The 69,696-nt window shown below is 57.8% G+C and overlaps 1 protein-coding gene across 12 annotated transcripts; it reads right to left on the reverse strand.

The window, feature by feature from the left end:
* Positions 1-1,644: 1,644 nt before the first annotated feature.
* Positions 1,645-40,119, reverse strand: LOC102401424 (translation initiation factor IF-2). 12 transcript variants are annotated; one of them, XR_003108573.3, is made up of 6 exons: positions 30,905-38,592; positions 17,801-17,962; positions 12,722-12,849; positions 11,301-11,377; positions 9,337-9,437; positions 1,645-7,738 (listed from the first exon to the last, which is right to left on the reverse strand). XR_003108573.3 is itself a non-coding variant. In XM_025282682.3 (5 exons), exons 1-4 carry the CDS (start codon positions 31,494-31,496, stop codon positions 11,339-11,341), a joined length of 921 nt encoding a protein of 306 aa, XP_025138467.3. In that variant the 5' UTR covers positions 31,497-38,592; the 3' UTR covers positions 1,645-4,251; positions 11,301-11,338. The 12 variants fall into 12 exon arrangements, 6 of the variants coding, with proteins under 6 accessions (XP_025138467.3, XP_025138466.3, XP_044796688.1 ...); XR_006550300.2 differs by having other exon boundaries at positions 1,645-7,430; positions 7,563-7,738; positions 9,337-11,377; XR_006550301.2 differs by having other exon boundaries at positions 1,645-4,251; positions 7,272-7,738; positions 9,337-11,377.
* Between the last annotated feature and the right edge of the window lie 29,577 nt (positions 40,120-69,696).

Genomic DNA, 69,696 nt, shown 5'->3' on the forward strand with positions numbered 1-69,696 from the left:
GATTGCAATGCTGGGCCCAGGGCTCTTCAGGGCTTTCTTAGCCCCTGGGCTGCCGTCATCATGGTGCTGACCACAACAGGTGGCTGTTGTGTGTCTGGCCTGCTCCCTACCAGGCCATGAGCTCTGATTGCAGGGCCAGACACAGCAAGAGTGCCAGGAGGGTATCCATGGTCACAGTCAGCTCAGAGAGACATGAGCTCTCATGGCCAAAGGTGGTGCTGAGCTGCGGACATTCAGAGGAGAGGGGCTGTGCATTCAGCACCATGGCAGGAAGGAGGGGCGGGGATGAGTCCAGGTGGGAGCCCAGTGCCCAGAAGGGCAGAGCAGCTGCTCCAAGCAGCTCTGAGGTCTTGCCGTGGGAGTGGGGATAGAGAGACAGGAGGGACAGAAAGGGTGTCCAGGAACACAAGCAGCCGGATTCAGCTGCTGACTGACCCAGGGTGATGAAGAGGAGGTGGGCAGTGGCTCTCCTTGATGACCCACACAGCCAGCAAACTGCAAACTCCTACACAGGCATCAAGACCCAGCTCATATGGCTCATGCTTTAGAAAGCCCTCCCTGCCCCTTGGGGGTCCCTGCTCTGGGTTCCCACCCTGACCCACAGTGCAACCGCAGCTCTGCAAGGGCAGCCAGGCCGCAGACGGTGTCGGGGTGCTGGCCTCACAGGTGTGGCCACGCAGGGCTGGGGGCCTGCAGGACCCGGGCAGGAGGCTCAGGATGGGTGGGGTCTGGGGCTGAGATGGCAGACTGGGACTGTCATCATGGCTGGGGAGGCGGGGCAGGGGCTCCCTCCACAGCCCCAGGCTGCTGCACTCGGGCTGAGGGGGTGCCAGGCTCAGCCCACCTCTCCCCGCTCCGGGACCCTGGTGGCATCAGGAGCCTCCTCTGGCCTCGTCACAGGGTCCCTGTCCCAGACCCTGCCCAGGATTGGCCCGAGCCTTGTGTGTCCTGCAGCTGGGGGCCCCTGAGCTGTCCTGTCTGCACATCCTGTGCCACAGGCAGGAGCCGGCCTGCAGGGCGCCGTGGGGTGACGGCGGGGGCTGCTCCAGCTGTGGGCACAGGGGCGGGGAGTGGACCCAGGCGTGGCAGCCTCTCCCAAGGGTACTCTGAGTCAGGGCGATGGGTCTCTTCAGCACCTGGGCTGGCGTCGTGGGGACAGGCCTGCAGCAGCCACTGGCAGACAGCCTGAGACCCCAGCAGAAACTGGGTGAACGCTGGGAGGGCAGGCAGACCGGAGAGAGACCCTGATGTTAAGGGCTACTCGAAACCGTCCTGAGGGCGCTGGGGACTTCCGGGCTCCAGTCAGGCACTGGGTCTGCGGTGGCATCGGGAGCGGGGCCCTGGACTGTGCTCTGAGTGGCTGGCTGGGGTCCACACCCCTGCAGGAGGGCCCGGGGACACCTCTGGAGCCCAGCTCCCACAGCTTGTGCTCAAACGGGGTGTGAGATGGGTGATGGCTGGGGTCCAGGGCTGCACCCACCAGGAGGGCCTGAAGGCGGCCGGGATGGCAGACGAGGGCGTGCTGACCCCCCAGCAGCCCGGAGATGGCCCTCCAGTCGGGCCAGACCCACGCCCCCCAACACCAACACACACGCCCTCCAGCGCCCAGCCCCTGGGCTCCCAGAACGAACAGGGCCGACTCCATTTCCACGTTGAACAGCTTTATTGAGCTCCGGGTGTGCACGCTGCAGCCTCCCGACCGCCTGGCCACCCAGTCGCCTGCTGCGCGCGGGGGCGGACCCTCTGTGGACGTCACTGGGCCCCTCAAGGAAGGCAGTAGGTTGTATAGTTATCTTCCGAGGGGGCAACATCACTACCCTGAAACCACACAACCTACTACCTCACCCCGCCGGCACCCGGGGGTGGGAGGGTCCGCCGTCCCGCTGCCGCCCAGCCCGCGGCCCCCGGAGCCATGGAGGGCCAGGCGGGCACCGGGCAGGAGGGCCACGCCGACGGCGCCACGGCTCCTCCACGGCGTCCAGCCTGCCTGTGGGCGCGGGGAGTGGGCACGGGCCCCACGGGGCGCCGCAGGCTGGAGAACGCGCCTCTCTTCCTGCCCGCAACTGGGGAGCCCCGGCCCCCCTCCCTCCGCCAAACAGAGGCCTGGCACTGAGATGGGCGGGCTGGCCGCTGGAGAAATGGGCAGATGGAAGCTGGCCCCGTGGGCCGCCCTGGGGCGCAGTTGTCCCACCCCGGCCGAGTCTCAGCTGGCCCCGGGGCTGCTCCTCCTGGCATCCAGGGTCGGCCGCAGCTCGGACTAGGGGCCGCCCACGAGCACCGTCAGGGGGACAGGGCGAGGGGCAGGTGGCAAAGATGGCATGAGGGGAGGGAAGGGCCGGCTGAGTGAAGCCCTCCTTGGACACCTCATACGGTACTGCCCTCAACCCTCACCTGGCCCGTTTCACAGATAAGGAAACTGAAGCTCAGAGAGGTCAAGGGACCTGCCCCAGGTCACACAGCACCGCCCCACCCTGCAGAGGCCGCACCCCTCCCATCTGCCCGCCCCTCGCCCCCCCACGCCCCCAAGCCAGGGTCCTAGGTGCTGGCCGCTGTTGGTATTACAGCCACTTCAGGAAAGACAGTAGATTGTATAGTTATCCCATAGCAGGGCAGAGCCCCAAACTATACAACCTACTACCTCACCCCAAAGGGCCGTCGGTCAGTCTTGGCGCCTGGACTGGGCGGACTTGGTGGCTCCCGGAGGCGCTTCCTGGAGGCGGCGGCGGTGGAGAGCGGCAGGGGCAGGAGCTCAAGGTGGCACTGGAGGCTGAGGGCCCAGGGCCCTGGCAGGCAGGTCAGCAGGGGCCTGTGCGCCCAGGGAGCTGCCCCACAGGAGGAGACCGCTGACCAGGGAGGGGAGGGAAGGAGGGAGGAGAGGGAGCGGGGACACCGGTGGAGCAAAGAGGCCCATGGGGCTCTCAGGAGAGGCTCACAGGTGACCAGACTGCTCCCATCTGGACTGGAGACCGGAGAGGCTGCGGTGTCCCCAGGCGACCTGTGCTGGAGGCGCTGGGAGGAAGGCTGGCGTTTGTCAGAGGCCAACCTGTGCCCAAAGCGGCCAGAGTGCCCACCACGTCCCCATCTCACAGCACCGCCACCTGCGATCCCGCCTCCACCCGCTGGACCGGGGGCACTCCCTCCCCAGCAGCCTGATCCTGCCATCAGGGTAACCCTGGCTTTCCCACCGGGCAGAGGCTCTAGAATGTTCCCTCCTTCCAGAAGGGAACCTGGCTCTCAGGGAAGGGTGTCTGGGCTGGAGCCGCAGACACAGGGCCCGGTGCCCGAGCCTGAGCCCCACACAGGTCACGTGACTGTCATGAGGTCACAATGCCGATGGGTGGCAGGGCAGAACACAGGTCATTCCTGCTTTCTGCCTGGTAACACCTCTGCCTTGTAACTGGTGCCACTGGACAAGAGCCCCGAGCTGTCAGACACCCCTCACCTCCCCCCACACCCCTCCCTAGCAGGCTGCCTCCTCCAGGCAGGCACCAGGCTGCTCCATGCCGTGTGGTCTTCCCGGGCCTGGTGAAGCCAGGATCACTGATCCCGTGGGCCCTGGGCAGAGGAAGGGCCCGCCCTCTGGCTCGCCCACTACCGCAGGTGGGGTCTCATGCCCAGGCCCAATGAACAGCTCAGTGGCCGCTTCCCGAACAACCCCGAGGAGTATGAAGTCAGTGCCAGGGCCCTCAGCCAGGGATGGGGACGCCGGCACCCACACCGTGCCGTCCACACAGAGGATGAGCCTGAGGTACAGTCGCCGGGGCGTGGAGCCGGGAACACCCCAACTCCTGGCTGGCCTGTGGTCACAGCTGTCCTGTCTCTCCTCGAGGCCCCAGAGGGGAATCAGCGTGAGAGGGTCTCAGGGTCCCGTCCCACTGTCTGCCTGAACTCCCTGCCGGCAGTCAGGGCCAGGGAGTCGCCAAGGACAGAGCCTCTAAGGATGGGGGCTGAGGAGAGGGTGGCCAAGGGTCCTCCGTGACAGCTGAGGCCACAGGGCACCACAGACACAGCCCTGACCGTGTCCCTCCCCGTTACAGTCCTCCCGCCAAGGCTCCTTACTTCCCAGCACCAGGATGGCCGGAGGGGCACGTACAGTCACTGTGCTGTCCCGTGCCCGGGGACAGTCACCACACCGAGGCCGGGGTGGGCCGATGTCCTGCAGCACAGGGGCCTCCTGGGCGTCCCGGCTGGGCTCCCCACGAGGAACGCTGGCCTCAGGCAGACACTCCCATCTCAGCGCCACTTCTTGACCTGTTGGGGTTTAGAAAAAAAGACACAAGCGTCAGACCTTGTGCAAGAGGTGCAGCCAAGCCTGAGCTCTGGCCGCTGCTCCGCGCCTCCTCCCTGGACTCGCCCGTCTACCTCCTGCGGATCCCACATCTCAGTCCAGCCTGTCTCACTATGGCCCCTTGCCTGGCGACACACCCCGTGGAGAGGTCTGGAGAGAGCGGCCGCTCTGGTGCCCTGTGTCCGACGACCCCAGATGGGGAATGAACAAGACCCAGTCCGCATCCGTGAGTGGCCAGGGCCACTGGTATTCCCATGCCGGGTGGCCAGACCTTCCAGGCTCACTCTAGGGCCTGGATGTTGGGAGGGGGCGGCAAGGGGAGGAGAGACGGGTGCTGCCTCCTGTGTGCCAGGCCGTTTGTGGGACCCAGGAGGAGGAACCAAACTCCCCAGTTCACAGAGGAGGCTCCCAACAACGAAGTTGAAAAGTGAAGCCTCGGACCATCCCAAGAGCAGAAACGTCGGGGAGCGGGCACCTGGGGCCCGGTGTGAGGCCTCAGACAGGGCTCACTCAGCGAGCCATGGCCCCACCTGGCTCCAACCTGCTCGGCCAACTGGAGGGCCTGAGCCTCATCCCGGGTCGCTGCACTCGGAGCCAGAGCCACTGGGGTCTATCCAGCCCTATCATGTGCCAACCACTGAGCCTCGGTGTCCCCGGCCGGTAACAGGGACAGAGGGTCGGCCCACCAGGCTGTAGGGGTGCTGTCCTGCCCCTCGTCCCTCCGCGCTCCCAGAGGCCCGATGTCCATCAATCACCTGGGCTCACATCTCTGTGCCCCGCCTGGCCCGGCTCCCATCATTTCCCCCTCCAGAGCAGAAGAGCACCCTGGGCAGCCCTCCCCACCCTGCCGCGTGCCTCCTGGCCTTTGCCCTGGCCTCTCCTGAGCCAGGAGTGACCACCCTGTTGCCCATGAAGACTCTGCGCTCCCCACACATGTTCCTCTCGCTCACTGCCCATCGGGAGGCCTGCGGGAGGAGGGGGGGGGCGCCCCAGTGAATTCTCACTGTCCGGGCTCTGCGACCTGGCCTGGCCCTCCTAGGCCCCAGGTCTCACGTCTGGACACCCAGAACCGCGGCAGGCACGCAGCTGACTCAAGCGGTGCCCATGACTGTGCCCCCGGACAAGGGGGACTTCCTCTCTCCATGAGGGCCGGGCGGGCTCCCACACGGCGGCCCAGCTAATGGCCTCTCCAGGTGGGCAAGAGGCAGGTGTACCCCCAGCAGGGTTCTCCAAACTTGGGCTTTGCCTGCCCACCAGGGAACCGCTCTCACACAACCTGGCTCTTTCTTTAGCCAATAACCCAGGATTGGCGGGAAGGAAGGAGGACCGACCCAGGTCTGAGACCTAATTGTGGAGACATTTCAGAGCTGGGTGGGGAGGCCTCGATTCCGGGTGTCAGGAGGCGTGCTTTGCTCGGCCCACTGCCCCACAGTCCTAAAAGTGAGCATGGGTCCAGCCCAGGGAGGGTCAGCAGAGACCTCCCCTCTTCCAGCGGGGTGGCAGGGGTCTGAGACCTCCTAAGGGACCCTTCCTGGTCAGCCTGGACCGGGGGTGGCAGCAGGAGCAGCCACTGTGCCATGAAAGGGGCTCCCTGGGCAGGGCTGCGGGAGAGAGTGGTCAGCAGTTGCCCTGCCATCTGCCACTGCCGGCCCAGCCCCAGGCCCCAGTGTCAGCCTGTGGGCAGGGCGCCGGGCAGGGAGGAGCCAGGCCAACTGGGGACAGGTGTGTGGGAGGCCTCGGTGGGCAGGTGGCCCTTTCAGGGCCGGGCGGATGTCTGGAGCGAGCGAGGCAGACAGACGGTGTCACCCCACAGTCACCTCGGGCTTGGCTTGGGGCCACTGGGAGCCTGGACCCCCCCCCCCGTGACGGCTCCCTCTACTGCCACCCCGATTAGGTTTCTCCCCATAAAGCAGCCAGTGTTTCTGCTCGGCAAGCCGTGCCAACAATGGAGTCTGGGAAAAAGGCGTGGGGGGTGGCATCCGGGGGCCGGGTCTCCCTACAAACATGGCCCATAAAGTTAACGAGATGTGCGCCCAGCAGAGGCTGGCTGGGGCCGGGCAGAGGCTGGGCAGAGCCGGGCACACACTTGAAAGGGGCACCAAAACTCAGGAATCAAAAGCTGCAATGTAAAATTTTTTTTAATGCAAAAAGGCCCCTGGTGTAAGAAGGACAAACTTATGGCGGAACGGAGGCTTACTGATTTCTGAGCTCAGCTGAGTGCAGGGCCCAGTAGCTTCAATGCCCCAAAAGCACCTCTGGGGGACAGAGGAATAAAAACTAGACCTGGAACCTGGCCTTCTGACCCTGGCTCTTCCCATAGCCCTGTATACAGCCCGGTGGTGCCACGTAGGTGGGGAAGTGGCGCCCACAAACACTGGAACGCCTGCCTTTCTTCTCAGGGAGACAGAAGGCCCTCTCGCTGGTACCCTTCCTGCCCAGTCTCCCTGAGACAGACGCCCTTGTACTCTGGGTCAAGGTCTCCCATCCCTGGAAGTCTGTACCCTGCCCTGGCTGCCTGCTCTCCTGTCTTCCTCCAAGCTTGCAGCTGGGAGGCGGCACACACAGGAAATGTCCACTCCCCAGGGAAGGGGGCCAGACATGCACCAGGGACCGAGGGTCACTGCCCACAGAGGTGTGAGTCCGAAAGCCCCCAGGAAGTCCTAGCATCTGGGAAGCTGGGGGTTTCCTCCTGGCCGGGAGGCTAAAGCTGCAGTGGGATTCAGGCCTGCTCTGCAGACACCCCTGCATTCACGGGGGCCATGGGCACGGGCTGGGGACAGATGGCTTTGGGAGCTGCCTGGCCACAGTTCTGTCCCCTGTTCTGGCCTCTACCAGCGACGGGCCTCAGGCAAGTCAGTCAGCACCTCTGGCCTCAGCTGGTGGCTTGGTAAGTGGGGCAAGGATGCCAGCCAGGGCTGTCGGGAAGGAGGTCCAGGTGCCCGTGCCCAGGGGCGGGGCAATCACCAGGGAAGCTGCTCCTCACCGCAGAGGGTCTGCTCAGAGTCCAAAGGGAACAGCAGCCAGGAGGCAGAGCCCTCTCCATGCCCGGTGGGTGTCTCCGTCTGGTGTTGAACCATTAGGCAATCGTTTTAACCTCAAAGGCGTGTATTTATCTGAAAATATTCTCAGTCGCAGCCGCAGTCTGGGTCACAAGGCAAGGAGAGGGAAGAAGGGGGTGGGTGGGGGACCAGATGCAACCACATCATTAAAAACGCCCGGCGTGAAACCGCGCCCCAGGGGCAGCCCCACCTGGCCACAGCCCCTCAAGATGTACCTTCTGCTTGCCGGGGCTCCCTGCGCCCCCCTCCCCGGGAGGCTCCGGGCCTGGCCGGGCGTGGCACCACCCCGTCCTTGGCTGGGTTTCCCGAGCCGGCGGTGGGAGGGCTCAGCGCGCAAACCCCACTCAATGGTGACGGAATGTCCTCTCCGGGAACCGCGAGGAGCGGGGATCTGCGGAAAACACGGGGGCTGTGTGCCCAGCAGCCGACCCAGCCTGGAGGGCCTGGCGGGGCCACGGGTGTCTAGGGAGAGTGCCCCACCGCTCCCGAGGGCCCGGGGTGCGCTCTGCTTTGCGCGTGCTGCCCGGCGAGGGCGTAGCGTTGGCCAGCCGGGGACCACAGGCCAGAGCGTGGCCCCGGGGCCGCCCGGCACGCCCCTTATGCCAAAGAAAGGGCACAGCCCCTGTAACGCACGCGCCCTCTCCTCCAACACCGGCCCGGCCTCTCTTCCCGGACACGTCTCTGCGCCCCTCAGGGAAGGACGCGGACTGCCGTCGGGGGCCCTCTCGCTGGGTCCTGCGGGCGGGCGCGGACGCCCGGCGGCTCCACGTCCACCCCCGCCCCGGCCGCCGCTACGCTGCCCCGATCGCCCGGCGCTGACTGGGGGGCGGCGCGGGTTCACACCGAGTCTAGAGCGGGTGCGGAAGGAGACCGGAGAGCTCTGTGTCGGGAGGGAGAGGCCCCAGCTCGGGGGGGCCGGGGTCTCAGGGTCTGGTCTCCGGGGAGCCGGGGGGCCGGGGTCTGGTCTCCAGGGGTGCCGAGGCGGCGGGCCCAGGCTGCAGGGAGCGCCCCTCCTGCAGGAAGCAGCCGCCTCGGCTTCCTCAGAACGGGCAGCGTCTCAGGACAGGCGGTGCCGGGTCCGCCCGGAAGCCGGGCGCCTGCCGCCTCCGCGTGGCCCACACAGGCCTGCCTCTGTGTGCGGCGCGTCGGGGGCCCGCTCCCCCGCAACCCCGCTATTTCTAGAACTGCCCGCGGCGGCCCCGTGGCTGCGAGGTCTCCCCTCGGGGCACAGCCTTCCCGACGGGGCCGCTCCCGGGCGCTGGCGGGCAGCGTCCCCACCCGCGCGGCGGGCCGGCCCGGGGCCGCGAGGGGCCGGCAGGGTCGGGGCCCCCAGACGCCTCGCCAAGACGCCGGCCAGCGCCGAGCCCGGGGCGGCCCGGCCACGCCGCGCGGGGCCGGCGGGCCGCAGTCTCGCCCACAAAATGGCGGGGCCGGCGGCCATTCGGAGCGGCTCCGGGAAGACAGAGGCGGCGGCGCGGAGGGCAGGGCGCCGCGGCGGGAGGCGGCCGTCCACTCAGGAAGCAGCCCGGGCCGGATGGGCCGGGCCGCGCCCTCTCCAGAACCTGCTCCCGGTCACCCGGCCGCAGAGGCCCTATTGCCCTTGGGTGGCCCCCGGAATGGATGCCTCACGGGGTCTCGGTCCTCATTGGCCTGAGGTCGGGGCAGCCTCTGACCAAGTGGCCTGAGGGGCTCTCCTGCTTTCTAGGGACACCCCGGCACAGCCACCCCGAGATCCAGGCTGGCACCTCCTGTGTGTCCGGGGCAGGGAGAAGGGGGCACGGGCAGCTGCCAAGAAACACCCCAGGGGTGCGTGGCCACAGCTCTCCTGACGTCCTGCAGCACCGAGACCCTGCCTGAGCCGGGCACAGCCGCCCACGACAGCCCCGCCTCCTCTGGCGCCTCAAGACTCCTGTCCTGCTTGCCTGACTCATGTCCCTTCTGGGGAGCCCCCTCCCCACTTCCTCTGGACAAGAGGCACATCTCTCTCACCCCGTCAGCCAGTGCCTGGTTCAGAACCCCAGACGTAAGGCAGAGACCAGCAGCCCTGCTCTGTGAGCCGTGAGTCCAGCCATTGCCACTCGTCCCTGCTCCTGCAGAGGGAAAACTCAGGATGGAGACCAGTCTCACTTTAAAGATGGTCGACAGGTCCAGGGGGTCAGCACAGACCTGGCTGCTGCCAGCAGGGGACTCCTTGGAAAGCGACCAACTCGGGAGATGCTACTCACATATCTGGGGGCGCAGCCAGGCCTGTGCTCTTATGGAGACGGGCAGGTGCAGAGCCAGGGCAGGGCCCGTGTCCAGGTCTGGGTCCTGGGCAGCACCCTGGCCTCTTTCCCTGTGCCCACCCTGGTGCTGCACCCACACTGGGCAGCAGGCAGGAGCCACGTGGGACCCAGTCAGTACCCCTGGTGGCCTGTTTTCTGCAGGGAATTAATTGTCCCTGTTCTCCCTGGCACCCAGAGACCGCCCTGCTGGCTCTTTGGGGGTTTGCGTGGATGTGGGTCCACAGGACATGCAGGCGTGCGTGGGGCACCCCACAGCGGAGCCACGTTGAGAAGCTGTACCTGCTGAGCCTAAGACTGCCAGGTGTCTGGGGTCACGGCCTGGAGAAAGGGTCCCTCAGCGACCCCTGCCCCCGGGTACTTCAGATCCTCGAGGTGCTCCTGGCCCGTGGTGCCCCGAGAGGATCTGGGTGCCCCTGAGCTGTGCCGGGCCTTGTGGAGTCTTGGGTGGGGTGGGCCAAAGCCAACGGGGTACAGAAGCAGGGCGTGTGCCCCGCGCACACCCAGGGACGTGCCCTCACGGCCTCCTGCGTGTCTGCCAGGCCCTGGGGGTCGGTCCCAGGGGCACATTGGTGCCCCAGCCCGGGTGCTGGACACAGCTCCCAGGGCCGTGTCTCCGCTGGGAGGCTGGGGGGATTGCACAGGGAGTGCCCAGGGGAGGGCTGCACCGCACAGCCATGAGCGAGCCCGCGGCCCTGTCTCCCCGGTGACGGCCGGGCGGCCCCCGGTCCTTCTCTCTGGTGTCGTCCTTCCCCGGGCCTACACCCCTTTGCTCTCTCCTTTGCTGTTTCACTCCCGTCAGGTCTCTCTTCCCCTTGCCCCTGATGTCCCCCGGGGGGCCTCCCCCCTCCCCGCCTTCAGGCAGTGGCTGGCGCAGGCCCTGCGCGCAGACACAAAAGCCCTGGGGCAGCGTCTGCGGAGTCTGGCGGGCAGGCTGGACCTGTAAACACGCGAGGCCCAGATGGCAGAGGGGTCCCGGGCCCTCTCCAGGCAGAACTGTCCCAGGCCATGGCACCAGACAGGGGAGAAGGAGAGGCTGACAGGCCGGGCCTGACCCTCACAGACCCCGTGACCCTCTAGGAGGCTGGCAGCAGCCAAGGGGGCCCGACAGTCGGCAGTGCAGGCTGGCTCTGGGAAGGGGCAGGGTGTGGCCGGGGGACCAGCAAACTCGGAGCACGACAGCTCCCTCAGGGCCAAGGGGCAGGGCAGGACGTCCTCAGGCGCCGAGCCCCGAGCTCTGCCCAGCAGTTAGCGGTCCCCCGCTCGCGGCCCAGGCCCTCTTGCTGCGGCTGCCTCCTTGCAAAGGGGGCTTCATCCACCTTACGTGCCGGGGCCAGCCGGAAACACGCCCCAAGTTGAGCTGCCTGGGGGAGACCTCAGCAAGCTCCTGACCCCGTACTCACCCTGGACCCTCGGCCGCAGAAAGAGGCTGGTGGGAGGGCAGAGCTGAGGGGGGGCGCACCCCCAGCTGAACCCGAACAAATGGGCAAGAATTGCCTGTCTGGCCCCGTGACACGCCACCCCCAACCCCCCCCGCCAACACACACACACACACACACACACACACACGTGTGTGTGCTAAACGTCTGTGTTCTCTCAGACATACCCAGCCCAGGGTGACGCCGGGACGGAGCGGGTGGGGAGCTCTGACTTTCAACATTCGAACGCTACCTGGCCTGAGGGTGGCACAGTCATCCGAGCTCCAGGTGTCAGCTGAGGACCGAGGCGTCGAGGTGGAGGGATGAGGCCTGGGAGGAGAAAGAGATGCTGGTTAAGTTGTGGGAAAGTGCACACCCTACGTCTGCACACTGTTGGTTTCGGTCTCCCCGAGACCGTGCCCCAAGACCCCACAGCGCCCAGCACAGCTCAGGGGCACCCAGAGCCTCTCGGGGGACACCACGGGCCAGGAGAACCTTGGGGGCCTGGGATACCCCCAAGCAGGTGGGCCATCTGTTTCGGTGATGTGCAAACAGACCCATGACCAGCACGAAGCTGCTGAGACTCTGAGGCCTCAGACAGGTCCCCTCTCCCCACTCAGCCACCTCCAGCAGAGTCCTTACTCGGAGGGCCAGCTCCACGCCCTTCCCAAGCTTGTGAAACTGACCCAAAGCCTGTGGTCAGTAACCACAGCAGGCCTGGGTTCCTGGGCCACCAAATCGTCCTGGCTGCCTCAGAGGTGCTGCCAATAAAGCCCCGAGCCGCCTGGAGCTGAGGCTACTGCCAAGTCCCCCTTCTGCACGGGGCCGCAGTGGCTCTGCCTGGCCTCGTGCCTCCTTCTTGCTCCGGCAAAGGGAGACGAGGCCGGCAGGGCGCCCGGCTGGGGAGTTCTTTCAGTGGATCGTGCGAAAGTGCACATGTTAGTTGCCCTGTTTGTGTCCGAGTATTTGTGACCCCATGCACCGTAGCCCACCAGGCTCCTCGTCCATGGACTTTTCCAGGCAAGAATCTTGGAATGGGCTGCCATGCCCTCCATCAGGGAACATTCCTGACTCAGGGATCGAACCCAGGTCTCCTGCATTGCAGGCAGATTCTTTACCGTCTGAGCCACCACGGAAGCCCTTCAGTGGATCATAAACCCCTGCAAAGACTGGTTTCCACCGCCAGCCTCTTTGCTGAAGCCACGGGTGCGCTGGGGTTCACTCTGCACTCCCAAACTCTGCTAGGAGGTATTCCCGCCCAAGTCTTACAGAGGGTAAACCGAGACTCGGGGCTCCAGGGAAACCTGTTGGGCCGGACAGCTTGTGGGAGGTGGTCTGGGGGCTGCAGGCACTGACAGGGCAGGGTGGTCTCAGGGACATCTCTGCACCAGCAGCCCCGGTTGGGGAGGAGGCAGGCAGCCTCCCCAATTCTGTCTGCTTTGGGGATTCTGGCCAGCGCCACAGTTGTGCCACAGGGCAGGTGCGGGGCTTGGCGGGACCACAGCAGACAGCAATCGGCTGCTCTACTCCCCAGCTCCTGGTGGTGAGGCGGGCACCCCTGGGGAGTCTGGGCAAGGTGGGCCCAGCTGGCTGCCGGTTGGGGCCTTCAAGGAAGGACTGGTGCTGGGGTCACCCGAGACCGGTCCATGTTCCCCTCCCGGTCAGGCCGCTCACCTCCTGGGCTGCCCTGCCAGCCAGACATGGGGCAAAGGCCGGCCACATGGTTACATGGTGCTGGAGTGTCTTCCGAAGGCCACGGCAGGCGTCCAGTTTCCTGGAGGTGCTCTCGGAGCAGCCACATTCTACAAGAAACAAAGCGAGCGAGGAGTCAGCCCCACAGGTCTGGTGGCTTGCAGCCCAAGCACAGAGGGGCTCAGCGGGCGTCTGCCCCTGCCCCTGCCCTCGTCCACCCCACCCTGTCTGATACTGTACCTGCAGATCACCCGGCCCTCCACACGCTGCCGAGGAGGCGCCTCCAGAGATCGGGGACCTTAGAGGCAGAGGGCCTCACAGAAAAGCCTTTTCTGACAGTCTGACCGCCCCATTGTCATCCTGGTGCTGGACTCATGCTCAGAAGTCAACCCATCCACTGGCTCCCTCGCAGCCCAGCCGCGCACACCCTTCAGAGTCTGCAGAGGAAGGCGGCTGGTGAGACTCGAGGTGCCTGCTCCCGGCACAGCAAGCCTGCCGCGTCATGGAGCCCCACCCTCTTCACTCTGGCCCTGCCTTGGCACCCACCAACTGGCACCTGGGGTTATCCTACCCATCCTTTAGGTCACCTCCTCCAGGAGGGCCTCCTGGGTCAGGAGCAATAGGGTCAGCTCTAGCAATAGGCTGACATCCCTTGAAATCAGCTCACAGATGCTCTTGCTACCTGGACCCCCTCAGGCTCCAGCTCCCGAGCCTGGTAGAGACCACCTCTTAGCAGCTGTGTGGTCCTCACACCTAGAATGGTGCCCATAACCCAGGAGGCCTGGAAATACCCCCACAGAATTTATTTTCTCGAGTTCCAAAATCACTGCAGATGGTGATGGCAGCCATGAAATTAAAAGGCACTTGCTCTCTGGAAGAAAAACCATGACAGAGCCAGACAAGCATACGAAGGAGTAGGGTCATCACTCTGCCGACAAAGGGCCGTACAGTTAGAGCTGTGGTCTTTCCAGTAGTCACGTATGGGTGTGAGAGCTGGGCCATAAAGAAGGCTGAGCACCGAAGAACTGATGCTTTCAAACTGTGGTGCTGGAGAAGACTCTTGAGAGTCCCTTGGACTGCGAGGAGATCAAACCAGTCAATCCTAAGGAAGTCAACTGAATGTTCATTGGAAGGACTGATGTTGAAGCTGAAGCTCCAATACTCTGGCCACCTGATGTGAAGAACTGACTCATTGGAAAAGACCCTGATGCTGGGAAGGATTGAGGGCAGGAAGAGAAGGGGACGGCAGAGGATGAGAGGGTTGGATGGCATCACTGACTCTGTGGACACGAGTTTGAGCGAGCTCCGGGAGATGGTGATGGACGGGGAGGCCTGGCGTCCTGCCGTCTGTGGGGTCACAGAGAATCTTAGCGACTGAACACCACCACCCTCAGAACCATGCCTGCTACCTGAGAATAGACGGTGCAGATGTGACTTTGTGTCCTTCCCGAAGGCACCCGTGCGGGGACACCCTAGGACAACTGTCCAGGGCACCCCAAGGCCCAGAAGGCTGGGCAGAGACCCAGAAGCCGGCACTCAGCCGACGGCAGCCCGGGCCCAGCCTTCTGCTCCCACCCGGCCTAGGCTCAGGCCGCAGGAGGCGCACGGCGCTCCCAGAGCAGGGACAGCACACCCTCTGTGACGACGAGAAGGCAGACCCGGACGGAGGTCCAGCCTGCCACGACGGGGCATGCTGCTGGGCCTTGAGCTTCAGGCCAGTCCTCTCCTTCTGGAGTCTCTGACCCGGGCCCAGGGGGAGGCTGCGGCCAGGATGACGGCGGGTTGGGGCACCCAGTCCCCAGGAGCACGCAGGGCCCCCCCATGCCAAGGCGTAGGGGTGCAGCTCCCACAGACCCAGTCCTCTCGGGGGCGCCCGTCACCTGAGGGCCGGGGCCGTGCTCCCTGTGGACAGGTGGGAGCCGTGTGGGCACGAGGCACGGGGCAGCTCAGCGCGCCTCTGCAGCCGTGCCTCTGACTCTGACTTTCGCGGGACGTGCGTGGGACGCGTAAGGCCCTCAGGGTCCACAGGGGACCTGGTGGCGGCTTCCCCAGGATGTGCCCGGGCCTTACGACACCTCAGACAATGTGCCGAGGTCACCTCCTCTCTGGAGACAGAGATGGGGCCCTGGGAGCCCACCGCCTGCAACCTATACATGACGTGGGCACAGGACCCTATACATGACGTGGGCACAGGACCCTGCATCGAGCAGCACTGGTTCTCGTCCTGCCTCCCGCACACTCGCTGCCCAGGCTCTCACGGGCCCCCTCTCCCCGACTGTCAGATGGGGCGACGAGGTCTGCACCCCGGAGCCCTGAGCGGATTCCGAGAGAAGCGTGGGGCTGGGCGGTCAGCCCAGGCCTGGCTGCTGCCGCCTGCACGGGCCACTGGCCTCAAGCCCACCACTGTCCTGTGGGTTTCAACATGTGTGGCTGGGCCAGGGTGTGGCACACGGGGTCTGCCACCTTTGCTGCAGCTCGTGGGGTCTTTAGCAGCGGCCACGCAGGATCTGGTTCCCTGACCAGGGATCAAACCCCGGCCCCACACTGGGAGCACAGAGTCTGAGCCACTGGACCAGCAGGGCCATCCCCACTGTCCTGTTTATGGGAGCGGGGAGCACCTACCCCCGCCTCCAGAAGGGACGGCCCTCCCCACCCGCCCCCCAGCAGGGTGGGCTGAACGAACCCCCACGGCCCGATGAGGAAGTCCATCTGACGGCCCCTCCTGTGTGGCCCCTGGGCTGGGGGGACTCCAACGCCCTCCCTGGAGCGACGGGGCAGCAGCTCCGGGCCCCCACAGGTCTAGGACCCTCCACTGGCTCGGGGAGCTGACTGCAACACACCCAGTCTCCTCTCTGGACAGCAAGTGTGGCCCGGCCGGCGTCCAGAGGGCTCCACCGTGGGCCACGCTGAATGCCCACGGCCCAGCGGCTGAGACCCCGCTTTTTGCAAACAGCCCAGGTCAGTATTCCTCTGTGGATGCTGGAATCAGAAGTTGGACTTCAGGGCACAGGAGCCGGGAAGTGAAACGGCACAAGGCCACCTTCAGCAGGGGAGAACCAGCCAGAGGCGGGTGCCGGCCACCCACACCCGGTCAGCACACCTGGGGCTGCCGTTTCCACCCGAGGGCAAGGGAGCTCGCGCCGCAGGCCCGGGGACCCTGGCTGGATGGCTGAGCGGCGCAGGAGACGCACGTGGCCATGGTCAGAAACCTCACAGGGACAGCCACCCGCCGGACTGTCCTGGCGCCAGGGCGGCCCTTCACAGCGGCATTTACAGGCAGTCCTGCCTCTGGGCACTCGGCACCCCGAATCATTTCACCCACCCACCCAGCATCGCCCATGGAACCACCAGGCTGGCTGACCGCCGGGCTCCCCGGTCTGGCGCTCTGCACACAGAGGTGCCAGGCAGCGCCACCTCCCTCAGGCTGCAATCCTCAGCCTCTGCTGCTCCCAGTCCCGTGTTCCCGGGTTACACCCACGGCATGTCACTGCCCTCGGAGCCTTTAAGGCTGTCCTGGGAGTGCAGAGTGGCCCTGGGGAGGGCCCAAGCCTCTCCTGATGGGCCAGCCCACATGCTGAGCTAGAAGGGTGGCCAGGGGCCTCAGCCTGTTTCGGGGTCACGAGTGAACCACAAGCTGAGGCCCCCTGGGGACAGAAGCCCCTATTTTGTGCGGGGACTGGGAAGGCAGGAGAGTCAGTCAGACCCACTGCCTCCTCACGCTGTGTGGCTCCAGGCACAGGACTGCCCTCTCTGGCCCAGCTTCCTCCCCCGTGATATGGGACAGCCTGTCCCCCGTGTAGGGCTGTGACATGACGGACGGCAGGAGGAAAAGTCCCAAACCCCAGGCGGGCTCACAGTCGGGCTCCCCTCTCAGCCCCGGAATCCCACAGGGGCCGGTGGCACTCGGAGCCCCTGCCCCATGGAGGGGTCACTTGGAGGGTAGGTCCTCCGTCCAGAGGCAGTTTTGTCCTCTGGAAGCTCCTGGCCCACGGAGGCCGGCGGAGCCTGCTGGAACCAGTACAAGGCCCAGCGGGGTGCCGGGAGGCTCACCCCGCCCCACCCCAGCCCCCAAGTATCCCTGGATACTGGCACACTCCTGCGTCCATCCACAGGGGGCCGGGGCCACGGGCCTCCATCTCAGCTCTGTCCTTGTCACCCTGGACAGGCCCCTCCGCCTCCCCGGGCCTCCATCTCCTCGTCTGTGACAAAGGGGCAGCGATGCGGTGCTCCCCTCCTAGGATTTACCCGGAGACTAGAGACTGTGCACAGAGTGTGCTCGCCCACTGTGGGGCTCAGCGGACGGCGGCGCCCACTGCTGACCCTCCATATGATTTCCAGGCCACAGACGGCCACTCTGGTGCCTGCAGCCTCTCGTCTGACAGCTGGCCGACCCGCCAGGGCTGGGCCTGAGTGGACAGAGCTGTGGGCAGGCCCCGGAGCGGGAGGCTCTGAGCCGCCAGCAGGAACTCCCCCGTCGGCCAAACTGAGGGCCCAGACCCACGGCACACAGCACCCCCGGGGGGCTCAGCCCGGGCTCGTGCACGCGCGCCTGCAGCATCCCACCTGACCCCCTCAGAGGGCACGTGTGGGAGAACGTCCTTCCTGGAAATGCTGAGTGCTATCGAACCGTGGGGCGGAGGTGCCCCTGGCACCCTGGGTGGCGCTGTGCCAGGACTCAAGCCCTCGGAGGGGCCTGAGACACGGCGGGAGGGGTCAGAAGTCGGCAGGCGAGCCTGCGGGCCACGTCCTCCAGCACCAGCCCCAGCAGGGGGGCTCCCAGACGCACAGACCGGGGGTGTGTGCCCCACCCTGCCGCCCCACTGTGGCCAAGACAGCTCCAGGAGGGCCTCGGGGGGCTGACGGCTCCCAGGGCAGGCAGTGTGGGCAGGGTGCCAGTGAGCGCAGGCTTCTAAGACACAGCATCTGAGGGCAGAGGTGCCCGTCTGGGGGAGAAGCCGAGGCTCTAGAGCCAATCAGGGCCGCAGAGAACCTTCTGGGCTGTGAAGCCTGGCCTCTTGAGGCCTCCTTTCTGTATCTTCAGAAGCAGCCATTTACACCTACCGTCCAAAGCTGATGTCTGTCTGAGCAAACGAATGTGGAGTTCCCGAGAGCCTGGCAGGCACACAGTGGATCCGCACCGAAGGCTGCCGGCGACAGCAGACGCGTCACCGAGTTGGTCCGGGGGGGAGGCCAGCCTCTCCCAAGCTCGCATCTTGATGGTACCTGGAACAGCAGAGTAAGAGCCCGGTTCTAGCGAGACAGCAAAGCACAGTCCTGCACGTCCTAGAGATTCCTTCCAGGTTTCAGACTCAGAACACCATGAACACACGTTCAGGCGTCAGGATGGGCTCTGCTAGGAGCCACGGCCCTGCCACCTTGGTGGCGGCGGGGGTGCACCCCATGTCAGAGCATTCCCTCCCGGCAAGTTGCCTCCGCTCCTTTTAAATGGACAGGAGGCGCCGGGACGACGGTGCTGCCCCCACCGTGACCACCGGTGCCCCGGGGAACATTTTCCTTTGAGGGAGAACACACAGGGAGAATCTCGGCGGGTCAGTTTCACTCCGGTGGTTAATTTTGTAATTTAAAAGAATTTTTCCTTCAGTTACAAAAGGAATAGATGCTCACGAAACATGATTCTGGGAAACAAAGGAGAAAGAGGCAGCGAGCATTTTGCATCCTCCGTGAACCCAGCCACGGCAGGCCTCGCCCACCCGAGGACCCGCAGCCATTCTGAGGCACATGCATGTGGCCATAAAACCCTGGTGGTCCCCGCAACAGGCCATGGAGCCTGTCCCCCGTGACCTCGTCACGGCTGCTCAACCCACACAGCCAAGCCCAGGAGGACGGCTGGGCCCGTTTCTCACCTTTGTAAGAGACGTGAAGATGGGTACCTCTTATCTTTATGCATAAACCTTTCCTTGCTCCACCGGGGAGACCCCTAGAAGTGGGGTCCCAGCTCAAAGCCCAGGGCACTCTCACATGTCTGAGGTAGCTACCCCACATCTGGCCCCTCAGAACCTTCCAGAGCCCCACCCGATGTCACAGGTGCAGGTCAAAACGACGGGGCATCGGGGAGAAGCAGGCCCACCGCGGGGCAGGGACCGGCCCACGACCTCGCCGCAGGCCGCCAACAGAGCCGGGAGGCCGCTGGGCAGTGTCTCCCCAAGGCGCGCTTTTATTTTTAATTTCCTTTTTAAAATATATTTTATTTTGTATTTATTTGGCTGAGCTGTGCAGCACGTGGGGATCTGGTTCCCTGACCAGGGATCAAACCCGCACCTCTTGCACGGGAGCACGGAGTCTTAAGCCCTGGACCACCAGGGAAGCCCCCCCAAGGCACACCTTTAAATGGCCCAAATGGAAGCTGCCCCAGACCCTCCGCAGCTGGACAAAGATGCCCCAGAAGGGTGCCGGGCACTGACACCCGCATTCACGACGACTCATGGAGGTGTACAGTGGGTCAAAGATGCCCTAGAAGGGTGCCAGGCACTGACACCCGCGTTCACGACAACTCATGGAGGTGAACAGTGGTAATGACGGGCCGTGGCACGTTCCCCCCAGGAGCGGCAAGCCCAGGGCTGACCTGTCAGGAACCAGCGCTGCAGGGAGAGGGGAGGCCAGAGGGTCCTGCACCTTGTCATCACCCCCTGGAGGGGACCCTGGAAGCTGTGACAGTGTGGGGGCAGGAGCGGGTAGATCTGTGAGTCAGAAATATCTCACTTAGAATGTACGGAGGGCCCCCCGCCCATGACACCCAACGGACTGACGGATCCTGGCTCTTATGCCCAGTGATGGGTGAGGAATGGGCCTCACGGAGCCCGCGGGCAGCTGGACTCGCCGTTCTTCCTGGCCGGGACCCCTGGAGGCCACGTGGTCCTCCCGCAGCCTGGCATCCCCCGCCGTCCGCACTCTCAGGCTGTTCCTCGGGCATCACTGCACCGTTTGTGACGAGGTGTGGCTCCACGGGTCCCAGATTCATCCTAAAAGGGAATGTGGCTGGTGGAGGCGGAAAAAGAAAGAAACTCTCTCGTTTTTCCAGGAGCCTGGACGCCCGGCCGCCATCGTCTCTCCAGGAGCCTGGCCGCCCGGCCGCCATCGTCTCTCCAGGAGCCTGGACGCCCGGCCGCCATCGTCTCTCCAGGAGCCTGGCCGCCCGGCCGCCACGGTCAGCTGCTGGCTTGCACCCGGTGCAGAGCCTGGGCAGTCGGCACTCGGCCTTCTCTTCTTCCGTTTTGGTCTCTGGATTCCATTTCATTCATTCATGAAACGTTCCCCAAGAGCCTGCTCTGTGCCAGGCTGGTGATTTTGGCCCGTCCTTCCCGAAGTGCCCAGTCTCCCAGGGCAAGGCGTCTGTGGGCGGTGGGCATGTGGAGAGCAGGGAGGGCTTCCAGGAGGAGGCGATTCTGCACCCCAGTCTGGAGAGGTGGGGGATGGCGCCGTGGAGGGGGCAGAACAGGTTGCTGGGGGCCTCTCGAGTCCCACGAACGGGACACTGGACTGCAGCCAGGAGCTGGACACAAGCCTGCGGGATGGGCACTGGGGCAGAGGCCCGCGCTGAGACGGCCTGCTCCTGGGTGGGCAAGACAATGGACGCCGTCTTGCGGCAGGGAGGAGGGTGTCTGGGAAATGCTGGACGCCAGCAGAGCTGGAAGGGCAGTCTGGGTGTGGTGGGAAGGGGAGTTGAGGATGACGGGGCAGGGCAGCAGCTGCAGGGACACCCCCCAGGAATTTTAGGAGGGAGAGGAGACGGGTGTGGTCACAGCAGAGGAAAGTCCCCATGGAAGCCACCCAAGGTCAGACCCAACATGGCGCCCCGTCCAGGCAGCCCGGCGTCTCTCATCTAGATCTAGAGCAGTCCCAGATCCACGCCAGGAAATGCACCTTCTTTCTTCTGCCCGACACTGTGGTCTTGGCTGTCCCCCTCCCAGGCCCCAAACGCAGCTGTGGGCAGAGGGTCGGCTCTGAGGTCTAGGACACTGGCTGGTCTAGCTCGGGTGCCACCATCTAGCTCTGCAATGAGGGCTCAGCCTCCAGAACTCAGTTCTCTGGCTGGTGGCACATCAGGGTTCCGTGAGGTCTCCCCGATAACCGTTATCAGGGCCTGGCACACAGAGGGGCTTCGAGCATGGGTGCTTGGTGGCGTCTGGGGGTCTCCAGGCTCGGGGGGTGCTGAGACGGGAGGCGGCAGTGCGGCCAGCCAGGGGAGCCCGCCGCCCGCCGTGAATCACCGCGCCAGGCTTTATAATTATCTGGGTACTTAGGCTCTCTTTCTTTTCCTCCCACTTCCCTGGGGAAATTCCCTTCATTTCCTCCATCATCCCCGGCTCCCTGTGTGAGTCTAAATCAACCTTACCCCGGGCAGCAGGCTGCTCCTCCAAGCTCTCACCCTCGGCCTACTTTACTGGCGAGGGCGGGCTGGGGTGCCAAGAGGCAGGGGCTACTGGGGTGCCATCTTTGCTCAAACTAAAGCTCCATTCCTGCCCTGGACAGAAAACCGAAGGCGCTACCCCCTCCCCTTAAGCTGCAGCGACTGCGTCCCCGGGGCCCATGGGTTGCTGCTCCCGTCGCCACGATCTGTCGGCAAACCCAGGCAGCCTCGGGCAGGGGCTTCCACGGTCCCTCGGCTCAGACGACGACGAGGAAACACCGATGTGCGGGCAACAGGTTCTGGCAGCGGGTTCCAGGTGACCTCGAGGAGGTCGGGCTGTCCCCACTCTCTGTGGAGCTGCGCCAGGGGAGGGTCAGCCCCTCCATGGGTCTGTAACAGCCTGCTCGTTCTTGGCGAGGGTGTGGGGTGCATGCTGTTCTGATGCCACCTCCTGTGCGCATCCAGCCCTGACCCCGATTCTCACCGAATTTCCACACGACCCCAGCACGTGGCTGTTTTGTGTGTTCAGTCGCTCAGTCGTGTCCGACTCTGTGACCCTATCGACCGTAGCCCGCCGGGCTCCCCTGTCCATGGAATTCTCCAGGCAAGAATACTTGGGTTGCCATTCCCTTCACCAGGGCATCTTTCCGACCCAGGGATCGAACCTGTGTCTCCTGCGTTGCAGGTGGATTCTTCACCACTGAGCCAGCAGGGAAGCCCGACCCCTAAGTAACTTAAATATGTATTAATTGTTTTAACACTATCCTTGAGAAGTAGAGAAGGGGGATAAAAAAAAGAAGCAAATGTAAGAAAAAATATGGGAAACCTATTGAAAATCTGTCCATTTTACAGATGGGGACACAGAGGCCCAGGGGGCAAAGCAGTCTGCTCAGACCACCCAGAAACCGCTCCCTGCAGCCCTCAAGGCTCTGCTCCCCATCATGAGCCGAAAAGTGTCCCCCGTAGAGCAGTGAGCGGGACCAAGCAGGGGCCAGCCCCTGAGGCACCTGTGACATGTCACAAGAAGCGAGTGGGCGCCGAGGGGTCTCATGGGAGGAGCCAAAGCACCCATTGGGCAGGGTGGGCAGAAATGTCCCCAAGACATCACCCATGGTCTCCTGTGAGAGGAGGAGGTGAGGAGGCCAGGGCCTCCACCAGGGCACCAGGCAGGGCCTGGGGCAGCAGCCACGGAACAGCCCTGGGCGAGCTCTTCTCAGGTACCCAAGCATCACCGCTCTCCCGGGCCCCTCACCGGGCTCCCTGGAGGAAGAGCCGGCTGGGTTTCTTTATAAAGCTGGAACGCATTTTCTGCCCACATTTCTGACCTCCGGAAACCTCTCGGGTAGTTTTCCAGAGCCCTCTGGATTCCACCGGGGGCACGGTGCATGCCTCTGCTCACTGCGTTCACAGCCAGGCTGCTGGGCACCAGGCAGGTGCCAGGAGGAGCCTAGCGGGCACAGCTGCACAGGCCTCTGGCCGCCCGCAGCCCAGCTGGGCCTCCCTGTCATGGGTCTGTGGGCTCCGGCTGGCTCTCGGTCTCTCAAATTTGATCTCTGGTCAAATTCCATGGCTCTTTTCTTTTAAAAAAAAAATAATAATAAATGAAATCCCTCTTTGAAAACAAACAAAAATCCCAGAACAGACTCCAGAAACGCTGGCCTTGCTGCAGCTTCATTTTCTCATTCTTTCTCTTTCCTTTTTGGCATCACAAGGAACTGGAGGAACAGTTCACCCCTGTCATTTCACAGAGGGGCAAACTGAGGCCCAGAGGGGGAAAGGGGCCCCTTCGAGGTCCCCCGGTGACTCCCTGGCACAGCTGGGGCGGGAACCCAGGGTACCCGACTCAGGTCCAGAGTCTGAGCCCCGGCAGCTGCTGGCCCCGTGGGAGAGGTAGGGGGTCTGAGCCTGTTAGGACAAGAGCCGCCGCAGCCCTGGGCAGGGCTCCGGGCACTCACCCCGAGGAGGGATGCCCGCCTGGACGGGCAGGCCCGGGCCACTGGGCCTCTTGGCACAGGAGAGGCCAGCACTGGTAAGTGTGGGAAGAAGCCCCTGCCGGGGTGAAGGGGAGCCCCGAGGAAAGCAGGCTGGCTCTAATGGAAACCAGTCCGAGGGCCAAAGGCAGCAGGACCCCCGCCCCCCGGTTTCCATGGGGACGGAGCCGGGAGGTGGAGTCCTGGCAGGCTTGCCGCAGCAGATGTGGCCTGTGCAGGGCTGGCGCGGGGCGGCGGGAGGGGCGGCGCTGGGCGGCAGGGCCCTGGGACGTGGCAGGCCCGAGCCGGACTCGCGCACAAGCCCGAGGCCGCGGGTCTGCCACCTCCAGGAGGCCACCCAGATTCCCCCCACCCCGGGGCGCTCGCACTGGCCACTCCAGCCTAAGTTTCTGCTCTCCGCCTGGCTGGGCCCAGCCCCCTCCTGCACCATCTCAGCCCGGGCCTCGCGGAGGGCGCCAGTGCTTGCTGGGACACGGGAGACATAGGAGCTGGGGACAGAACCTCCAGTCGTGGCTCTAGCCCCCCAGCCAGTGAGTGGGTGCTCCACAAGGCCTGCTCCACCTGGTCCCTGGACAGTGCCTCCAGTCCCCTTCCTGAGCCCTGAGCTGGCCCCCTGACTGCTCTGCTGGGTGCCCTGGAGAATCAAGTGGGTGCTGAGCCGCCCAGGGACACAAGGAAGCCGCGGGGTCACTGGCAGACCACTGGGGAGGTGGCCACTCGGACGGGGACTGAGTAGCAGGGTCTCTGACACCAGACGGAGCCCCTGTTCACTTGCAGAGAGATGGTTTCCCTGAGCTCATCCCCCCGCCCCCGCACTCGGCGCTCACCAGCAAGAGCCCTTCACACTGGGACCCAGGGCAAGCCGTGGGGCATGCAGGCCCCAGCTGTGCCAGTGACACCCTGCTACTGACCAACCTGGGAACCCCAAGATCAGGTGGGCGCGTCTCCACGGGAGAGACTCAGGGTCCCTCACACGTCCAGCGGTGCCCGCAACAAACCCACGGAGAAAAACCCCAGGCTCCTGGTCTACACCGCCGGCTCCTGGTATGATGGAAGGATCTGGGCTTGGCACAGAGCAAAAAGGACCATCTTGAGAATGCTGGAACCTGCAAAATGGTCTTGCCTGTTTGGGGGTTTTACAGCATCTCCCAAAGGTTCGACTTGCAGTTGTCTGAGTGTTAAAGTCTCGATCACCTCGGCCTACAGCCTCACTCTTTCCCGCTCTGGGCTGGGGGGACACCGAGACAAAGGGTGACCATGGCTCCCTTCCTCCCACCCCTCGCTGACACGCCGGGCGTCGTCCACGCCGGGCCAGCAAACGACAGAGGCCTGGAGCCTCATCCAGCCGGGCGCTCGGGGGTGGCGTCAGTCCAACCCGTGGGCCTGAGATCCTAGAGAAATGGCAGCTCAGGCAGAGACAGGCCCAGGGCTCCCAGATTCGCCACCATCGTATGGTCCCCAGGAGGGGAAAAACGGAGGCAAACCCCGACTCTCCCTGGGGCAGGCCAGGGGACAGGACCTCCTGGTGACCGGCGTCCGGGGAGAGCCCCCCGAGGTCGGCACCCATGAAGGGGACCCCGTGCCTGGCTGTCCCCAGCCGGCCAGGGGCGACGCTGGGTCCCGCACTCAGGGACCTGGGTTTGAGGGCAGGCTCTGTTGCCTGCTAGCCGTGTGACTCTGGGCATGTTCCTTGGCCTCGGTGAGCCTCAAGTTTTCTCAGAGAACTGTTAACAGCCGCCTTCCACGAGGGCAGGGAGGGGGGCATCCTGGCTGTGCCCTCTCCTGCCACCAGAACAGCACTAGCCCCTGCTGGCTCTGATCAGATGTTGAAACAAGATGAAATCGAACAGATTCCATTTAAAAATAGATGTTTAGAAGAACGGATTAAAGTCCTCGGCCCTAGGGAGTTCCCTGGTGGTCCAGTGGTTAGGACTCCGTACCCCACGGCGGGGGACATGGGTTCAATCCCTAGTTGGGAAACTAAGATCCCGTAAGCTGGGCGGTGTGGCCAAAAAAATACTGAAATTTTTTTTTTAAAAAAATAAACAAGGACTTGACCTTGGGCCTGGCACTCAGTAGGTCCATGAAGGTCAGCTCCCCCAACCCTAGGGAGCTCACTCTTATTTGCCAACTCAGACATGTGCTGGCCTCTCATGTCGGGGAGACAAGGGTGGACCCCGACCCTCAAGGCAGAGAATCTCTGCCACTCGAGTCCCCGCCTCCACGGGTCCTGCCCCAGCCTGCCTCGCTCACCCTCCCCGGCAGCTGGATGTACCTGACCTTCGTGGCACGGCCGAGGCGGTGGGCCATGGTGGCGGGCCAGACTGCCAGGGCCGGGAGCCACTACCCAGAGGCTGCTTTGCTGGGCCTCCCCTGGGCACTGGTCACAGGCCGGGCAGGAATACCAGGACCAGAGCAGAGACCCTCAAAGCTCACGCATCCGTCCACCCATCAGGGCCGAGAGTCTCCCAAGGGCTGGTGCGGGGCGACTTACGAGTGCGTGTTCACAGCAACAAAGGCGCCGGCTGAGGGCACCCTGTCCACACCGCCGAGCACCCCCCACAGCCGCTGGAGGCCTCTGGCGCCACGTCGGGGGCGCTGCTGCCTGGACCCGGCATGGTGGGCCCAGGTGCGACTCCTCGTCCCCTCGAGTTCAAGGAATCAGCACGCCCAGGAGGCTCGGGTGGGCGGGAGTGGCGGGAACTGTCCGCCCGCCTCCGGGATCCCTCCACCCACAGCAGCCGGAAGCGCGGGCACACCCACCGCAGGAATCCCCAGGCAGGGCCAGCGCCCAGCAAACTGGGCCAGAGGTTCCTGTGCGCACGCACAGGACGGACCTGCAGCAGCCGGACCCCCAGAGTCCCCCCACTCCCAGCTCCCTTCAAGGCCCCAGAGAGTCACAGGGACCAGAGGCGAGCCTCCCCAAAACCTGCTCCCATTCACGGCAGGTGACATGGCCTGCTTCCACAAGAAGCCTGTAGGTAGGACTTACCCTCTGCCTCCGGGTGGGGAAACTGAGGCTGAGAGGGGCAGGTGGCTCCCCGAGCAGCCAGGCCCCACGCTCCTCCCGCGAGGCCGCAGCCTGGGATAAAGCAGGCTGGCCGCAGCTTCCAGGCAAGACCCCCACTTGCTGCCTCTGACCACGCCCCCAGGCCGACGCTGTCTCCCCCACTTCAGAGATGAGAGAATGGAGGCCCGGCCGCGAGAACCATTCTTATTGAGGCCTTTTCTGCTTGAAGGCAGGCTGGGGGTTCACAGTATCTCATCAGATCCTGCCCCCAGTCCCCGCTGTGTTCCTGGTGGGGAAATGGTTCGCCTGGGCTCCCGAGTGTGCGCTCAGGGCCCAGAGCCTAGCACACAGGTGTGTGCACACACAGGAACACACGCACACACACGCAGACCTGCACAGAAGGCCGACCCTGCCACCCGCTTCCGGGAGGAGGGGGCTGGCTGGAGGACGCGTGCCCCCCGGGCCACCCGGCCGCTCCCGCCCTCACATGCCTTCCCGGGCCCCGTCCTGGGCCTGCCCCGCCGCCATTTCCTCTCCTGGGCTGGAGGCCCAATGCCAGTCCTCCGGGCCTGCAAATGGCCGGCGTCCGGAACGGCCTGCAGCTGCGAGGAGACTGTGGGTGCCTGACCCGGGCCCAGAGCGCAGCCACGGGCCTTCCTTCACTCACTAGTGCCCGGCACCTGGGGCCTGTCCACCCAGCACCAGGAGAACAGCCCACCCACTGGGCAGCGAGCGCCCAGCCAGGCGTCTTCCGGGGTGGCCCAGAGACCGGGACCCCCCTGCGTACGCACACACGTTACAGCACCACCGAGGCACGCACACACAGGCCAAGGGGTGACGGCGGCCACACGGGCCGCCGCGTACACACATATGTTCACACCATCACTTAACGCAGAAGGCACGCGGGCTTTGGAGGCCTGCAGGCCTGTGTTTACATCCACCCCAACGCACATTATCCGGCTGAACCTCTAAGGCTCATCCCCTGCAGAAATGACCCCACTGTGCAGGCACTTCTGAGACTCAGAAACAAACCAAGGAGGAACAGGATGTATGGGGTGCTCTCTGTGAAAAGTGTTGAGGCAAGTGCTGTATCTGTATTACTGTGAGGCAGGGACACTTACTGCCCCATTTTACAGATGAGGAAACTGAGGCCACAAAAAGGGGAAATAACTCACCCTTGACCTTGATCAGCAGAGCCAGAAAATCAAAAGGACTCAACTTGAACCCTGGCCATGAGTTCCGGAGCTCATAGTCTCCGCCACCCTCCTCTTCCAGACGGGAAGAAGCCTGGCGTGGAGCACGCGGCGGAGCATCGTCATGGCGACCATGCCTATCACCACCGTCCATGCTCTGACGCCATCCCTCTGAGGCTCTGACCCTGGTATCGGGATGTCTCGTTGGGCCTCATCTTTGAGAGCCCCAGACCAGCGCCACATCCATGGCGGCTGATGCTAAACCCAGTTCTGATGCCCTCTGCAAAGACCAACATGGGAAAGGACAAAGTGGTTAAAAAAATGACCCCGAGAGCGCAGCTGCTGCAGAAAGCAGCTCCCAACCCACTCTGGTAAATGTCATCAACATCTCACTTTTCCTATTATTCCCCCACATCTCCACCAACAGGTACGTTCCTTGAAACAAACAAGCCACAACAAAGCCCTTCTGCTGACCCACGGAACGGCGTCAGGAGCGTTCGGGACACGGCAGAGGGAGCACCCGGATCTCACCAAGCACGGCACGCACTTGGGCAAGCTGCTCTCGGCCAGGAAGAGCCTCCAAGGCTGCAGCGCCCGAGTCTGGAATTCAGACGCGCAGAAGCAAACATTTAAAGATAAGGAGGAGCTGGGGGAAAAGAGCCCTCAGAACCGATTACATCATAATGCGAGCAAATTCACAAAATAAACAGTTATCATCATTTGCAAATTATCATGGCTGTAAAACCGCTCTGCCCTCACGTGTGTTGATATGGACCAATAAATTCTGCACTTTATCTTGGTTAGATAATTTTTTTTTAAGTTTATAGCTACTCTTTGTAGTTTACCTGTTGAATTTTTTTTAAGCTTGGATTTAGATGTATCTTTAGACCACGTGAAATAGTTATCATCTGGTTTTTCAGAAGCTTCTCAAAATAATTTTTATGAATGCCTACATAGAACAGCGAAAGGTTTAATTTTTTTATAGAGAAATTATAAAGATGTTAAAATCAAAAGTCCCAAAGCCCATAATTTTTAATATAAATTACTGTTAGGCTGTTCATGATGCAAAAGATAACAACTGGTAATTAAAACATCTGAGGTCCTTTGACATAGGGTATTTGGAGTCTTAAAAAGGTGCAGATGAAGAGCAAATTTTAAATTAAATTTTAATAAGATGATGGTTGTTCTGCTACCAAATGTTTCAGGGGATCAGAAGATCATTTAATAAGACTGCTTTCATGTACAAAGGCAACTTGTTTATTTTGACCTCAGTTCTTCGAAATTGTCGACTCCACAATTGAAATATGCTGTGTGTTCCAACAAGGACCCGGCAGTCATAATGACAGACCAGCCCATCTGTGCTGTGAGAATGTATAATTTCAGTCTATAGTGGAATTTATATAGAAGCGATGATGTGAAAACTGCTATGTGCGGTACTTTCTTAAAAAAAAAAATACTGCTGAGAAGTACTGGGTGCCATGGAGAATGCTGATATTTTCGCCTGATTAAAACAACAACAACAAAAAAGATTCTGTGGAAATTTACTGATTTGGGAGAGGTACAGTGTTATTCCCCAAATTAAAAAATGAAGATGATAACTGATCACATATTACTATCCCAACTATACAAGGTGTAGGCTGGAAAATGTGTTATTCATATACATTAAAACCATTAGATGAACATAATCTCGGTGGAAAATACCAATTTAGAATGAAAATGCTCATTTATGAAAATTAATTGATTTTATGGTACTTGCACTACCTTGTCCAAAAAGAAGATGAGTTAATGCTCAGGAAATCTGACTATCACTCTAGGATTTAGAATTAAAGGCCTATTCATCTACATTTAATTACAAGAAAATTATAATTTTATCATATAAAATTTTTTTAAAATGAGGAATGGGCAGCTATTAAAAGTATAAATTCTTTAAAAATGATCAACCTTCCTCTCCAGTAACCCTCCAGCCAACGTCTCTGTACTGTGGACTCTTCTGCCTCTAGAATTTGTTACACTGTTTTTTCCCGATTACTTTCGTTTTGTCACCAGTGTTTCATTTGGTGCTTGCTAAATATTTGGGTGGAATGATCTTCCAGCTTACAGCAGCAGAATGTGGCTGTCACCATCAGGAAAATGTTTTAATTATCTCTGCTCCGTGCGCCTGTCTCTGCAGCCCCAAATCCTCCAGGAGCGACTGCTGTCGGATCTCAGAACAAAAGCAGCCGCAGACGCTTCTCGCGTGTGCCGAGCTCCGTTTCAGTATTTGGTGGTGTCTGCTCTGGCCGGCTGCTCAGGCCTGCACGAACAGGACCCCCACGCCTCGGAACCAGGAAAACAAAAACGCATTCACGTGGGAATTTTCCTCTCGGTTGCAATTTAGAACTTTCGGGGCCTGATTTTCCATTTTCCATAAATCAAGACCCTGGCTGCTGCCCCTCCAACGTGGGGAAACCAGGCTGTGTCTGCGGGTGCTTTGTCAGCCTGCCAGAGGGTGGAGGCGAGCTCAGAGCTGAACTCAGCAAAGCCCACCTTCTAAATGGAAAGGTTCCGGGCCCGACGGAGAGACTCCGACGGCCACAGGGCCCAGCTCCTGGATGGCAGGGCTGGCGTGGTCCGGGAGCTCAGAGGCCTTCCAGGTCTCACTCCCCATCCCGCTGGCCAGGGCTCAGACCCCAGACGGTCAGGATGTCTCGGTCACAGCTCTGCCAGTCGGGGACCAGGGCAGGATCGGGGCACAGGCAGGCCCTGGGATCACTCAGGGCCCCAGAGGGTCGACCAGGTGGATGGGCCCACGTGCGCCCCACGAGCCGTCCACGGGCAGGGTGGATAGGAGCCGGCATAGCAATGTTAGCTGGAACCCCTGGTTTAAATAAGTGCTTAAAAAACAAAGCCCAAAACAACCTACGAGATCTTCCCACACTAAGCTGAGAGCTGAAAACAGCTTCCTTTTCTTACCCTCCCCAAAAATAAAATAAAATAAAAGGGAGAAAGAAACTGGATCGCTAAACTGTGGATATGGCAGCATTAAAGACGCCGGACAAAATGAAAGGGCCTCTGTTTCTCAAGGCAGAATCCAGCCTCCCGTGTGCCCGCCTGGCCCTGCCTTCTGAGGAGTTGGCTGGGGAGACCGTGGATGTTTCTGGTGTTTTTTTCCTTTGCCACTCCTGGTGTGGCCAAAAATTAAAATAATCAGAACAACAATAATGAGATCTCCCCCCTCCAAAAAAAAAAATAAATAAATAAAACTGGTACAAGTGAACATGAAAGAGTAAGGCCGTGCCTATTAATACCTCCTGAAACATTCGTTCAAATTATAATTGAACATGCAGCTACTGTGAAATAACAAACATTCATTTTTATTGTGATTTCGAACGCCCTGTAGCTTTGGATCTTAAAAATAAATGGGTTTGGCTTCTGCCTCTTCCCTGCAGTTTTTGGAAGGGCTTACTTCACTGAAGATGGTGGGGGTGGGGGGAGGGTGGGGATCTGAAATAGGATTTTGAATTTCGGGTAACCAATTAGAGAGAAGCAAACGTAGCAGGCACAAGATGGAGAGCCCCCGGCTCGTCTCCAGCGCGGAGAGGACTGAAGAGGAGGGAGACTTACCGGGCGCAGGAGGACGGGGAGCTGCTCCACAGCAAGGCAGTGAAGGCGGCGGCCGTCGCCCCAGCCAGGCCCCGCGGCAGGCAGAGGAGGGCCGGGCCCGGGTGCCAGCCCTCGGGCGCCTCGGCTGTGGCCACCGGAGTCCACCGGTCCCCTCTGTCCCGGCCGGCGTGGCCGCGGCCTCGGCCACCCCGGCAACCCGGAGGCAGGCCGGCCAGGAGCCGAGGGCGCTGGGGAGGCCCCGCCGCCAGCCCAGGAGGACGAGGAAAATGCTACTTTTGTCTCCTGCTCTCCTCTGGCACTGGCTGCCGGGGAGGGGGGGCCAGAGGCGGCCGCTGCGGCTCGGCCCCGCCCACCGGGAATTTTTGAAAGATGCTCGTGGGTGCTGGGAGGGTGGCAGACGTGGCAGCGGCGGGTGGGCCGGACCCCCAAACCCATCGCCGGCGGGAGGGGGCCGGGGCTGGCCCAGCGGGGGAGGGAGGGGGCGGCCGCGGCGTCTGGCCACTGCGAGGCCGGCCCGGGGAGGACGCGGGGGGCCGGGCTGGTCCGGGCGCCAGCCCTCCCCGTGGACAGGCGGCGCGGCCCCGGGCGCCATGTTGCGGGAGGCCCGCCTGGCTGGCCGGCTCGGGGGATAGAGGCCGCATTGTTCCCGGCCGGGGGGCAGGCGGCAGCCAGCACCCCAGCCAGGCTCCCCGGGGGCCCCCCAGAGCAAGCCCCCTCTAACCAATGCCCCCGCAGCCGCGCCACCGCCCCGAACCCCAGCTCTGGGTCCCAGCGGCCACCAAGCCCCAGGCAGGCCATGCAGCCCTTCCCAGCCTCAGTTTCCCCATCGGTACCCGGGCTGGGGTCTCGGCTCCGGCCACTCGGGGCTGCCGTGATGACACGGTGAGGAACGCTCAGCCTGGCCACGATGAGGGCCCGTCACCACACCCCACCCAGACCGCCACAAACCCACGGGTCTCACCCGGGCAAATCCAGGACAGAGAGGTATGGCCACCCGAGCCAGGTCAGTGGGCCTGAGGCGCTAAGAGGGGCGCTTCCACCTGGAGAGTTATCAGACCCTCAGGCCTCTTCTGCGGGCTCCGGGCCGTGACCGCATGGCCGGCCGGTCCACCCGGGTCTCTCCTTTGGACCTTTCTGTGGCCCAGAACTGAGGCGATGACCACCTGGCTGTCCCCCTGCAGGGTGGGCCAGCAGGCTGTGTGTGTGGGCAGGGCCCCCAGGCAAGCAGAGCCAGCTCTGGGGGCAGAAGGGACGGCGTGCAGGGACCAAGGCCAGGCCGCCACGGCCAGAGTTTGCTCAGGGGTCCCCGGGGCGGCTCCCCTGGCTTCCAGGCCTTTCCGTGGACCGAGCTCCCGCTGCACCCCCGCTGCCTGGAGTGTATTTTAACACCGCTTTACAGTTGCATGAGACAGCCGTGCCCAGGGCACAGGCACAAGAAGGGGAGCGAGAGGGAAGCGGCGGGAGGAGCCCGCTGGTCCTCGGGCTCTGGGCTCACGCACAAGGCCACGTGACCAGCTCACCAGCTGATGCCAGAGACAAAGCAGGTAGGATTCCAATGCCACGCGCCTGACCAGGAACGCCGGGAATTCCATTCCAGGAACCGCGTGGCATGGCTGCCAACAGCCTGGGCCCGGGAGGAGAGGGTCCCCCGTGTTCTGTGGGGGAAGCCACGGAAAACTTCCGGGGGGGCGGCCACCCCAACAAGGCAGAGGAGGCAGAACCTGGGTTAGGGCTCCCCTCCCCCACCGGGCACACACAGCACCCCCAGAAGTGCCCAGCTGGCCACCCAGGAGATCAAGGCCTCCATCCCCAAGGCCTGTGGGTCCGCATGGGGCTCAAGACCCAAGAGAGCAGCCAGGCCCGAGCCAGGCCTTTCCGGGAGGGAGCCCAGTGCCACAAGGTTTGGCAACATCGCCGCCATGCTGGGGTCAGAATTATCCACAAGCCCTTCTCCTCCCGGGACCCTGGGGAGGGCCCCGCAGGTGACATGCACACCCTCGGGCATGCTCAGGACACACGTGTGGCCCTGCAGGCCAACACCTGCGTGTCCGATGCCCGCTCACGCCTGCGTGGAGCCCAGGGCTGTGACGTGATGTGCAGCCCACCAGAGCATCTCTCACAGTTAAAACATATGGAAGACAAGCTCCGGCTCCATCATTTCATTATAATTTAAAATGTAATTATAAAAGGCTGATTTGAATGTAAATATCGCTCTTAAACACATGAAAGGCGAATCTAGATTTAAGAGCCCCAAATCAGCAGGTAATATTTCAGCTAAACTTCTTAACCATCTCAAATCCTAGAATTAAAGGAAGGGTGATTCACCGAAAAACCTGGCCCCAGCATAGGAAACCGAAGGCAGCAGAGACAACATGCTTCCCCCCACCCATCTTAAGGGGAAATTCCATTACTCCAAAAACAGAGAGAGAAACTTTGGGCTTTGCTCTGTAAGCCCCATGCACACATTTTCTAACCACAACTGCCAGGCTCATTTAGCGATAATAACCACCGCCTCTGCTGGCCACATCTCTGCTCAGAAAACCTCTTAGCCACTGATTCACAACAGTGGGCCCGGCCAGCCGATTTACCCATCCACAGGATTTCTGAGCCGTCCCTAAAGGCAAGACTCCTGAATCCAGAGTCTTGAAACAACACAATTCCATCCAAAATTTCACAGGAAGACTTTGCAGCCTTTTACTTGCAAAACCCTTCTCCAAAAAAAAATAGTAAATAAAATCTGTGTTTTAGGGTTGTCCTGCCTCATGGGAAGGGATTTCAGCCTTTTCCATTTTATCAACTCCAAGCGTGGGTTTGGAGCCTGTTATAGGTGCCCCCTGCCCCTGCCCCCACCCCCGCCCAAAGAGAACTCTTAATTACATTTTTTTGGGGGGGGGGCGTTAATGCAGAAAGTGAAACAGACCCCACTTAAGAGGTTCCAGGATTTTTTTTTTTTTTAAAAGATGCAACAGCAGGTTTGTTTTGTTGTCTTTAAAAAAAAAAACAAAAAAAACCCCTCATTTTTGAAGCCAGATAATATAATTTGCCGACAGTCTTTTGGGTAAAGAGGAAACCCTGCCGCTTACCCTAATGGGGGCCACTCCCTCTCCTGCTCTCCTCCCACCAGACCGAGGACCCCTTAAGCCAGTAGGGGTCTGGGCCAATGGCCTCCCATGCCCTACACCAGGAAAACTGGTGCCCCAATGTTCCCATCACAAGCCCCAGCCTGATCTGTTCCTCCCGGGGTCCCTAACATGAGCCTGGGATCCGGGCCTCGCTTCCCAGGCCACCTTCCTAGCTGCGGCGAAGCTGGACCTTGATCAGGAACCCGGGTCAGCAACATGAGCCCCACTTGAGCCACAAGGCAGGGAAAGGGGAGGTGGCTCAAGAGCAGGCCTCCAAGTAAAAGTCTGTTCGTTCTGTTAGTTCAGAGAACATCCATAGGGCAGGAACCCTGGGCCAGGCCTGTCCAGCCGGGGAGGGTGTTGAGGGGCCTATGTGTGGCTTCGCCAATTCAGGCCAGGCTCTCTGATAAGCTGCTGGCAGATTCCAAGTTCATCGGACAACGCGATTTGGGGAGGAGTAAGGGACGCCGGAGAATCACAAATACTGTCCAAGACTGGCTCTTGATGGCTTTCCTTTCACCCCCACCCCCGCAAGGACCCTTCTTCCTCCAGTCCACTTCCGTCCTGCGACCCACCCCCCAGCAGACAACGGCCAGCCAGGCCTGGCCCCAGCGAGGCTGTGTCCAGCCCACGGTCCAAAGCCTGGCTGCCTTTCCGCTATGTGCCAACAGGCCCCTGCAAGCGGCCTTTCAGAAGAAATCACAGAGGGGGAGAAAATAAACTTGTGAAAGTTTAAACGCCACTCAGTAAAGAAAGCCAGACATTCCCACTGAAATTCCCCAAGAATCACAGGGCAGGGGACTCTTTTTTTTTTTTTTTTCCTTTTCTGTACATCTCGTCCCTGACTGAGTTCTCAGGGCCTGCGATGCCGAGCCACCGGGACACCGGTCGGCCCTGAAAATAAATATTTCATATAAAAGGTCCATTGTCTTTGCTTGGAGACAATTGTTGCTTTTTCTCTCTTCTCGGCTCCGTAACATCAGCAAGCAGGGCCGATGCCATCTGGGGTTCTTTCTTGTTCTGACAAGATGTTTTGAGAAAGGGCAATCTTGCTGGGTCTTCCTGGATGATCAGCTAAGAGATAAAGCTCTCTTAAAGCAAGCATCTTCGTAAAGGCACGTTCATATGGGATCAAAGAACAATTAGCTTGTCAGAGTGATGAAGCCCCATCAAAGTGCCAACCTGAATTGCAGGCAAGGATGACCAGCGGATGGCATGGGCACCCTGGACGCCTGGGTCAGGACGTCTGCCCTTGTCTCTCCCTGGTCAGCCCCCCAGGGTTGGCTCCCTTGTGAGTGCCATCCTTGAGGAGGTTCCACTCTTAAAAGGTGCCTAGGAAGGGGCACCTCCTCCGTGAGCACGTGCCTAAGCCAAGCCTCCATGACGAGGAGGGCGCTGGCTCGGGAGCTCCTGGTCGTCCACCTTGGAATCACCAAGGTTTGCTTTCACTATGGGCAGGGTGGGGGGAGGGGTGTGTCGTGAACGCCCAGGTGTCCTTTCCAACGAAACCAAAACTAGCTTCCCTGTTTCTTAGAAGCTCAAAAATATAACAACAACTAGCAATAAAAATGGCGATTACCATTTACAACGACAGCCATTTATGGCGTCCCTGTCACGTGCCCCGACTGGGGTTTGTGGAAATAACCTCGTCTGAACCTTCCCAAGGACCCTCCGAGGCCCAGGCTCTTATTCCTGTTCTGGAGCGTGGACTGCAGTCCCGGGAGGGGACAGGACTTGTCCAGGGCCCCATGGCAAGCCAGGGGCAGGGGGCTGGGTTGGAGTGGCCCGGCCGTGCCCGCACTTGGCAGGGTTACTGCAGGGGCAGCTCTGTGCTCCCTGAACACGCAGAAACGCCCTCCTGAGAACGGCCAGGCATGCTGGTTTGAAGATGTTTCCTTGCCTGGTCCGTGGGGCTTCCTTCCTTCCCCGAGCGTTGTCCCTCACTGAGGGCACACGTCGGTCACCCTGGACACCAGGGAACACCTACCCACCCAGGCAGAGAGCCCATCAGGGTGGGCAGAGACCTTGCGCCCCTCCCTGGGCCCCACGGGACGCCTTCCCACCAGGCTTCGTCCACGCTGGGATGAAGATGGGAGCAAGTGAGACCCGTTCACGGCATCAAGCACAGCTGGGTGCAAACTCCAGGGACCCGAATGTCCCCCCTGTGGCAAAGCTTCCCGCTGGTCCTGCTGAGCAGAGCAAGATGCTGTCTGTACCTGTTTAGGCAGCAGGGGAGACCTGACTGTGGGCAGGGGCTAGTCACCACCCACTGCCGTACTGGGCAGCCGGTGCCACCTGCACCCTGGAGACCCCCCAGGCCAGAATCGGGGGGCCTCGAGTGGCCAGAGGTGGGGCATGGCAAAGACTCAGTGCGGTCCAGGGGGCACCCTGGGCCTGGCCCTCGTTGTAAAAAAAACAGGGGTGCCAGGGCCACCCTCCCACCAGCCCGCTGCAGTCCTTAAGACCCTGTCCCCTGCTTAGCACATTCTTCCCCCAAAACCCCACGAGAAAAACCAGGCAGGCGCCAGTTCCATTTTCCGAACTTTGTGTCACCTACACATCCTCAAAAATGCATTTTCTCTGGATGAGACCGCCCCACATGGTGAGAAGACCGCCTCGCGTGGTGAGAAGACCTCCCCACATAGTAAGAAGCCCCTGGCCGGGACTCGGGTCTCCATGAAGAGTCTCCAGGGTATCGGGCTGGCCCTAAGGACAAGGACAAAGGCAGGACAGGACGGCGTGGTGCCAAGACAGGGCCTCCCTCCATGGGGCCGGCCTGGCTGTTGGCTGAGGCCTCTCAGCCCCAGTGCATCCCCTGTGCCGGGGGCTCACGTGGGGCGGGCACTGGGCCGCTGGAGCTGGATGAACAGTAGCCCCCCCGCTGAGTGGCCCTGAGAGTGCCTCCTCGGATGCTGAGGCCTCTCCGTGCTCCCAGTGTCTGGCCCGTGGGCTCTCAGAGGGAGCTACCAACGCCCCTTGTTTTGGGGTCTGCTTTAACCCCGGGGGATGCCCAACAGTCTGAGCAGAAAGCCACACCATGCCTGCCCATCCTGAGCTACACTACAGGTCATCTGTGGACCCAGGAAAATGTCTCCTGCATTTTACAAGCAAGGCCCCAGCGGAACCCGGGCTTTCTGTAATTACTAACCCATCGCTGCCAACACCACGGCCAGCGTCAGCTCCTGGCCGGAGGGGCAAGCCACCCTCCATTTCTGAGATCAGTCCCCAGTGTCTCTCCCCGCGTTTCAAGGCTGCTAACTGCCTCTGATAAAGTCATAAAGACAAATTCAAAACAGGGCACTGGGGTAAGGGGCGATGGCCCAGCTAAAAAGATGGCGAGGATGGCTCTACAGGGGTTCACAGAAGCAAGCCTTCAGCCTCAGGGCCAGGTGGGCAGGACCTTACTGAAACCGGTTCTTCGTTCCTCTGGGTTCTCCTCTCGGTTCTGGAAACCAGGCAGCCCTGGGAGAGGGAGGCATGAGGCAGGCCTGGGCTACGCAGGCCTCTGTCCACGTTCCCGGAAACACGGCCTCCGAGCGCCAGCTCACAGCGCTGGGGAGTTATGGAAACAGGCCCCCCCCCATTATTTTGTGGTCAAAGCACCCCACAAGGTTGTCCAAACCACATCAATAAGATGAGGCAGGGTAAAGGGGAAATCGCACCTGTGATACGATCATATTAAAAAGTGGGTTTAATCTCCCAGTTATGGGTTTCATTTTAACAGGGTAGGTAACACAAGCACAAACGTGCTTCTTAAAAATCCCAAACAGCTAAACCCAACAAACTAAAATAAAATGAACACAGTGCTGCCTACAGAGATGGCCGTGGGCTCTGTAGCCCAACTTTGAAGAAATTAATTTCAGCGTTACCTTAAAACCCTGTAATTACGGCAAACATGCATTCCTTCACCCCTTTCTTGCTCCCCACAAATCCCCCAGGGCTGTGGGCTGGGCCTGTGTGTGACCCATCTATAAAGAGGGATTTATTATGAAAAGTTATGAGTTATTTTTGTTTTATGCCACCATGAACAACAGCATCCACTCGGGGCTTTCACTTCAAGGGCCAGAGCGGCCAGTCCCAGGGCCGCCCTAAACCAGCTCTCCATAAATGCCTGACCAGCAGGGAAAAAATAAAATAAGAAGAAGAAACACTGATGGTTTAGGAAGTGAATGCAAGATTTCAGTTTTTCAAGAAAGGGCTGTGGCTTCCAAACAACCTTTCAGAACACGTCTGATCTAAAAACTGTTGTTTTCTCTTTTCCTCTTTTCCTCGTGTTCTATTTAGGAGGCCTGCTATTTGACGTGTTCAACCAAATTCTCTCTGGCAAATGGCCGGCACACATCTGAGATTAAAAGCTGTATTTCACAAATTCCAAGTTCCAGAATTTTAACGACGGCCATGGAGTTGCTGCAAGCTGGGGTGGCTTCGGGTCCAAGATCAACCTTCCTTCCCAGGTCCCCGGGTCTGCGGAAGGCCTGCCCTACAAAAGGGCTCTTCTTAGAAATCCCTTCATCAATATTTAAATATTCACTAAGTAGCGAAAGTGAGAAATGCACTTACCGTCCTCAAGAGTCGCCTTGAACCCGATCGAGCCTGGGGCGCGCTGGTCTGCAGCTCTGCCTTTGCCGGAGGATCGCGCTCGGACGCAGCCTGCGCTGCGCTATCGCGCCCACGGCTGCACAGGCCCTTGCCCATCGGTCCGAGTTCTGGCTTCCAAAATGATTCTCCCCTTCACGCGGCGAAAGGGGCAAAGAGCAAAGCCATGCCATGTCCCACAACTCTTCCCAGGGCGGGACAGCTCCGGGACGGCGCGGGCGAAGCGCACGGCCAGGCCCCACTCCCTGGGTCCCGCACCGCGCTCCGACCGCGCCGCTCGTCCTCTTCTCGCTCCGACTTCCCCGGGTTGAACGATCGGACCAACCCGCAGAGTGACCCGCAGGACACGGTCTCCACGTCCGCGACCTGCGCCGCGAGGGACCTTTGTCCGGGGCGAAAACGAAAGCGCGCGGGGCCAGGGGCGCCCACGCCCTGTCGCGGAGGTCCGCGCCAGCGCGCCCCGCGACTTTCTCCAAGTTCACGTGCATCCCGGGGCGGGCGGGCGAGCGCCGTGGGCCCGAACTTCCAGCGCCCGGCCGTCGGGCGCGCTGCGGGGCGCGGGCGGTCACCGGACGGCCCGGGGCGCAGGCCCGGGGCACAATGAGAGCCGGCCGGCCGGCGGACCGGCGGGTGAGCGCGGGGACAGCGCGGGCTCGGCCTCCGCGCGGCCGCTTATCGAGCGCGGCCGGGGCGCCGAATGCCGCGGCGGCGGCGGCGACTGGGCACAGACGCGCCGCGCGCCCGGTGCATGCTAATGGCCGGCGGCCGCGCCATGAATTATTCAGCAGCGGCGCGGAGAGGGCGAGCGCGGCGCGGAGGGCGGCCCGGCCCGCGTGTCCCCCGCCGCCGCGAAGCCGCCGCGGCGACTTCCCAAACTTTCCCCGGTCGGCACCGAGGATGCGGCCCCCGCGGCGCCTCCGTCCCCGCCCGAGCGCGCCGGCCGCGCTTCCCCCGTTGCCGCCTATTTTATGTCTTTTGTCTCGGAGTTGGCACCTGTCCCAGAGAGCGCGTTTCCCTGCCCACCCCTTCGCCGCCGGATCAGGGCGGGGGAGGGGGTCCGGGGGACCTGGAGAGGAGGGGACGGGCGGGGGAAGCGAGGCGCCTACGACCCCGCAGCCTGGGGGAGACCGCCCGGGGGGGGGGCGGGCGGCCGTGCAGCGCTCCCGGGCGCCCCAGTTCCGCAGGGAGATCAGGGCTTCGGCTGTGCCCGGAATACCAACAAGGCCTCCCGGGGCCCCCGGCCGTGCCCGCTGCGGGCAAGGACCCGGCGCGGCCCCTCCCCGACTCCCCCTCCACCGCGCACCCTCCTCCCGGGCCCGGCGCGCGCGGGCGGGGCGGGCGGCGCGAGCCGCGGATTCGCCGCCCGGGCCCCGCGCCTCGCCCCGCAGCCCCGCGTGCGCGCCCCCGCGGGCACGCCGCCCCGGGGGCTCCCCGCCCGCGCGGTCCCGCGGGGCTGGGGGCACCGCGTCGCGGGGACTCATCAGCCTTCGGCTTCGCGCCCTGCGGCCCGTAAGCCCGGGCCCTGGCCAGCCCCCGCCGCCCTGGCACCGAGGCAGCGGCCGGAGCGCGCTCGGCGGCTGCGCTCCGAGGCGCCGGCTGCCATGATTGCGGGCAGCGGAGCGCGCGCGCGCACGCTCGGGCCCGGCTTGGGGACCCGGGGCGGACCGACGGTCCCTGGCCTGACCGCAGCCCAGAGCGCGCGGCGGAGTGGCGGCTAGACCTCCGGCCTCCTCCCTGCGAGGCTAGGGCTCGCCGCGGAGCTCTAGACGAAGCTCTAGGACAGGGCTTGGGATCGCGGGTGGCACCGGGCTTTCCCCAGGGCACGGTGCGCACCAGGAGGAGCCCGCGGCGTCTTGTCCCGACCCTGCCTGCGGGGCTGCGGAAGGGGCGCGGGGTCCAGTGGGGTGGAAGACGAAGTGCAGGGGATCTGGTGCAACGGAGGGGGCAGCGCGCTGTGCCCAGAGATGGGGGCCGCAAGGTGCCTGGCACAGGGGGGCCCTCATGGTGCCCGGGGAAGGCATGGAATGGGCGGGGGCACCGTGCCCGGAGCCGCTGCCCAGCTCCAACCTCTCTCTCTTCCTTCCCCGCAGAAACAACTTCCTGCCACCCCCCCACCCCCACCCCCCGGCCCAGGGTGCAGGAGCTGCGGGGAGAAGTTCTAGGCCGCAGCTTTGCTATCTCGGGGCCTGACGACGACGCTGCTGTCCCCGGGCCGCGCGGTTCCTGCCCGCGCCCTCTGCCGCAGTCGTGAGCGGGCCGGGGCTCCAGGGTCCGGACCCTGGTTAGAATGACAAGAAGGCCACAGCTGCTTTTTTTTTTTTTTTTTTTGCCTTCTCCGTAGAGGCGCCTGAGTGATTCCTGGCGCTTGGGGACACAGACACGGGGTCACCCTGCCTGGACCCCATCCCCCTACCCGGGGCATGCCGTCTCTCAGAGCCAAATGGACCTGGTTGTCCCCAGTGCCCGCGACAGGGGCCAGAGAGAAACGAGGCCTCCTGGGCCCCATCCCAGTGTCTCTCTGTGCCTGTCTCTCTCCCCACCCCCCCCCCACCCCAGCCGGCCTTGGCATTCTAACCAGTGTCCCTTGACGTCACATCTCGCCATCTCTGTCAACCAATTAAAACTTGCCCGTTGTCATAAAAATATATATACTTTTTATGCCATTGGTAAATTCAAAAGTTCCTCGTGCGCCTTGCTTCCCAGGAAACTTCATTCCACACTGGACTGCCCAGGCAGGGGGTACCCGCCATGGTGCCAGGCTGGGCTGGGGCAAGCGGAGCAGCTCAGGCCAGGGCCTCCCTTGCCCACCGACCCACCTAGGAGGCTCCCTAGGCCCACCCTGACCTTGGCATTGAATCGTGCTAGACACACACACACATGACTGCCACCACCGCACGACATATACGATGTGGGGAGGAGGAAGGGAAGGAGGAGGGAAATAGGATGGATTAAGAAATCTTCCAAAATTACTTTCTTGTGTGTTAGAATCTTCCTAATGGCCTCTTCTTTGTAGGGACAGACATTCCACCCCCCACCCCCAGCCCCAGCCATGAGAAAATTCAGTTTTAGAGAGTGGAGTGGAAATGTTTTCTGGTTAATCTTTTCACCGAAACCCTGACCAACTTTCACTTTCTACGGCTGCTGACACCAAGCGAGAGGGCCCAAGCTGGGGTGGCTCCACGATGGGGTGGGTTTTGCTCCTGCCCCGAGGAAGGTCCGAGGTGACCCTTCCCAGCTTCCAGAGCTGTGGGGTCCCCTTGGGAAGCCCAGGAATTCTGTGCTCCCCTTCCTCAGAAAAGGACTCCCAGCAGCCGTAGCCATGTTCCAAGACAGCAGGAAAAACCAATTTCTCCTTAGCGCAGTCCTTTATAATTTTCTCCACTATGACAGTTCCCAGCCCCGACCAGGACATGTGGGGGAAGAGGGCACATTCCCACGAGATGAACGCTGCAAGGCGCCCCGCCCAAGCCACACAGACCCTGCTGTCACTCCCTCCTGCTCCGGCCACACCAAGGAAGAACCTGACCACTAACTGCCATTATAAAGTCCCCCTTTCCCCATCTTTACTGTATGGTTCAACTCCTTTATAAAAAACATATTAAAGACATTTTGTGGTTTAGCAACTTTGGGGACTCTAGAGCAACAGAAATGCCTCAGAAACCAGGCTGGATACAGAGATCTAAACACTGGACGTACCGGGCCCTTTTAATACCAAATCTCTGTTTTTCTAAAATAATGAGCAAGCTTGGTAAGGACCAAATGGAGATTTTGAAAATAAATACCTGGTGACTCTTCTCACAGAAAACCATTCCCAAGTGCAAACTCCAGAAAGGCTTCATACCTTTGAGATAAATTCACACACACACACAGACAGACAAATACTATAACCAATACATTCAACCACCACACTATAATCTATTTATAATCACTTTCCTAAACACTATAAATATTATAACTAATGTGATATATGTTGTGTGATTAAATGGGTGGATTAAAACACTGAATTTAAAAAGCCACAAAGAAAAAGATTATCTTCCATTATGCCACTTACAAGTCTTGTTCCATTGGTACAAATACCGATTTGACAACTATATCATTATGAAGGCAATGACTAAATGCCAAGATATTAGCTTTGTAATTTTCACCTGAAATCATTGTATAATCGTACTGGCTTGCTAATCTTTTTATTAGCTGGTTTTTTTTTTTCTTGCTCTCACACACAGTAATAAGTTAATTTTTCCTCCTCCCAATTTTTATTTGGTAAAACAAGAAATTGGGTGAGTCAGAATAATATTCAAGAACACACACTTTTTTATCCTCTCTATACTTGGCAAGGATTTACATATAATTTGGTTGCAAATTCAGAAATCAATTTCTGCTTTACGTAAGGAAAATAATAGCACTCCTGTTGTTCTGTTGGGTATTTTTTAAGGTTTCAGGTTTGTAAAGTCTTTTTCCAACTCGCTATCATATTGGATTATTCAAAGTAAATAAATTTTAAAAGGGTGCTCACATTAGCAAAAAGGAAACATGGAAATTGACTTTGTTGGATGAATATTCTGATGAACAGCTTTCTTGGAGGAAGAACTTGGTCTCTTGCTTGTGGGCCGCACCATGCCCGTGGTCAGATATTTGAAAAATAAGTCATAGGAGGGCTCTCGCTATACCAGGATGTTTATAGTATCAGCCTTATACAGTTATTTTTTCCTGATTTCTCCCAAGATGTGCCTAATGGGAATGCGGCCGGCCACTTCCTGCTGTGCCCAGCACAGCTTTCGGCCACAGTCCAGCCTCACAAGGCCGGGGCACTTGAGTTTAGTTTCCCTGTTCTTAACCTAGCGACACTTAATACTTTAAAATTTTCGGTGTCCAAAGCATTAGGAGGACTTGGTAAACAGATGCATTTAATCTAATTAAAGTAAGCAGGATGGAGTGTGAGTGAAAACTTACATGTTCACTTGGGTTTTAGACGTTCGACTTGCCCACCCCAAGGCTCTGATGCTTTAAAAACTAGCCCAGTAAACCGGAGGTAGCCAGTTTGCGGCCGCTCGTGGGTCAGATGCCACCCTTCCAGTCATCCCAGACAGTGCCCTTTTGGGCAGCCTCTGCAGAGCTCTGGGCGCCGTGCGGAAAAGCAGCCCAGGCTCATGGTTTTCTTTTCCCATTTGCCTTTGTCACAGAGCAGTTTGTAGGTTTGGGATTCCATTTTGATCCATCTATTTCGTAATAACTTGTACCCTTGCTTTCTGAAGCCTTCATTTTAACTCTCAATTATTTACCTGCAAACCTATTAGCATCAATTTGCCTTAGGTAAGCTTTTTTTTTTTTTTTTTTACAGAGAGGGGACAGAAGCCTTCAGGTGAGTAAAACAGTTTCTATGGTCTCAGGGTGGTTAAGGAAAAGTGAGCAAGTATCCATAGAAAGGATTCTTTCCTTCCAAACGTAAAGAAGCATTTTTCAGAACCTTTTGCTTTAGGTTACTTGGTTTTTGAGTTAACGAACAATAGAAAGGAACTCTGGGCACGGGACAAGCATCTGTGACGGACAGAGCACAGGGCAGGATACTGCATTGGTAGCCAGCCCTCGTCCCCACAAAAAAAGCATGCTGGCAGGGCACTTCTGTGTTTTCTTTCTTTTTAAAAAAAATATACACACACACAAAGAACAGAGTCGGTGTGCCCGCTTCCGACACCGATGCGCGGCTGACGGGCGGAGCGCACACCACGCAGCCGCCTGTCTGCTTAGAAAGCTTCTGTGAGCGGCTGTTTCATCGTGTTAAGCACACTTTGGAAGTCTGCACATTCACGTTCTGTAATGTTACCTGTGCGTGTATATCAAAAAAATCTATTAACCCCGAGGCCATTCTTTAAGGAGTTAATATTTTGCAATTAAAAGGAGAGCATCCAAAAACTAGAAGTCTAAAATAAGTGTGTGTTCGATCATGGATATAAATATGTGAATATACTGTATATAATACATATGTGTTAGTATGAGAAATTTCCTCTTACCAATGAGAAATTACAATGCATCTTTTCCATTCCAAAATAGTAAGAAGCACAAATCAGAAAATACGAATTAAAGAAGATGGGCCAGTATCCCTGGTTATATATGCATGTTTCAAATGCCAAAGCTATATTCCTGGCTTCATATAAGGAATGAGAAAAAGCACAGCACAAACTAAATTTTTTAAAACATCAAAATTACCTTTCAAAAAGATGGGGGTGATGAATTTATGTGTTTAGGTTGCTCAATTCTGCAATTTCTAAAATGGAATCATCATAAATTGGGAAATTAACATTTTTCTAAAGAATTTATTGTGTGGCTCATAGCAATTTTTTTTTTTTTTTTTTTTTTAGCAATTAAAGATATATTAGAATTTGAACTGTAACAGTTTCTGGTAGAAGGAGGTACTAATTTCCACAAGAACTAAAAGACATCAGAAAATCTGAAAAGAATTTCACTCCCTCAGTTTTCAAGGAATGCCTTCCTTTCATGGTTGAAAAGTATAGATTTTTTGGAAGTACTTTTCATATCTTATCAATCCTTTATAGGAGTCTGATAGTCATTATTAGTCATTATTCTTTTAGAATTATATCTAAGCAGAATTTAGCAATTAAGAATTGAAAGTAATTTTTAAAACTGTCAAATGTTTATATTTTTTTTAGTTTAAATAATGCTGAAATGCTAATGAAGATCAGTATCAAGTTTTTTTTCCTCCCCACAGACAAAATGGGAATTTTAATATCATTTCTTAGTCCTTCAGTGAGCTAGATAAATTATAACCCCTCTAGAATAAAGAAAAAAAGAAAGGAAAAAACCCTGATTTAGAATTCAGATGGTTCACTGCTAAATTGCAAGGCATAGCAGGAACTTGTTTTTTAAATAAAGATTTCACAGATTACATCTTTAAAATTACTGCAGCAAGACCTAAACTGCCCGCAAAATGAATCCATACAGAAAGAAGGACTTAGGGAACGGGAGTGTCAATTACAAATTGTTTGAAATTTGACCACACTGGTCTTATTTATTGAAATATTCCCATTTTTTTTTTAAACTCTAACATGATTTCACACAGCACAAGTACTTCACCTTATGCATAATTACAGTTTCATTTTCCTGACTATGTATAAATATTATAGTTTTTAGATCTGGTTAACAGAAAGATAAGATTAAGGTTGGATTTTTCACATATGCCCTTTCTATAAAAAGTGAAAAAATGTCTCACCTAAATTTATCACCGCAAGACAAGATAATATTTAATGGTTGCAAAATAAAATACTAAAGAAGAAAGCCAGTGCTTTTGTTCTGTTTTGTTTCTTGCTATTTATAGAGCAACTTTTGGTATAATTCCTAATTTTAAAGAAACACGAAGTTCATTTTTTTTTTTTAACCAAAAGAAAGAGGTCATGTAAGCAATCAGACAGTGGATGACATTAGACTTGAAAATAAGGGTCTAAATAATTTTTACATGATGAACATATATTTTTTAGATATATTTGAAAACAACCAGAGATGTAGACAAGCGTTTTCACGGCTGTGCCTGGCTTCCAACTATGTTCAGAGAGAGGGATTTTCAACTACCGTCAATGTAGTTGCTAACGTTTCAGCCATTCACCCGTTTTTCAGCTCTGTATTCTAAACAAGCTACAAGATTCTGCTTCCAAAGTCCTTCCCAGACTCGGTGTCTGAGTGGAGGCAGTGGACGCAGGCACGGCCACCTCTTCCTCTCACTCACAACTTCTCTGAAATTGGCAGTCTCTCACACACACATTTCTAGGAGGACCCCAAGGCTCACCGGGAAACTTCTTGCGCTGGGAAAAAACTTCTCAGCGCACACCTGGATCTACAGATTCGGAAAAATTAACCAGCTGTAGCCAAAAGCCAAAACACTCAACCACCTGAACACAGCCTGCGAGAAACACAGAGCTCTTTGACGTGACAAGAAGACTTATAAATAAAATAGCTCCAAGGCAGACAGGCTGAACGAGCCTTTCAAGACAGCCTGTCACTGCCTCAAACTTGAATATTAGAACATTAAAACATTGGCAGCATGAAGATAATATCCTGGGATGTGTGCATGTGCGTGCGCACGCGTGGACTCCCATGTATGTGTGTGTGTCCACGTGTACGTGTGTGTGTGGGGACATAGGTTTTGTGGCTCTTACAGCTTGTGAGCTCCCCTGAGGTCCTGGTGGCCAGCGCTGAGCCCAGATGAAGGGCAGGCCCTACCTGTATTTTTGGGGGGATCACTCGTATCACGACACATGTGCAAACACCAAAAGCCAGTGAAAACATAACCTGCTGTAGGCATGAAGGACCAACCTCAGATATAGAAAAACTTTCCCTGTAATTAAAAAAAAAAAATTGTGTTTTGTGAATGGGAAACCAAGCTGACCTCATTCGGCATAGTCAGGACTAAAGCGGCCAGGCCAGCTTCAGGCAGCACGGCTAGGGTCCGGGGCCGGGGCATGTTCTCCAGCCTGTAGCTCTGAAGCTGGGTGAGCCTGACCCCTCACAGAGGAGGTCAGCTGGGGTTCACGCCCCAAATATCACTACCTAAGCCAGGCTGGGTGAGGCTGCAGACAGAGCCGTGGACCCTGGGATGAACATGCCCAGGCACTCGGTAAAGACGTCAGCAAGAGGAGGGTCTCCAAAGCATGCAGTCCAATCCTCCAAATTGGGGGCCATCTTGCTGACAGGATCGAAGGCCTTGAGGGTGCCAGGATGCTTCGTATCTTGTCCAGACTCTCCCCACGCTCAGCCCACACCCGGCTCATATCACTGCACAGGGTTTTTGATACAGTTCAAATCAACCAAAGCACCCCAAGCATTTAGTCAGTGCCAGGTATCACAAAACAGTTTCAGAAAGCAACGACTCAAAGTGAAGATTTTTGCTAAGGTAGCAGGATGGTATTTCGTGTGAGTGTGTAGCAAGTGTCTCGTCACTTACAAGGCAAGCTCCGAACCCTGTCCCACGTGATCCTCACAGCCCGAGTGGCAGACAGAACAAGAATGGTCAAACTTCCTTAAAGACGAGAGAAACTGAGGCACACGTGGCTGGAACAGTGACTCTGGCCCAGCGTCGCAGAGGCCACACACATTGCTTCGTTATTTTTGCTTTTTCTTTTTTAACAGAAAACATCATCGCCACCCCTTCGCACTCATGCACACTGAGGCTTTTATATATGTGTGTGTATATATATATAGGTAAGAACAGTTCCCAGGAAAAACAGAGCTCCATTGAAATCTGGGTCCCAGGACTGCCTTGAGGTGGCCAGCTTGGGCGATCTCCCACCTTCCACAACCAGCTCTGGTCATCTGAGGCGTCCACCCTTCCCCGCCAGGTGCATCACCCTCAAAGCTGGGCTGGACCAACCGACATCCTGGTGTAAAATCGCACCCGAGCTGGGCCTGCCAGAGTCCTCGGAACAAAGCCGCCTCGCCTGAGCTGAGGGGTCAGAGTGCCCCCTGTTCACCGTCCCTTCTGTTGGGGTGCCAACACCCCACAACCAGAGACTCCCCCGCCACACAGCCAGGAAAGCGCCGAGCCCCCACAAGAGCCTTCCTTGGCTTCTGGCCCTCTGTGAACCCGGCAGGTCCCATCCCGTAGTCTCAATGTAAAAGGCCAAACGGGTGACGGGGACGGCCTAGGAGAACCGCAAAGCGAGCATCCCTAATGACCGGCTCCCCGTGGACAGGATCCAGGGGCAGCTCTTTTCTGGAGGGGTGGCCAAGGTCCTGTGCCCAGATGCCAGCGGTCTGCAGGGGCACATGCGTTCCCGTCAGATGGCTGCTGCTTCTCAGAAACGGGAAAGCACAGGGGAAACTGCCGCAGTTGGGGAGGGGCCAGGACCACAGGGAAGGGGTAAAGAAAGAAGGAACCAGCTTTATTTGGGAAATGGTTGGACTGACGGTGATGTCAGCAGGGCCGGTCGCCATGGTGTTGCCCTCTCCAGCAGAGACCTTCACCACGGGGAGAAGCTTCCTCAAGCGCCTGCCTCCTCCCGGGGCTCCTGGTACACGCTGACCCCACCAGATCACCCTCAGGACAGCAGGTCTTCCCCCAAAGCCAATTTCCATCTCAGAATGTTGCACCCCACAAACGACCAGCTCAGAAACAAACTCAGCATTTTATAAAATTTCCTCGGCAAAGCCAGGTGAGCAAAACCACAGAACACAATGAGGCACAGGCCAGAGGGTCTGGCTTGGCCAAGAACTTGAAGCCTCCGCCCTGTTCATTTTCAAAGGCAAAGTCTTCCAAGACTCCTTCCACTTGCTTTCTTTTTACACTTAATTACAAGACAACAGGCTTAAAAAGGAAAAAAAGACAAAACGTTTAAAAAAATTTGAAAAAGGTTACAAGGCGCTAAGTCTCAAAAGCTGCTTGGGATAAAAATTATAACCCTGTCCAGCACTGGAGGAAAAAACAAAGAACGCAGGGGACAACGCTCAAGGCTGAGTGTCACCTCAACTCGTTCAGCACATCCTGCCTGAGGGCTCACCTGGACCTGCCGGGGCCTCTGTAAGGCAGTGATTTGGAGGAGAAGACATGGCTGGGAGGGGTGGGGCCCGCATCCCAGAACAGAAGCATCGGAAGGTCTCTGTGTTCCCGCTGAGGACTCTGGACTAGGCCCTCCTGGAGCACCTCTGCTTTTCCGACGGCAGGATGCCCAGAGAAACCGAGGCGGGCAGAAAGAAAAACTTGGCACCGCAGACCCTCCTCCTCACCTCGGCGGGCGGCTCGCGGTCCCTAAAGGCCTAGCAGAGGCGCCTCCAGCCGGGCGCCGGCTGGACTGGGCTGCGGCCGCCTGGGGTCCGTCGTCGAACCGGCGCATCGGCGACCTGGGCGGGCAGTGGGGGCCGGGGCTATTCTCCTCCGGGCGGGTCCGCACGGCCCTGGAGGCTGGGCGGCCTCGTGCGCCTCCTCCAGGCGGGGCCAGGGCCGGGCAGATCTGGGGCCTGGGGTCCGCATCGGGTGGGGAGCGGGGCGGCGGCCGGGTCCACGTGGCTGGGGGTCCTGGAGTCAGTCCGGGGCGGGTCCGGCAGGCAAGGATCTGGGTCCGAGCAGGGTTCCGAGCGCCCGCCGGAACGGATGTGCGCCAGGGTCCCCAGGGCCGGGGTCGGAGGGCCTGTCCGAGTCCAGGTCCCAGGCGGGGCCGGGGTCGCGGCGGCGGCACGCGCCCCAATTAGCCGCGGGCTGGCGGCGGGGCGGCCCCATTGAGGGCGAACAAAGGGCGCGACCCTGGGGTCAGGGAGTCGCGGGCCGCCGGCCGCTGCCCGGTGGGCCCGCCTTGTTTACTCTGCCCGAGCGAAGCGCACAATATAGTGACTAAAGCGGATTAGAGGGTCGCGCCCCGGAGGCCCCGGGACCTCCCAGCCGGGCGCCTCCCCGCCAGCCCTTCCCCGGGTCCTACGCCGCCTGGGCCGCCCCGACCGGCGCAACCGGCGGGGATACGCAGGCCGCGGGTCAGCCCGCGCGGGCGGCCGGCCGAGGGGCCCCGGGGCCCGGCTCACCTGCGCCCCGTGGCGGCCCGGGAGGGGGTCACTCTGGGAACCGCCCGCCCCTCCACCGGGCCTTGTAAACCAACCTCGGGCAGGGAGTCATCGATTTCCCGACCCTTTCCAACACTGCTGGTCCGGGGAATTCATTTAATTCATTTTATGGGACAGCAAATGGCACTTGCTTGAAGGCTGATGTTTTTAGATGCAAACACGGACAGCGTTTTTCAGGTCACACCATCCTGCAGCGTTAGGGTTAAAAAAGAAAATGCCCAGCCTCTTGTCTGGACGCAGAGATGCACCGCCCAGCAGCAGGTGACTTAAGGCTGCAGAATAATATACATTTTAAAAATAATATGTTGAGGTAGAGAAGTCCTGGGAAGTACAAGCTGGGGGGGAGGGGGGGGGAGGGAATTACCTTTTCTTTCTTTCTTGTAAAAGAAAGCACATGAGTGTATAAATAAACCCTAAGATTTCCACCCAAAGACCACAGTGTATCATCTGGCATGCTGAATTCAAGATCTATGTTCTCCAGATAGGAACTTGCAGGATCTTTTTAATCGCCCTCACAAAACAAGCAATAGGAGCAGAAAGCACAAACTCAAAATCAAGCAGAGTCTAACCATGGGGGGGCGGGGTGGGGAGGAGGTCATTGGACCAAACATCCAAGAATAAGAACGCCTTTCCCCCACTTCTTGATGCTGTTGTTTATGGGGACAAAAATACTTCTTAAGTTCAAACAAAATCCTAGTTGACATTTTTATGCCTTAGCTGTTCAAGTATATATGTTTCACTAGGAAACTCATATAGGGTTTGATTAATAAGCAATCAACATACAAATCTTTTATAAGAGAACGAATACTATTTACTGACTATACATATTTGTTGACCTAACGAATATTTCTGCTACATGCCATCTATCCACAACTATTGAAGGAAAATATGCCATTTGTCTAGATTTCTACTCACAAGACTTTAAAAATGATTTTTCCTTGCTTATAAAAATGCCACATGTTTAGAGAAGGCACAGCCTAATCTAAAACATAAGTAATTTAAAAGTAAAATATGAAGATAGACATTTTAGAGATAATTTTAGTAATAAGAAGTATAAATAATCCAAGTCTAAAATACAGGGGAAAAGGAAAAGTCACCTATATGCCATTATGTAGAAAATAATATTCAATTGCATTTCCTTCCCAACAGTGAACATATGCGTACAATATTAATGCATAATTTACACACATATTTACTGTTTGGGAAATATTGGCTCCCATACGTCCCTACGCGCTGACAAACTCTTTGTCAACAGTATTTTAACAGTGACATAATTAATATTCCATTATACTGTTAAGTGATAATTCACCCCAGAACTCCCTATTATTATTACAAGAACTTCAGTTCTTGCTAGTATTTCTGTACCGTAACTAACACTATGACCAATGACCTTGCCTGTGAAGTTTGTCTGCGATATCGGTTGTTAACAAATGTCTTCATGATCCATTGTTAATCTGACATTGAAGCCACAGCGTTATCTGAGGCGGTCAAGACAGAGCTACGGAGACTTCACGGTAGCAGCAATGAACTCACAAATTCTGGAACTTTCGCCTGATGGGTTTGTGGGACCAGCTGAGGCACATGCCTGATTGCAACACAGCGTTTGGGAACTGTGCCCTTGCATGAAAGCTCTGGCCTCTGTGTGCCTACCGAGTCACTTGGCACTAACCGCCATCCACTTGGTGAGCTTAGGTCAGGACCAGAGAGCTGACTACCTTGGAAACATTATCTCAACAGCTCTGTCTAAATTTTGCACATCTGAGGAGTGCTTTGGCTCGAGGGGCTTTCTTTGGGAGAATTCAAACCTCAGGCCCGCTTTTCAGCACTGCCTGCCGAGGGGTGCCTGCCGTCCTCCCACGACCCAGCCCTGATCAGCTCGGAGGAGCCCCGGCTGAGCTGCTGGCCATCACCACCGTGGGCACGGTGGGAGGCTGTGTTTTTGGCCGCTTGCCTCTTGTCCCCGAGGTCCTGGGAGAGGCTGGGCTGTGCCCTGGGGCCTCGCTGGCGGCCCGGCCTTCTGCTGACACGGCTCCCAGGAGGGCAGGGGAAGGAGCCCCGGGACCACAGAGCCGAGGTCTTCTCCCCAAACACCAGGACCTGCATGAAGGAGGTGGCCTGGAGCTGGGCGCTGCCACTGGAAAACAGAAACACAAAGAGGCCAGGTGGCCCCAGCCCAAAAGTGCCGTGGAGTCATCAGAAAGTAGATGCTACGACTAGGCAGAGAAGACAGGCTTGAAGGAAATCTGTGGACATGTGACCAGAGCTTCCATGGGTGCTGAACGATTTCTCCCTGTCGTGCCTTTTCCTGCATCTTCCAATTATTGCTTTCATAATAGAAAGGGATCCTATTGCTAATACAACTATTATTAAGTCCAACAGACAGAATTCATCTTAAGACTAAGATAAATGATTATTACTACTCCGGGGTTGAACATAAACAATAAGAACCATATACTGTTGCCAGGCAAGTTTTTAGGGTGATAATGCTGGGTCGCGTGTCTCTAGCACTTTACCCTTTAGAGAAACGCTTTCAAACAGAAAATGAAACCCGGCAGCCTTGCTATGCAAATACTGGCCACCGTGTGATTAATTCTCGCAACAACCCTTGACAGGGAGCAGGGAAGGACACCTTCCTCCTCTTCAATCTGGGAGACTCAGGGGTGGAAGAGCCAAGTTAAGAGCCGCAAGATTTGAATGGAGGTTCAGAGTCGCCCCCCCGCCCCCACCGCCCCCACCCCACTGTCCCTCTGGCAGCTTCTGGGCCTCCATCTTAGCACCTTCCTGCAGGGGATATATTTTTCCCAAGGATCCAGTGTGTTTCCCGTTTTTTCCATTATTTTTCCTCATTACTGGAGGTGGTGCCTATGGCCGGGGCGGAACTGCAGTGAATGAAGATTGTGTTGGTTTTGCTCGAAAACAATGGTATTTGCACAGGATCCAATTATCTCAAGAGGTGTGTTGCAGCGAAGTGGCCTGGCAGAGGTGTGACAGTGTCTCAGAAAGGCAGGGCTGTCCTGTTTTCATACGATGACACTATAGCTGAACGCCGCACTCCTCCTGGGAGGGAAAAACATGCCCGTGCCCCTCTGGGGCTCGAGTTCACCCCGAAGAACTCTCTCTGCCTGCGTGGGCACACGCCTTTCCCTATCGGACTTTGTTGAAGTGGGCCATTTCCAGCCCCTCGATAACAACGGATGGGAGCAAATCCACAAATCAAATACATTTGATCTTTGGTGTCTTTCTTTCAAAGGGAGTTAAAAGGCAAACGAGAATGCTGTTTTCTACTCTAACAGGCAATTTCTAAATTTGGATTTTGAAAAAAAAAAAAAAAATTGTACTCCATCTTGAAAATCCAGTGGCCCTCAGAAGGCAAGTAAGCTATACCACTCTGTGTGAAAATCATCTTAACTGGTTTAAAATACATCAGAACGAAAGAGTGTGAGCTGACCATGAGTCTCCCATCACGTCCGATCTGAGAGCAGAGGTGGGCTGTCTGCTCCACCCCGAGAGCGGGCTGGGCCCAGAGGCCACGGTCAGTGATCTTTAAGAGAGAGTCACTAACATCGGAGGGGCCAAACAGGTCCAAGCTTGTGATATTCCAAAGCCATCCTCAATTTTTAGATAAGGTTTAAGTGATACAATAAATAAATTACAAAATGTCACCCACGGGTAAGGTGAATACATTGGAGACATCTATTTCCTCCAAGAAAAAACGTCTGGCTCTTGGCTTTTTAAGCTGTCAGGAGATGGGCACATTTTCACAGGACCCTTTCTTTTACTTCCCCTTGTTACCCAGGGCACAGCAAACCATCTCTGCCTTCTAAAATAAAAACACATGCCACTTTAATTTCACAAAGAAAAGCCAACATGCAGAATCTCTGCACAGATCATTTTTAAATTAAAGAGAGACAGGGGAGACTGTTAACTGTGTTTTATACCTTTTGTGTGTGTTGGGGGGGGCAGTTACCTTCTCCACGTGTTAATAATTTAACTGTCAAATCACAACAAACAGTTAATTCCATTTCTGAGATGCCAGGATTGCAACCTACAAGGGGAGATTTTAATTGTAACTGCTAAATAGCAAATGCTGACAGAAGTCCTGTTTTCAATCCCCAGACAAGGCTGGGACATGACTAATTTATTTTATCTTATCCATCTATCTGTGCACAGGATTAAAATATTTATATCAGTCTGTTCACTTTAAAACATGCAGTGCAGGCACCAGCTTCAGGGCCACTCCTTAATTTTTCACAGTTTTGGCTTTTCATTGTTTCCAGAAACGCACATTCCCTGCGTGGTGAATACTCTCAAATGCTGATGGGATCTTTAAGTCACAAGGACCCAGTCCCAGAGCCACACAAATGCCCCTGGCCACGCCGAAGGCGACAGAGCTGTCCTGACGCCTCTGTCCCTGGAGATGCCAACGAAATCACGCGGGGCTGAGCCCAACTTCGAGAGGAAAGCTTGCCTCTGGCCGGGGTGGCTGATGGAAACCAGAGCCTGGGAACCTGTCCCGGCCAGGTGGCCAGGTAGGCAGCGGGCAGCAGGGGGTTAAGCAGCGAGTGGGGAAGGGTGCAAACAAAAGGCCTCGGGCAGGGCAAACCGGGCTGCAGGGCCCAACCCGAACAGGCGCAGACACAGGGAGCTCTGTCTGCCCGCCCGCTGCCCGGCACTGTGACTAACCGCCCCACTATTGTGCCCTGAAGCCAGCCCTTTGTACCATCCCCCTGGCATCTGGGACCGCGGCCGAGGAACCTTCCTTGCCCTGGAAACTTGCAGCCTCGACACCCATTCTTTCAGCTCTCAGAGCTGCTGGGGGCATGACTAGCCAGTGGCAGTGTCCTTTCCCTGGTCAAGAAGGGATATCAGCAAAAAAAAAAGAAGAAGCAGAAAAACCAGTCTCCCCAACTCTGGGGGAGGGGAGCCCTAGGGACCGCTAAACTTGCCCTGCCCAGTGCCATGGCCCTTCCCGACACGCGGCCACTGAACCTTTGGACTGCGGAGAGTCCCTCAGAACGAAGATGTATGTGCAAAATACACTCTGTAATACAAAACCGGGGGTGGGGACAGCAGGGAAGGGAAAATATCTCATTAATAATTTCGTATTAATTACACATCGAAATACATTATTTCGGATGTATATTAAAGAAGTCGTATTATTAAAGTGAATTCCACCTGTCTATTTTTACTTTTGTAAAAATGTGGAACATGTTAAATTACAGATGTGGCTGCCTTGGCAGCTCACGCGATGTTTCTACCAGACGGAGCCGCGCTGGGCTGTGGGTACGGGGGTCTGGGAACAGGCCTTGCCCGCAGCCCGCTTCCTCCTGGGCAGACAATGAGAACCCCACTGTCCCGCCCCAACCAGGGACAACCCTTCGCCCAGCGGCCAGGAACCCAGGCCCTCACGGCCTCACCTGACCAGCCTGTGTTCACTGACTTGAGGATGGGTCTTGCACACTCAGGTGTCTGGGACTCCTTTGTAAAGCACGTAAGTGTGCATAGGAACACACACACGCATGCTTGAGGGCCCTGACTCTCCACTGCAGGCTCTGTCACCTGTGCCGGCTGGCGTTCAGAGAGAGTCGGTTCACAGGGCACCCAAAGGCCCCCGGAGCTGGACATCCGACCCTTTTCTCTGAGACAGGCCGGACTCGCCCAAGGCCCCATCACGACTTTCCTGGACTCAAGTACTTTTGCTTTCATGGCTCCTTCCTCCATAAATATTAACAATTATATTTTATGATTGCATTGGTGTCAAGAACAATATAACCCACACTGAATTCATCATTATGTGTTCATTATTGCCATAGTCATTTTTTTTTCTCCTGATTAAAATTAAAACATATTTCTGAACCCTGGGCACGGTGCTTGCCTGGACCGTCACTCCGAGCACCCCTGACCACTCAGTGAGCAGCGTCCTCACCTGCAGAGGTGCGCCGGCCTCTCTTTCTGCATTTGGGACTCCCCTGCCACCCCTCCAGTGACCAGATGACCTTCTAGAATTCCTTCCTTAAGTCCTGCCCTGAATGAATGGCTTGTGAAGTCCCCACTAGACACCAAAAACCTTTCTACATTATTTTTAAAGCACAAATATTGATCATGAGCAAGGCCCAGGATCGCAGCATGACTGAAGGCCCCAAGTCAGTGAGAACCAAGCCCCCCCATTCCCACCCAGCTCAGTGCTGGGGTCCCCGACCGGGTGCTCTGGGTGCCACATTCACCACCAAGAGACGAGCCCACTAAATATGTGATGGCGACCCAAGGGGTGACTGTTAGGGTGTGCAGCGGGCCACCACCAGCCAGCTCTGGGCACCCATGCCCTCCATGCCTCACACCCCCGTGTGGGACCCAGCCTCTGGAACCGGGGTGAGGAGGCCACGCTTCTCAGCCCCTCTCAGAAGGAGGCATCTGAAGCTCTGGCCACCCACCCCTCCTCTGGTGCCACCGTGCAGGGCCTGGGCCACCCTGTTGGGGAAGACGGTGCAGGAGATGGTTAAAATTCTGCATCCTTTTTGCATCCGCCTCCAGAGGAAGCGCTGCTTTTTTTTTTCTCTCTCTCTCTCTCTCAAGCAGGAGGAGGAAAAAAAAAAAAAAGCTGAGAGCAGCAATTTGCAGGCCTTGGGATGTTTTTCTCCTTGACAGCCCTGGGCCCCGCCTCGCTGGGCCTTCCTCCGGCCAGAGCAGCCACAGCGCGGTCTGCAGCGGCTGGCCAGCCCCGTGCACGCGCGGCCTCCCCGCAGAGCCGGGCCGGCAGGGCAGGCGGGAGGGAGGCAGCAATGCCTGGCACTGCCCGGCTTTGTGGCCGCGTCCTCTGCCTGCCTCCCCTCCGCCCACCCCGGGCCTGCTCTCGGCTGGCCGTGCCACCCGCGGCCTGCTGCTGGGCCACCCTGTGCCCACCCGGGAGTCCCTCACCTTCTGGGCCCCGGCCTCCAGGCCTTGGGTCCTGCTGGCGCCCAGGGTGCCCGGCCACGTCCTCAGTGTCGCCGCCGCTCACCCCACCCGGCTGCCCGCTCTCGGCGGCAAGCCTGGCACGGCGCCAAGCTGCCTGGGAGCCCGGCCCAGGCTGGGGAACTTTCCTGTGAGGGTGTGTGTGCGGGGAGGGGCGGGGGTGCGCTGGTGCCAGGGGACAGAGAGGCCCAGATGCCCGCCGGCTGCCCCCCACCCCGGCCCCCGGCCCCCGAGTCCCATAAAGGCACAGACAACACGAGCGATTTAGTCAAAACAGTCATGTACGGGAGCCGGCAAACAAACAAAAGCCCTTATTTATTTATTTAGTTCACACACTCAGATGAGGAGACGCCTTTTGTGCACGTAATTTCACACACACCAGAAAGGGGGCGATGCCACCATGCTCCCCGCAGCCCAAGGCCCGCCCGGACAGCCCGCCTGGCCGGAGGAATAATTGCCTTGCCTGGCCTGGGCATTTCCATATTTAAATTGGGCAGTAGCGTATGATTAATTAAGAAGGAAAAAAGGCAAAAAGGGAAGAAAAGCAGTGGGGGTGGGGAGCCGGACGTTCTGGGCGGCACGACGTGCCAAGGTGCCCGCGGAGGCTTAACTCCTCCCATGCCAGGCCAGGCCCGGTGCGGAGGCGGCTGCAGCAGGCGGTGGCAGGGAGGGGTCCCGGCCTGGGGTGGGGCACGCCCTCGGCTGACCTTGAGCCACCCCAGCTTCAAAGGCGCCCGCAGAACATCCTCTTCCTCATTTTCTCTTCCCGAGCGGCTCGGCTCTGTGCCAGTGGCGGGGAGGGACGCCCCAAAGCCCCCGGCAGGGCACTGGCCTGTGAAGAGCTCCGGGACCACTTGTCCTTTGCTCTCGGCACCCTGACCCTCCCTACCGACATGCAGGCTGCAGTGAGGCCCTGCACGCTGTGAACCCCCCCAGATCCCTCCACACTCAAATGAGCCCCCTCCCCAGGGCTGCCCCAAGGCCCTTCTGTCCCCTACAGCAGTGGCCTGTTCTGAGAATGGGGCAGGAAGCCTTGCCACCCTTCTGGAAAGAATCACAAACTATGTCTGAGAGCTGAGAAAGACCACATTCCTGGAAGCAGGTGGTGGGCCCCCTGGATCCCTGGTTTAAGGTCCAGCCATCACCAAGGTTCAGCCCTACTCCTTGCCAGCTGTATGGCCTTGGGCAAGTTATCTGGCCTGTCTGGGCCTCCATTTTCCCATCTGTAAAATGGGGATGATAGCAGTGCCCACTGTGCCTGCCCCACAGGGCTGAGCAAGAGAAAGGGGAGCTCCCAAATTGGCACAGAAGCTGCCAGAGCTCCCAGACCCTCTGCCCTTGAGGTGGACAGAGCCTGGAGCTGGAGCAGCCTCGGGCAGGATGCTCCTCAGCCCAGGAATAAATCCAAAACAGCCTGAATCCACTCTGGAAGTGACGAAGTTAAAGGCCTGGAGCTGGGAGAGCAGCTGGATTATCCAGGTGGGGACGAGCTAACGACAGAACTCCTTCCCAGCTACGATCAGAGGAAGCAACACGCTGCTCTCTCTGAAGACGAAGGAAGGGGCCACAAGCCAAGGAATGTGGGCATCTCCAGAAGCTGGAAGAGGCCAGGAAACGGATTCTCCTCTGGAGCCTCCAGAAGAAGGCAATCCTGCCCCCACCTGATTTGAGGCCCGTGAGACACTGCAGACTTCAGCCTCCATAACCTCTGACCGCTTGAGCCATCAGATAGGTGGACTTTGTCACAGCAGCACCAGGAAACTGACGCCCCACCCTGCCCCCAGCATGCCCAGATGCCTCCGAAGGAGACCCTGGGGATGCGGCCCATACGCAGCGCTGGGCAGCGCTGGGCTGGGGTTAGCAGATCTCACCCCTGTGCTCAGGAGCCTTCGAGCAGTTGGCCGGTTGCCCTGAGAGCCCTCCTTGCCCAAGGGGCTCTAACCTCACCTCCCGCTCACCTCCTCCTCCTCCCTACCTCCTCCTCCTCCCCACCTCCTCCTCCTCCTGGTCACCATTTACTGCATGTCGCCCACGAGTGGGCACCTCGCTAAACCTTGTCTCATTCCGCCCCCAGCCTAACAGCCTCGGGGTTCTAGGCAGCCTGGACCCCCAGATCCTCCCAGGAGTCTGCTGGGGAGAGGGACCGCTTCCTGCTTCATCATCACGGACGTGGCCTTCTCAGCACAGGACAGGCAGGAAGCCCCGGGCCAGTGCCTCTGGCCGCGTCTGTGAAGGGGGCCGGTCATAGCCCCTCACGGGGCAGCCGTGCTGTGTGCGCTCACCACTGCCCGGCCGAGTCAGCTCCGGCGAGGGCTGAGTCTAAAAGTCAAAAGAGGTGCAGCAGGCCCTCCCCTCAGCACTGTTGCTGTGCAGGTGCTGGGGGCTGAGCCCCGGCCAAGGTGGAAGTTCAGACAACCTCCAAAGGCTCTGGAACCTGAAAGTCTCTCCTAACAGCCTTCGATCCCTTAGGAAATAAGCCCCAACGGGCACATAGACATTCCCCAAACAACACGAAAACCCAGAAATAACTGGGAATAACCAAAGTGTCCAGTAATAAGGGGTTAAAGAGCTTCGGGGCTTCCCCGGGTGCTCAGTGGTAAAGAATCCCTCTGCCAACGCAGAAGACACAGGAGACGTGGGTTCGATCCCTGGGTCAGGAAGATCCCTTGGAGAAGGAAATGGCAACCCACTGCAGTATTTGTGCCTGGGAAATCCCATGGACAGAGGAGCCAGGCAGGCTACAGTCCATGGGATCACAAACAGTCAGACACAACTGAGTGACTGAGCCCATAGGAGTTTCATCAATAGAATATTAAACAGTCATTAAAAATCAACTTGCAGAAAAGTATCTTCTGACTTGGGGAACGAGTTGTGATAAAATATTTAGTGAAACAAGCAGAAGACAAAATGATACATATAATCAGATGCTAAGATGCTCATTCTGCTTAAAATTACGTTTCATAGAAGCTACATGAAGTGCTCCCACTGGCTATTTCTGAGGGTGGTTTCACAGGTGATTGAAGACTTCTTTTCTTCTTTTATGAGGATTCAAAATGTTCTAAAATTAGCATGTAACATCAGTGATGGAAAAAAAAAAAATCATTGCAGGAGAAGAGTCATGCTCCTTCAATAGAGCTGCCGGCAGGCCCTCCCCGGCCCTCGGCACGCGGCAGGAACACGTGCGGGGAGCCGGGCCAGCTTGGGGCGGGGGGAGGGCGGTCTGTGGCCTCTGCCACACGGGCCCCACACTCAGCAAGGCCCTGCATTCCGAAGGCCCCATACTTGCTTTAATGCTCTGCTGTCACCGTCCTGAAATTCTTAATACTTTTTAATTTTAATTTTGCACTGGGTTCTGCGCTGATATCAGGAAGTAAAGAATCTGCCTGCAATGCAAGAGGCCCAGGTTCAATGCCAGGGTCGGGAAGGTCCCCTGGAGAAGAGAATGACAACCCACTCCAGTATTCTTGCCTGGAGAATCCCACGGACAGAGGAGCCGGGCAGGCTACAGTCCACAGGGTGGCAAAGAGTCAGACATGACCGAGCGACTAACACTTTCACTTTCACTGCACCGATGCAGCCAGCCCCAGAGAGGAGCCCGGGGCCTCCAGAACCTGGCCCTTGCTTTCCAGTTTCCTGCTCGCAGGCAGCGGCCAGCTTTCTGTCCTCGGTTTGTCTTATTCCCCACTCTGTGACCCCTTCTCTCCTGCTTCTCCTTGCTGCACACACTATTGGCAAAAATGGGAAACAGGGCTCTGTTTTGCAAAAACATGCATCGATCGTGTGCAGTGCTTTCCCTGGAGACTGAAAATCAGCATCTCGCCAAGTTTTCAGGACCTTCGTTCCAGGTGTGTGTTTTCCCCAAGAAAACCGAATGCCTCAGACCCAACCACTGCTGCAGTCCTGGCTCCCTCTGGTCCCACCAGTGAAGGCTCCTAAGAGCCTTCTAGGAGGCTTCCTCTGACAGCTTCTACAGAAACACTGCTAAAGAGGTAGTGAGCTGCTCACCCCTGGGGGCATTCAACAAAGACTGCACGGCCAGCAACAGGAGCACTGAAGGAAACAACCTTCTCTGGACAGCAAGTTAGCTGAGAGAGACTCATCCTGGTGTTACCATTGCACAGGGCACTCTGCAGCTTCTCAAGGCAGGGCCCATATCAGACCCACCGCTCGACCCCCTGTATTCAGCACAGGGCTATAAACACAAAGAAGTGGCTCGGTGATGGTTTCTTTAGGGGTAAGAAAAGAAACACAAAAAGCAGGGAGAGGCAAGCATTTGAGAGTTGATACGAAATTTTAGAGGCTGCCCCAGAAGTAGGTGCAGTCTCAGAGAGGCAGGAAGCCACAGTCCACCTCAAGTAAGAGCAGCTAGATTTACCGGGTGCCTCCGCATGCTCGAGCCACGCTGAGCAGTCACACGGCTGTCACAACTCTCCCCCAGGACTCCATTGACTCAGAACTGCTATTTAGCCCAATTTATGAGTGAGGAAGTTGAGGCTCAGAGAGGTGAGATGACTGGCCCAGGGTCAACCAGCCATCACAAGACAAGGGTCTGAGTGCAGGCCTGCCTCACAAAAGAGCTGACCCTTCGTTGCAACAATAAACCCAGGCTATCTTAACCAGCAGCAGCAGTGGCTTAATTGCCCGGGATGTAAGAAAGCTCAAGTTCAGGTTCACTTTCTGCATCCTGCCACTCCTTCCTCACCTGCAGAGCCCAGCTCGAGTGGACAGCCCAGGGGCCCAGCTCGAGTGGACAGGCAGGTTGCCCAGAGGATTTGGGGCCAGGGTAAATGGGGTACTTCGGTTAAGGAAGATTTTAACTTCACAACAGCTCAATTAAGCAGATCGGCTCTTAAAGAGACAAACCAGCTTCAGCCAACTGAATGACTCAGTATATGGAGGTGACTCCTTCGAGATGAGAAATAAATGAGGCACAAACTCCCCCATCCCTGCACCCCAGATCTACAGGGCTTCCTTGTCATAGCTTGGGCTGGGGCTGGGGCTGGGTTCTCTAAGAAACCTGCCCCCCACCCCCCTCCAAACACTAAACAGCTCACGGGAGCACAGGGGCTGCAACTCAGGGGGCCACAGGCTGGCTTCACCCCAGGGATACGTTTCCTCTGTCCTGCATTTGGGGTTTTCAGATGCAGGGCATCCTGTGCACAAATCTAGATTTCCTTCCCCCAAAGAGCCAGAAGCTCTGGAACCATAGGCTTTTACCCACTGGGCAGCAAGTGGCCAGAGTTGACGCAAGGCCTCCTCTTAGGGCAGGTCTGGGCTCTCTGTTCCCATCGTCCCCCGAACTCTGCACGGCACCTCACCTGATCCCTGTAGACTGTCCACTTGAGGCCCCTGCTGGAATGTCCAGGGTGCCGAGGGCGCTGACCGGTCCAACCCCCAGCGGCCCCAGGCCTTTTCCATTCATGACCTTCTGTGGAGGGGACACTGGGGCCCAGGTGTCTTGGGGATGGAGGTGACCTTAGCCATGGCCTCTGGAAGGTTGGGAACTGGCCCACGGGCAAGAGCAGACCCAGTCAGGCCTTCCCTGCTGGGGTTTGGAGGATCTGGCCTGGGACAGGGGGAAACGGGGGTAGTCAACCTCAGAGCCTCCGAGGCCGGGCACTGCTCTGGGGGTCTAGGACGCTCTGCTACCACCCACAGCCTAGGTGTCCCCCAGGGATCAGGCCACTCACAGGAGGCCTTGTCTCAGGCAAACGGAGGAGGAAGGTGCAGAGAAATTGGCCCAAGGGGGCCTAGGCCTGTGGGCAGAAGCCAGTGGGGGCAGTGTCCCCAGCCCTGCTTCCCGGGGACAAGGCCCCACAGGACCAGGCCGACCCCTCCCCTCAGGCCCTGACCACGCTGTGAGGTTGTGTCCCCCAAACCTAGCACCACACTCGGCACGGACGCTGCCTCGGCACAGCAGCCTCCCGGCAGAGAACGGTGTGGGGGGCCGCTGGTGGCTGCTGGGGGTCCACTCTGGAGGGTCACCCTAGAGGGCCACAGGGAGGCAGCTCAGCAGAAGGGGAGGATCAGAAGCCCCCCAGGACCCCCTGGCATGGCAGTGGCCGGGGTCAACAGGGCAGGCGTCCAGGGCTGTGTCCCCCTGGCCACGGGGGTCTCTTATCCCACAGGCCCTGATCCGCTTGCAGCCCCAGGCTGGCCCGGACCTGGGGGGTGGGGGGTGGGGGTGCTTAACACCTGAAAGCTGGAGCGGCAAGGTGCCCCCTCTTTCTACTCCAGCAACGCGGGTGGGGGTCGAGCAAGACCGGAGGGCAGAGAAAACCATAGCGAGCTTCTGTCCCCTTTAAGAGCCCTGATGGCCGCCGCCCAGACTCAGCGGCCGAGCGGGTGGAGGTGGGGGGACGAAAATGTCGGGAAAGATTCCCTTCCGAACTTCCCGAGTCTTTGTTCGCAAGGCCAGGGCGGGCGGCTTCGCTGGGCGGAGGGCCGCGGGCTCGGCCGTGCGCTCCATGGCGGCCACGGTCACGGCGGCGCCCCCCGCGCCCGCGCCCGCCCCCGGGCGCCACCTCCCGGCCCGATCCCCGGCCCCGAACCCCGGCCCAGCCCCGGACCCCGGCGGCCGCGGGGGGCGCCGAGGGCGAGGGCGGCAGAGCCGGGCGCCGCTTACCAGGTCATCCCCCGGTGCCCCGCGGTCCCGCCGGAGTCAAGTTCACGTCCGGCCTCGCACGGTCCGAGGTCCGGGCGCGGCCAGGACGAGCGAGGCCGCGAGAGGCCGCCGGCCCCGGGGCACGCCGCACCCGGCCCCGCGGCGCCGCTGTCACCCCGGTTCCGCGACCCCAACTTTGCGCACAGTCGCGGAGCTGGAAGTTTCCGGGCTTCGCGGGGCTCTGGGCTGGGTTTCAGCAGCGTCGTCTGAGCTTGGCAACAAAGAGGGAGCGCAGGCCTGGAGAGGGGAGGAAAGAAAGAAATACGATGGGGAGACGCCTGGCTACTCAGAAATCTCCAGGACCTGAAATTCCACCCAGAAGCTGTTTTGGGATGTTTTTTCCCTAAGTGGTAAACAACCACCCCCAGCTCAGGGCGGGGCTGTTTCCAGGGCCCCTGGTGCCAGGGCTGAGGCGCCTTCCTCGGGCACCTGCCTATTTTATAACCCATGCCAGTGCATCCTGGGCAAATTTTTGGCGGGGGGTGGGGGGTGGGGAGTGAGGTGGCCCCAGACTTTCCCGGAAGGTGGTGGACCCCAGTGCAGCAGCAGCAGGCCTGGGCTCTGAGGAGCTCCCTCCTGTCTGTCCCCCCAGCACACTGGCTAGGTCAGCTGCTGCAAGCAGCTCCCCGTGCTTCTGTCTGAGAGCAGGGGGACAGCTGGGACGCAGGTGCCCAGAAGAGGACCTGGGCTCCACACAGGGTCCGGGGTCCGGCCCACCTGCTCCCGGCCACGTGTGCGGTGAATGTAGGACCGACTTTGCCCTCTGGGCAGCTGTCCTGGGCAAGGCAGGAGGGTTCACAGGCTTGCCCTCACCTGGAAGCTCAGGCCTCCTCGGGAGCTCCCTGGCTGCTGGCACCATTCTCTGCCCTTTGGGCTCTGCTTGGCAGAGTCCTGGGGACGTGTCTGGGGCTAGAAGAGGCAGCCAATGTCCCCGTGCCTGGGAACCTTCTGAGTGGCCAAGGCCAGTCCCGTTAAGGGCCATGTGAGCCCTGAAACAGGAGCAGAGGGACACGGAGCATCCGTTGTCACTCGGCCTTGGGATATTTGAGCCCTGTTTGTCCGTTTGTCTGTCTTTCCCAGGAAGATGTGTTCATAGAGAAAACAGTCCCTGGCCCACTATTCCAGAGCTCTGTGAGAGGCTGGGAGAATGGGGCGGGTTGTTCTTTTAAAGAAAAATAGGCAAGGGGACTGTGGAGAGAGGTTGGGGTTGGAGGCGGGGGTATGTTGTCTCTTGTCCCAGGAAAGTGGGTATTCCCTCCAAGCGTCAGAGAACTTCTCCCCGCAGTGGATATTTGCCCCCAATGCCCCTCCTCCACCAGTGCCTTCTCAAATGTGACCCTTTGCAGAGTCAGTCCTGGATGTCCACAAGCCGGTCACGGAAGAGGCTGCACATGGGGCCACCTGGTGGGTGCCGCCCATTCATCTGGAAACTTCAGAGCTTGACATGGACACAGTGGTGGCGTAGGCGGGCAGGTCAGCCTGGGGCTGCCCAGGGCACCATATGGAGCAGGTGTTTAGAGCCTCGGGCATTTGTCAGCTTACGGACCTAGGCTGCCGGTTCACCCCTGCAGTGCCTGCAGTTTGCCTCATCTGGAAAAGAACCCACCTGCCAATGAAGCCCAGGAACCTTCCCCAGAAGCGGTGTTTTCACAGGACCAGGCATTTCTCCCCAAGACTTAGTTGGTCAGCCCCACACTCCAGCAATGCGCTGAAGTTCCACCCGGCTCGGTATTGAGGTGCATCCTGCAGTAGGTATTTCTCATTGACACGAAAGCCCCTCACTCAGAGGCCAGGTCCTTTCTAGGGGTGGGGACAAGCTGCCTGTTCTCTCCCCAGCATCCTCACTGGGGACTCCACTCCTGAGCTGCAATCACTTTGCGTTTCCAAGACTAAAAAATGCACCCATAACTGCATGGCTTCCTGAAGCTTGAGCCCACCCATTTGCTTTCAAATATGTGGTCGCTGGTGGTCAGCTTGTTCCCCAAGGGGACATCACCTTAGCTTGGCCAAAAACTGCCAAGATCTTGTTTATGGGTATGTAGCCTGCACAGTTATGCTCAATGCTCTGCTGTCCCTGTCTTACATTTATTTTTTAATCAAATTTTAAAAATTTAAGTATAGTTGATTTACAATGCTGTATCAATTTCTGCTGTACAGCAAAGTCACTCAGTTATACATATATTTATGTATATATACACACGCATATATATATTCTTTTTTTACATTGTTTTCCATTATGATTTATCAGGACCTCGTTGTTTTTAAAATTCTTAATCCTTTTTGAACAAGGAGCCTGGCATTTTCATTTTGCCCTGGGTCCTGGGCTGTTGCCTACTTTGCCTGTTGGCTAACAGGGTCATAAAGTTAAGGGCGAAAAAAAGAGATGATTTTTATATTTGTTTTATTAAATTTTGTATATAGAAATAATTTCAGATTCTATCTAAACAAGATAAAATATTTGAATGAAAGATCACTGTATGTAGGAAAAATGTTCACCTTGAAGAGCCAGAAAATTGTTCCGGAAAATACTGCAGTTCTGAGAGTTGGAACCATCCACGTTCAGCCCCTAGCTCTGCCACGTGCGTGCATGTAGGACTCAGGGCCTCGGCTGGCGTGTGCCGGGGCTGACAGCTCTGCCTGTGGAGTGTCTGAGGAGCCAGGATGGTGGGAGAGTTTGGCAGAATATCTGGCACATATCAGATACTCAATAAAAATACCCTGGATCGTCTGTCGTGTTATGTCATTTGACATGAAAGCTCAGGTGAAATTTGACTAGTTTTAATAAGAGTATATTTTGTCCCTTCTTGTTATAAAATTAATACAGATGACACTATGCACACACACACACACAGAAAGTACACATGTCCCTCTTAATCCTTTTTTTTTCCCCTCTTAATCCTTTTAATTGAAAGCCACCTTTGGCCACTCACACTACGGTTTATTTCTTTATATAAATTGACATACAAACACATTTCGTGTTGTAAAACTTAGCTTCGATTGGAGAATAGTCCCTTTACAATGTTGTGCTAGTTTCTGCTGTACAGCAAAACGAATCAGCTCTGTGTACACCCGTATCCCCCCTTTTTGGACTTCCTTCCCATCTAGGTCCCCACAGAGCCCTGAGTTCCCTGTGCCATACAGTCAGTTCTCATTAGTTGCCTATTTTATACATAGTATCAGTCGTGTATAGTCCTATAGTGTAATAGTCAATGCTAATTTCCCGATTCATCCTATCCCCCTGCACTTCATTTAAAAATTGTTTTCTTTGACTCCATCGACTTGTTTTTAAATGGGAACCATGAGGCCCCGCAGAAGAATCCAAGCAGAACGAACGGCCCCCGCACTGTGAACTGAAGCCAGGCTGAGCCTGGTTCAGCGCAGCTTCACACACGGGTGTGAACCCCTAGTTTCTACTGCCCCCTGCTCCCAAGGACCATAAATTATGACATTTACGGTCACCAAAGTGCTGGGTGATACAAATTCAACATCACAAAATGTCCTTAACCTGCTGCTGCCTCATCTTTCCCATTTGTGACTTGGTTTAAAAAAAAAAAAAAAAAAATTTTTTTTTTTAACAGTTTCAGGCTCTTATTTTTAATTTCCGCAGTCTGTTGTCGAATCTGCTCAGTCGAGGAGGGCAAAGAAACCCATTCAGTCGGGTCTCCTCCTCGGCACCTTTGTGAGGCCAGCTGGTTGGAGGGGAGAGGCCTGATAGGGGAGGGGATCCCAGCAGCTCTAAACTCAGGCAGAGCCTTGAGCTCAGAGGAACGCATGTTCACCTGCTCAGCCCAGGTGACCTGTCCACCCAAACTGCAGTAGATAGTAAATCGCACGATACCAAGAGCAGACAACAGGCACAAGAAAAACACAGCCCGTGACCCCCAAACCCACACTGCGTTCATGAGCCGTTTGGGTTCCAGAAGCTCCTGGGAGCTGAAACTTAAAGGCAGTAGGAACCCAGGCGTTGGGTCAAATCTGAGCTGCCGGGGGCTACCAATGGGGTGACTCTGGGCAAGTCACTTCTCCATTCAGTGTCCCCAGCTTGGAGGGAGTGGGAGTGATAAACAATAGCCCCAGCCTCCTGGGGCCTCAGGGGCAGGAGACTGCTGTTCATTAGCTGGTACCGGGTCTGCCACCCCTCGGCCCCTCTGCAGACCTCCCCAAGGAGGACCTCTGGTAGCAGGGACAGTGGCACCGGGGCAGAGACCAGAACCCCCACCTGCCCTTGCCCACGGCAGCAGGGAAGACTGGCAGACTTGCAGTGGGGAGGGCTTGGAGTCACAGGTTCCTGTCACTCCAGACAGCAAGGTCTGGCTTCCTGCTCACCCAGGCTGGCCCAGGGAGCCTGCTTCTCCCTGCATGCATAGTGCCCAGTGGGCATGGCAGCCCTCAAGAATAACCCAGCACAGAGCCTGGGCCAAAGGGGTGGGGCAGAGAGCCCCACCCTCACACTCTCATCGCCACTACTGCCTTCCAGGCAGTTCCCTTTCGCTGGACCCGGGCATAGTCACTGTTTTGTCCCAGAGAGCAGCCCGGTGTCCCTGGCCCGCTACAGCTGGAAGAAGGGACAGGAGATGTATTTGTTTATTATTTGATCTGTTTATAAAAAGGAAAGTGTTTGTTGTAGAAAATTTGGAAATATAGAAAAGCACAAAAAAGAAAACAAAAATTACCCATGAGATAATCACCAGGTACATTTTGTTGAAAGTCTTTCTGATGTATTTCCAAACCACATATGTATATGTACTCCGTGTGTGTGTGATCACAGTATGGGTTATCTCAGAATCTTTTGGTTTAATATGCTTTGAGTGTTTATGTCATTAAATTTTATTCTTTCCAGAATTTTAAAAATGAAATTTAAATACCATTGATTTTTTAAAAATCAGCTTTACTGAGGTTTAATTTCTATGCAATGAGATCCTTTTCACTTTGCTGTTCAATGAGTTTTTACAAATGTTTTCATCCCTCTAAGCACCATTACAATCAAGAAAGAAAATACCATCACCACAAAATGTCCCCTGGCAGGCAATCTTTGCCTCCTTGGGCCCAGACAACCACCGATCTGAATTCTACCACTACAGATGTTTTACCTTTATTTACTATAAGTGGGATCACAGAGTGTGGACTCACACAGCCTAGTTGACATTCGTCTGTCAGTATGTCCGTCAGCAGCTCACTCTGTTGACTGTTTTATTTTACCCCATTATATGCCCATCACAGCTTGTTTACCTGTTCTGCTGTTGCGGACAACTGAGCCGTTTCTGATGTTCTGGCTGTTGGGAATAGAATTATTATGAACGCTTTTTTAACAATGTCACTGGCACAGGTTAAGGACCGACATCACATGGGCACAGCCTGTGTGCTGCCTGCCTGGAGTACTCCCGAGAGCCGTGTAGTCATCCATCTTATACTGTTGGACGTGTGAAGTGAAAGTGGAAGTTGCTCAGTCGTGTCCAGCTCTTTTGTGATCCAATGGACTACACAGTCCATGGAATTCTCTAGACCAGAATACTGGAGTGGGTAGCCTTTCCCTTTTCCAGGGCATCTTCCCAACCCAGGGATCCAACCCAGGTCTTCCCCATCGCAGGCGGATTCTTTACTGGCCGAGCCACAAGGGAAGCCCTGTTGGACATGAAGTTTTCCTTAAAGTTTTTGCGGGACTTCCCTGGTGGTTAATGATCCATCTTCCAAAGCAGGGAACAGGCTCTGATCCCTGGTTGGGAACTAAGATCCCACATGCTAGCAGGGAAACGAAGCCCGCAAGCTGCAACTACTGAGCCCCTGGGCTCTAGAGCCCGTTCTCTGCAACAAGAGAAGGCCACGCGCTGCAACGAAGACCCAGCGCAGCCAGAATAAAAAAATGAAAATAAACTTTTTGCTACTATAAATAATGCTGCTGGGGGGCT

Source organism: Bubalus bubalis, chromosome 4, assembly GCF_019923935.1.
Source record: "Bubalus bubalis isolate 160015118507 breed Murrah chromosome 4, NDDB_SH_1, whole genome shotgun sequence".
NCBI lineage: Eukaryota > Metazoa > Chordata > Mammalia > Artiodactyla > Bovidae > Bubalus > Bubalus bubalis.

What these genes read in the sequence shown, in the direction of transcription:
- LOC102401424 (XM_044940753.1), bottom strand. Translation starts at nt 40,103, where the DNA reads ATGAGTCCCCGCGACGCGGTGCCCCCAGCCCCGCGGGACCGCGCGGGC.